Consider the following 72,089-nt stretch of genomic DNA (forward strand, 5'->3'; position numbering starts at 1 on the left):
GATGAACTGATTAAAACTCCTGATCACAATCAGAACAAGCTTGGCATGATGCACGTCTTACAAAAAAATGAAACCACCCTTATGTACGGGTGCATAGTCCACTTTCTTGATTTTGTGATTTTTGGAATAGTAGCCTTTGTTTTGTATCATATATATTTTAATTTTGAATCACTCATTCTTTTCTGTTTTCTCCCCCTGTGTTTTAGAATCTCAAATTGGGATCCTGCAATCCCAGCTGCCCTTGAGCCAACCATCATTACACACTGCAGGCTACACAACCCGCTCAAGAGGATCAGCGCCGACTGGAGGAGACGCACGTCCTTCTCAGTATAAATGTAAACCAGCAGGCACACAGGTAGCTTGAGGGGGGAAGCCCTCCCTAGTATGGGCAGCGCTGGCCACTTGTGCGCCACCACTGAGCACTCCCGGTCACAAATCACATGAGCTGTATCATATTGTTTTTTATATAAAATACACAATTAATATTCATAAGCATGACCACACACAGTTTAACCCTTTTTAAAATGTTCAGCAAAATACAATAACTGTTTTCAAGTGTGTTTATGGAAGATCTGGTTATGATAACATTTTCCTTCATATTTATACGTTTTTTCGCAAATTAAAGCTGAATGCTGAATACTCTAAAATGAATGCCAAATACATTCAATTAAGTAATTAATCTTTTTCTTTCTTCTAAATATGCCCCTTTCTGCGTCTCTTGTACTTTTTGTGGTGGCAGTTTTAACTGTTTGCATCTATAATGTGTTGGTTTAATGTTTCTGCATTGCAGATGTTCAATCACATGACGTATATCATTTTAGGACAAGTATTCATATGTTGTTAAAGATGTTAAAGATAATCTTTTGATATATTTAATTCAATGTCAATGCAATTCATACTGTACACGTGTGTTCAAAAAGGAATTGTGCCCATGCTTACTGTTAGCAGCAAGTTATCAAGTTATCCATAGTGTTAGGAATTCCTTTTTACTCCACCTCTCTCAAAGGGAAAATTACCTTGGCATATCCCACAAACCCCCCAAAAATACGACAGATTGCTTGCTTGGTCTGAGGTTTTTAAGGCAAATAATACTCATAGAATGTATCACTTTTGGAGAAAAACACTGTCAACAAGTGAGATACGATAGTTTGTTTTATTAATGCTCATTAATTTATATATTTTTCCCCAATACACTTTTTAATATCTTGTAGAGTATAGGTAACAATCCCAAGATCATTGGAGGCCTAAGGACATTCAGCACCACTGCAAGAGCAAGCAGTGTGGGCCTCCATGGTTCCTTCCACATGCTCAGCCTTCTGATCAAACATGGTCTGGACGTCCTTCTCACTCACACTGGTATCTGCAAAGCCAGAGATATTCATTCAGTATCCAATAAAAAATAAACATGTCATTGATTACCTACAGTTGAAAGACACTATTATAACATTTAAGAAGTTTAGAAGATCATCTGACATTACAGTAGCTTCAGTGGAACCAATACATAATATATGAAATCAAAAGACCCTTGTACTTATACTAAGAAAATAACATGACCAATTAAAACATTTCGGACAACAGTACAAGCCCCAGCCATGTGTATTTTCTCAGTGAACTAAATGGACATCAAAACCTACCAAGAGGAACGCAGTGGAATCCGACAGAGACGGGGATGGTGACTTCTGCTGAGCACCCAGGTCTGCAGCGCAGCACGGGCTGAACTGAATAACATTTGGACTTTGTTCCAAGCAAGTTGACTTCTCTGTCCAGCTTCACTGGCTGGCGCTGCAATTTACAATCTGGAAAAAGAGGTTCTCACCATCAGCCAACAACACTTTTGAAACATTTCAAATGGGACATCAACTTGGGCTCATGGAATAACAAAGTGCCTACAACCATTTTTGATTCAGAATTGACGGCACATTCCAATAGATGAGCAAAATTTTGGATATGATGTCATAAAATAGATGTTTCCAAGGCTATTAAATGATTCTGCTCATTAAATAATTTAACAAACTACTGTTCACTACACAGAGGATCAATTACTTAATTTGCGTATCCTTTTTATTGTTCCATCGACATCAGGAGGAATAAACAGTCGTACCATCTGAGCAGGATTCTCCTTGCACCATCCAGGAATGGACAAAACTAGTAGAATTCTTGGCAGTGTACAAATTGGGCATTCTGAATTCAGTCATTCTTTCGCCATCAGCTTGTCCACACAGACCACACGTCTTTCCCCTCATCCATGACTCAATCACAACCTTTACGAGAGGAAGAACATTGTGATGGTTTTGGTAACAGTATGTACAAGAGACAGTATTCAGATATGATGAAAGTATCTCCCCCCACAAATGTCACCTTCACTGCCTCTCCATCGAAATGTAAGCTGTCAAGTCCAAATGTTGGTGCTTGTAGAAGGACACTGTCTCCAAGTTTGCTGATAAGCAGTTCTCCTGTTGAAAATTAAGAGTACATTACTGTTATTGGTTAAAATTTCCAGGAACGGTTGCTGTAGACTGAATCCTACACATTTCATTTTCCAATACTTTAGACTTTAGGTGTGGTTACTGAGCAGTGGTTTCATACCTTTTAAGTCAAATGTCTGTTTTTCATGCAAAATATTTGTCATGATTTTCTAGGAAAATGTGCTTGACATTGTTTGAACAAAATGTAGCACTGCTTAAATTTTCTTATAAGCAATGCATTTACATTGTCTATTAAGAGGCTGTAAAAGTCGCATACCTGATACGTCTTTTAATGGCAAGGCAGACATCAGCACTGACGAATTGTTCAGCGTGAGGACAAAGTCTCCTGCATCTTTACGGTACATGTACAGAGATCTGATGAAAACAATTAGACAGATTTGCAATGTAATGCCCCTGTCATCTACTTAGGTGATAGGTTGTAATATAAGACCATTCCAGTAAAAAAAAGGAGCATAGTTTGAGGTTTTACACTGATGAATGTATGCATAAAGACTTATAATTGGCATTGTGCACTGAAGTTAAGTGAAGTTAAGGTACTGTTACTTAATTTGTCATACTTAGTTTTACGTCTTTGTCTTATCTTTGTCTTATGTCTGTTACGTTACGTTTTGTGTTTACGTCTTTTACGTTATTTTATTATTTTTTTGTGTTATTTTTTCCCCCCGGGAGAACATCCATAGATTTACAATCATACAGTCATATTGCAATAAGGCATAATAAAGAAAAGACTTAGTAAATACATTGCACTCACCCAGAAGGTGTTCTGATGTGAATTTCTTTCTTACTGGAAGCCTCTTGTTTCATCATAACCAGGAACTTCATGTCACTTGTGCAGTCTTGAGCTAACACATGGTAACATGCTTTGGGCATTGGAGAGGTGAACTTGATGTCATTAAAAGTTTTGAAGTTATTTCCTTCAACCGAGCACTCGTCTGAAATCAAACAAGCACACGGCAAACAAACAAACAAACAAACCAAAAATTAGTCATATGAGTTATTTTGAAACTAAAATGACAAAATACCTGTTTTAACTGTTTTTAAAACTGCTATTTTAATTTTCCTTGCAGTTCTTTGGAAGACTGAAAGAATATATCCACACATTGAAAACACAGTCTACCATTTTTTTTTTATTATTTTTGTTCCTGGGTAGTAAGTGTTATTTCCTAATTGTTTATGCCTCAAAAGTATAGAAAATGTCTATTATCCCCCACAAACTTTGCTTTTGTGACCAGGACAGTGATATTTTGAAATGTAACTATTTCCAATGAGGAAACGGGCAACTTTGTGTCTTTTCGTTCACATAAAGTCAGAAAAAAACAACATATGAAATCAAATTAACATGTATTTATACTAAAGTAATACAAAAATTACTACAAAAGATTTAGAAGTAAGTAGAGATTTACGATTATACTGTATTTACAAAATATCATTGTCCTGGTCACAAAGTTTGTGGGGAATAATAGACATTTTCTATACTTTTGAGGGATAAGCAATTAGGAAATAACACTTACTGCCCAGGAACAAAAATTGTGTTACATAGTTAAATCAGTCATCACTTGAGCTAGTGCTCCTAATTAGAACATAAATTGGGTCATAAAAACCTGTCATATGAGTTTACAGTTATTGAATGCAAACAGGTTGTTAATAATCACTAATTTGTGTATGAAGTAATTTTTCTCTTTATTCTATTGTATCCCACTGGATAATGTTATACCATTTGCACAAAAGTGCTTGAAAGCAGATACTTACCTTTCAATCCCTGCATGTCTCGAATCATTTGAATTTGTGGAGTATTACTGTTTAGATAAGGAATTTGGAATGGTAATGGGATATCATATTGGTACACTGTTCGCTGAAAAAAAAAATACATATATAATCCAAATATATATATCATGTTCATTCAAACATTCTCTTGCTTACAAACCATATGGAACATGTTATTGCTCTCAGTTATAAATCCAGTGCATTCCATTTCAAGATATCATCTTAAATTTGATTAGAGATTGCATCTTTAAAGTTGCTACAGGTGTAAATTATTATTTTTATGAATAATAATATTAATTATTATTATATGTATTACATTTATTATATTTGACACTCTTACTCGGGGCAATTTACAAAATATATACATTTCAGGAAACAGTTCATTATGAGTCAGAAATTACAATATACTGTTTCATTCCTGTTAGTGTCAACCTAGAAAAATGAAAACGGACACATCAAAAGTGTTTGCGATTGATTGAGTATTTTAGAAAGTACATTTCATTACTAAAGAAGCACGTGACGTAGGAAGAATACTCACCTCAGGAGTGTTCATCATAATATTCATATTTGTAGATGATACTTCTACAAGTGTAACAGAAACTTGAGATGTGGGATTTTGGTTTTGCTTTTGATAAAAACCCAGCAGAAAAGCCATTCCAGGGATGTAATCATTAATGCTGAAGAGGGTGACAAATACAAGTTAGAATTTAGAAGTTATTCAAGTATTTATGGATATTCATTGGGATACTGGTGAATGACATGGCCTTCATTGTTGTGAAAGATGTCTGGCGGTCATAGTTTTCTATCAAAAGCAGTATTTTCAGTTGCCTTGTGAACCAGTTACTGATACTGTATGGTTCCTACCTTGTTCCAGTTTGTTTCATATACTCTGGTACATCCTCCCATTGCAATATAGAATTAATTAGAAATTCCTTGTGAGTGTTGTAATCAATTGCAGTCTGAACAGCCATCTTGTATTGTGTACAATCGTTTCCCCATCTGACCTGCATCTGGCATCAAATAAACAAAAGTACTGATATTATCAAGGATTTTAAAGTATTTTAACTCAAAATAACCTTGTTTTAGTCCAGTGACACATTCAATAAGTATTTGATTTAGGTCTGTATTACCATTGTTCTCCAGGACTGCATATCCAGCTCAGTATCTGTGCACATCTTCCATTTGCTTCCATCAGTAACCTCAGAGATCAAAAGTTGAATGCTTTTCCTCACGTAATATATAGCTCCTTCGTAGCCCTGTGTTTTTTTCCCCTCTGCAACAGCTTTGAAAGTAACAGCAGGCTTTGTACTATTTTCAGCAAATCTGGACTGAAAAGCAAATAAATATTATATTGAATTATATACTTTATAGCCCTATACATAACTTCCATTATTCATTTTATTTGATGTATTATATATTTATGTGTTTTGTTTGTAACACCATGTAATTTAAATACAAATATCACGGGCCACCATGGATTAATTGACATTTTTAAAAAAACAGTGTCCTAGTGTCTAAATCAGTGCTGTCCAAACCCAGTCCTAGAGAGCCCCTATCCAACATCAGTTTCTTAACATTTGGAACAATGTATATGTAATCAATTCAACAGGTTAAATTAAGTTATTTAGAGATTTGGTATAAAGAAATTGAACTACCCTTTCAGCCCCTCAATGATCAGTGGTCCCTTAATTGAACATGTTATTTGTTTAATTGATCAATAACTTCCATGTCTTCCCAGTCTTCCCAGTCTTTTCAGTTTGGGAGTCTCTGGTCTAATTCTAGTATTTGAGTGCCAGAGGGTCTTCTGATTTTCATTCCACTTAAGGTACAATTTAATGAATGAATGAATGAATCAGTAACTTAATGCAATCAAATCCTTTTCTATAAAATCTGCAGGTTGCTGCTGGCAATTTAGTACAGGAAGTGAACAACCGTGGTTTGTAATTTATGTATTGAACATATGACATACGTCTTCGAGATATTGGCGATGGATGGAAAGAGAGGGAATAAGAAACGAAATGGACAAACAAACGTGTATTACCTCATCAGAGTTGAAGAGCTTGAATAAATCTGCCCTGATATGAGAACGACGTCTGCCCTGCAATCACATGAATGTTCAAAGGGGTGAAACTGGATTTGTTTGCGCCAGTGTTTTTTTCTTAACTCCACTCAGGGCACCAATGGTAAGAAGAACATACCTGTGACTGTGAGGATGAGCTGGAGGACTCACTGCTGTTCCTGCCAACGCTCAGGACCTTGCTGCTGCTCCACGCTGGTCTTCCCGAGCCTCGTCTCTTCCCTCTTGCGGAGGAACTGGAGGAGCTGGACTCGGATGAAGAGCTGCCTGCATCGCGATGTCCTGTTTCACTGGAAGCCCTGCTTCTTGAAGAACTAGAGGAGGAACTCCCTCTTCTAGTGGTGTTCTGGAGAGCCAAAATATAGACCATATGTATTCTGAAACTACAAGTCAGGCTTCATTATAATCAGTGCTGTAGCGATGACTGAAGAGTTGGGTATACTTTAACCGGGGGGGAAGGAGTACTGATAATTTGTCAACCTGGGGGGGAGGGCTGTGCTCATGATTTGCTAGTGCCTGGAGTGTGGCAGATATTTATCTGCAAAGTTCAATATTTAGTTTTACAATACATATACATTAATAAATGACAGGACAGGTTTACCCCAAATTTGGTGGGCATACGCAAAGTCACATTCAAATTAGGTGGGCATAGGCAAAGTCACATTCAAATTAGGTGGGCATAGGCAAAGTCACATTTAAATAAGGTGGGCATAGGCAAAGTCACATTCAAATTAGGTGGGCATATGGCGTATACCTGCAGATGCCCTCGACTACACCGCTGATTATAATCCTTCGAAATTACGTTTAAAATCTGCTTTGAAAATATATATTATACCCACAGATGTATTATTATTATTTATTATTATTATTATTATTATTTTATTCTGACATGATTCTGACAGCTGACAGAGGTAAATGTAAGCCTGTATAGACTGATACACTGTAATGTACCAGTAAAACTGACAAACTACAGTATCAGTAAGCAATTTAAGTTACTTTAATCTTTGCTCAGCTGTGCTATATTTTGCTCCTAGTCTTATCCATGAAGGAAGCTGGGAAAATGAAAGCTTTTCAGTTCAGGATGCTTTCTTCTAATCATAGACTCGTAAAAGATGTGGATCCATACTTTGTTACTCCTGATGGTTTCTATCATCATCAGATTAAATCTTTGAGCTCCTTCTCTGGGGGATGCATTAATTTCCATATGTATCTTCTCAATGGGTCCAGCTGTAGACACTACTTTAGAGATACAACACAAAAACACAGAATACATTGCTATACATATTAACAGCAAGGCTTTCTAAGGTTATGTTAGGCTATGTTATTTATGAAAATAAAAAAGGTTTTCAAGGATTCTTAAGTTACAATTTTACATCCTACCAAAATTAAACGTTTCTCTGATGTTCTGGGGAAGAGTTGTGTGCAAAATGCCTTCAAAATCATTCCAAAAAGTATATACAGAATTTGAATTTGACAAATGTTCTCAAATTATATTAATATTATAAATGTATGTATACCTGGTTTGAGTTTAATTTTAATGTAAGTGCTTCCTGTTAGGTAATAAAGGAAGCAGTTATTGACATTGTGTGCAGATCTTGCATTTGTTTCCATACAGACTTCCATCCCAAAGTTGTTTGCTGCAACACAGATGTTGGTGTCTTCTTGGTATATCTTTGTATACCCTCTCCAGTATGATGATGATGATTTCTCATCTTTGGATGAAGTGCTTTGAAACTTTGCAGGCTGTCAAGATAAGAGAAAAAATCAAGACAATAACACTATTTTGATCATATAATGAGAATGAATCGACCACTTCATTAGTGTATAATCTATTCTAAGACACTCAAGAGAGAAATGTGTTTGTTTATTGTATATATATATATATATATATAATTATTTTTTTTCTATATGATTAAAGTACAATGTACTATGGTTATTGTCTTTAATATAGTAAGCCTTAAAGGCACACCTACTTTGTTAGAGGGTATTTCTTCAAAAACCTCATTCAAAGGCATCATGGGAGTCTTTTTTTCAGAGACGTCTTCAATATTTCTTGAGACAGCAAAAAGTTCAGTGCTGTATAACAAACAAAAAATGAAAATAATTATATTAAACACAACAGAGAAATAGTGCAAGTTAAATTGAGTCATGGCTTGTTTTACACACAGCAAGAACAAAAACATGCAGATCTTAAAGTTGAAAAATGAGTCAGAGGAAAAGACAGGATTGGATAAAAAAGGGGAAAATAATATTTGTATGTAATTGTTTTGTAATTGCAGAAAATTGAATGTGGTGTCATCTTGCACTTGTACAACACATGAAAGAAATACATATATGATATGTCACTAAACTTGTGAATACATTCAAATTCTTTTTTTAAATTTTACTAAGAGACATCTTGTTTTTCTTGAATTGGGAGTCATGGGAAAAGGTCAGGAGAAACAACATACCCGACATAAAATATTTCATTTTCCTTCTGACATGGGGGAGTATCAATCTCAATTTTCCTTTTCTGCATATTCATCTTCAGTTTAAAGTTCAGTGGCAAAACGGTTGTAGCTTTTGAATACAATTCAGCTCCAGACTGTAACCATTCTGTATTAATTCCATGATAACAATACAAATCTTTGACGACCCTGCAACATAAAAATATGAGTAATTATACATCAATAGTCTCTTATGTAGAGCCATCTCTTTTTGAGATCACATCTTTCTAAATAACTTTTGCTGTTTAATAACAATATAAAAAAATACAAAATACAATATATTTACATAAAATTATGAAATTAAAATACATTTTCAAATCCACTTCTGCATATGTGTTTACCTTATAGCGCCATCCACCTGAAGTTCAATGTCTGCTTTTATCAACTCGGTTAAGTTATCTGTTGGGGCTGGGTTTAATTTTGCTTTTGCTGGAAAATAGAATGATAGATTGTATTCTTTACCATGGTTGGCAAAATAGGATACTATTTTTACACATATATTATACACAAAATATTCTTAAATTATCTAGTTTAATCTCAATCAGAAAGCCTTAGATTACTGTAATTTGTATTGTTGATTGGTCATATATGTATGTTTGTATATTTGAATGTGTTTATTTTACGGGTTTTAGTAAACTGTAAACATCTTTTAAAATACAATCTTTACCAAGTTTAGATGACATTAATATTGATCCAGATTTCTACGATAACATAAATAGATATTTAGAGGTTATACAAGAAACTTTGTGTTTTTTGTGTAACTTGAAGTTATTTTATGAATTGTTGTTACTAATAATATTCTGAATTATAATCATTCATCCCTTCATAATACCAGATTTATACAACCAAGTTCTTACCATTAACTTTTATACCCAAAATAGAAAAGTAGCTCTTGCTAATTTCAGCTGGAAGCCCAAGGCAGGTGGGTTGTATGTATCGGGTTTCAGCAACTAAAAATGGCGATGTCCAATCAAATGCCATTCCACGTTGAAGATCTGCAATTGTTGTAAATGCTTTGCCATTTTTTCCTGCCATTGTAGCCATTGTCTGTAAAAATGCAGATCAGTTGCTGTAGTTATATTAAATCTGTAAATACACGCAAAATGCATTAACTATGTCTAAGAAATATAAGATTTAGGTTTACAATTTGTGTGTATGTGTGATTTAGTCATGTTCCTTCTTATCACCATTGAAGACAGTCGAATCTCATGAACAGATTTGTATTCTTTAAAAGATCCCTACATCTCAGATAAAACTGGTTGTCATCACTGCAGGCATATAAGCTACTATTAACATTTCAAAGCAGCATGCATACAATTAGTAATATTAATGTGTAACTTGAATCTTACCTCAATCATATTTTTGTTGATGCTTCCGAAAAAGACCTCCTGACCCAAGATTTTCACATAGCCAGAGGCAAGAGGTTTATCTTTTGGAAAGGTACTCCATTCAGCCAACTAATACATTTCAAATGTAAAAGAGAAATATACATAAATGCATTCACTCCTGATTATATATATTTATACTAATTGTAAATTACATTCAGGGCCTTTTCATTACATGCTTCTTTTGTCATCTTTAATGAGACAATTTGATCAGGAGAGGGAAAAAAAAATACACAGCATGTCAATCAATCAATTTTGTTTTTAAAATAATCACATGTATTTCTGACAAGTGTGAAACATTTTGGTTTCTCTGCAGTGAGCGTAACGATGACTTATGATACTGAATTGTGCTTTAATTTCACTCTAGATTAGTTACTTTTACTATTACCACAAAATACATCTAATTGAATTATTGTTGCAGTCAAATTCTTTCGTATTCCCAGCTTACCATTTTTGCAGGATTGTTGATAAATTCTTGGATTCCTTCTAAGTGAACACCAAACTGTCAAACAAAAAATAAAAATAAATCACAGCATGTAAAAATACATTTACAAATAAAGTCAAAACAATGGGAAACGTTTATATAATAAATGTAAATGATTACCTCAACTGGCTGTATTTTCTTCCAAATAGAATAGGCTTTGAATCGGGTAATAAGAGCAGTTGGTAGATAATTGCCAGGATTATTAACCATATAAAGGTCAGCAGACATTCCAGTCAAAATGCGTTCTGTACAGGTAGAATATAAATAACCACGTTTATTCCCACCCTTGAAGTGGGATTTTCAATGGTTTCCTGTCACCTGACTAAAAGATTAGGGGGGTGATTACAAGTAGGAAATGGAAGAGCAAACAGGAGTGACACCACACAGCACCAGAAAATTAAATGTGTTTATATTATACTATTTTAAAACATATAGTGGTTTATTTGCAGCCTTACACTCACCATTAAACATATCGAAGTGGAAAGCTTTGCTGTAACGATAGCTAAGGTGATCAAATTTGGGCTTCAGAATCTTGACAGCTACACTGCAAGCAATTGACCTAAAAAAACAAAAAATATTAATAACATTTCATAGCATCACATTTCATGATTTTAATTTATTTGGCGCATGATTGGTAGAAAAATGGGAACACTCACGCTTCCTTGTTATCAGGGGTGGTGGATCTTGAAATAGCATAAATCTGTGAATAACAGAAACTGGCCACTTGTAGGTTCTTCTCCTTTAGGAGATATGCTGATATTGTTGAAACAAGAGCCATAGAAGGACTTGTTTCAAATAGAATTAAACAAGCATAGATCCGGACTTCAGCTTGATGATCATCATCCATAAAGATTCTCAATGCTATGTCTTGAACCTGAAATTACCATTGGAGAGGTCAAATTAGCATGAATATGCAAAACACTTAAATATCCCAAAGGCAAAGAACAGAAGCTATGGTATCTGTATGTATCTAATTGTTGGCACTGCCAAGTGAAAATGTTCCGTTCTTTGATTTGCAGACATCGCTTTATTTAAACTGAATAAAGGCCCTGCACTTGGAAAAAGTATGTTAACTTCAATTCAGTCTACGCAGTCTATATACTTTCAGACCTGCCACAGAAATATTTTAGTTCTGTCTAGTTTTTGCTTAAATTGGGTAAATAAGAAAGGGTTCCAAGAAGACTACCGTTTTTTTTTCTTTAAATATTACATGTAAAAACACTTTTCAAAGACCATAAGCTAAGCAGCAGACTCACTCTCCTGGGGTCTTTAACAGCAATGTTCCTCAGAGCCAACACAGCATTATGTTGAAGTAAGAGAGGAAGCTTTGTAGCCTTCTCGTCATATCCAGGCAAGAATTTCTTGATGGTCTTAATGCTAGAGGGCTGTCCTGCATTCCCTATGGCCTTCAGTGCCAGAACCATGTTCGCTTGATTGGCTTCATTGAGTGCGTTATTGGCAAACTCATGGAGAGGCTATGAGAGAGAAAAGGGAAAAGGGATTTTTTTTTTATAGAGGGTGCTTCACCTTCCCTATGGAAAAAACTACTTATAAAATATCAAATCAGGAGAATAATTCAGAGAGAGAAAGAGAGAGAGAGAGAGAGAGAGAGAGAGAGAGAGAGAGATCATAATTTTTATATCAAATATAGATTTGTATAAAATATAATAATTATACTATACTGTACCTCAAGAACATCTTCAGGACAATCCTCAAAATAAGAGCAGTACCTGTAAACCAGTGATCCATAACCAAGCATCACTGTCCTCCAAAGGACTATCTGATCCTTAATAAATGGGATTCTCAGAAATTCCTGTTTGGGGAGAAAGGGAGACTTTTCTGCTACTTTGCGGAAACACTGTATGTGTTATGCAATTTAGACCATTTAAAATATGTATTTGTTTTGAATCTTTAAGCTCAACAAGGCACTGCTTTTTTGTCTGATAGTCTCTCTGTCCTATTTTTGATTTCATATTTCATCTATGATGCATCATGCTAAATATCCTTCATAAATGCACATATAGGAACATCATTTATTGGGTGTGATTTTATTTGCATGTCATGTAATTATACTTGTCTTATTAGAAATATATATCCTTACCTTAGATTGTTCTACAGCTTCGTGATCAGCTGTCATTTTATTCAGTACTACCATCAATACTTGGCTGGCTTCACCCCATGTAATATCCTGATTCTGAATTCTCTTTTTTATGAATATGATAACCTTAGTGTCTGAAATTGCCTGGATGGAGTCCAAAAGCCACCTCCTATGAAGGAATGGATTTGTTTCAAAGAATCAAGGAACGTCTGCCTGTTAATAGGCTATGACAGAAATTAATTACACATGCATATACATAAATCATTTGAGAAAGAAGCAGTAAATGAACTCCAAAGTCTGTGCTTTGATGTAGAGTCAGAACATTTGGTTGATTTTACTTTATCAAGGGAAGTGAACTTCTTCTTCTGAGCCCTGCAATAGAGAATTTAATTTATTTGTATTTACCTCTTGTTTTGGTCTCCAGAAAATATTTTCCATAGAGACTCAAGGTTTTCAATCGTGGCCAGATTTAGCATTTGGTATAGTCTGAGGACATCTGTGGTAGAGTTAACATCAATCTGTTTGGTGTTTGCCATCACCAAACGCTGCATTAAACCAGCAATCTGTAATGCATTCAGTAGCAGAAAGTTAGGGATTAACTGAACATCTGATATAATGCATTGAAGTAAAGCTTTTGTTTTTAAACTAACCCAACATCCCATCACACAACAAATATTAATATTATTATTATAGTGATACTATACGATATGATATGATAGTGATTTGATACTACTACTACTACTACTACTACTACTACTACTACTACTACTAATAATAATAATAATAATAATAATAAATGAATGAATAATTTTAAATAAGTGATCTCAGCTATTGTGTTCCTTTGCATTATTTTTAAATAAGCAAGCCTAAAAAAACATTGTTGTTATGTTTTAATTAGAAAGATAAACTATGTATTGGTACCTCATCCACTGGGTTCTCTAATTTCGTGATCATTGTTGGGAACTGATTTAATTTGACTCCGAATGCGTACGTCAAGCTCCCTCTGTTTGCCAGTAAGATAGTAGGTGGTTTCTCCTGGTTGTCCTTCACACTCAACAGTGCAAGCATTTTTCTTAAAACAAAAAGGAGGATTGGAGACACAAATACGTTATATACGTGCTATAAAGCTCCCATCGCATTGTAAACACTTCAGTCTATGCAGAAATCACTGTGTTTACAATTAAGAACAAGTTTGTAGGGGCAGCCTGTTTCACCCAATTCTAAGATTCTCACGAGGTGATTACATAACGATTTAAAAAGTGAAGAATACAAACGATTGTCTTACGTTGCCTCCAGTATAGAAGCCCCATCTTTCACACTGAATGGTGTGAACTGCTGAATCTCTTGTACATCTGCATTTGTTATCACAGAACCATCTTCAGCAGCCTTCAGGGCATAGCTGTATCTGATAACGTCTTTACGATTTGAGCCACTCTGGTGGAAAGGGAAACATCAGACATTAACAACACTTGCACAATAAAGATGTTACACAGATTTAGGGCCAGATTAAATCAAAACTTTGACCCACCCGCTAATAGGAAACTACAAACCTGTACATCATAGCTGTTACATTTATGTTTAGAAGAAAGTGTCTTCTTATTAAAAATGAAGCCGCAACTGAGTACAGTTCTGTAGTTTTCGATTAGAGGGTGGGTCAAATTTTTGATTTAATCCCGGCCTTAGACAACTCTGTGTAAAATGGCGTATGATGTTCCGTTCCCTTTACTTACTTGAGTTGTAAGTAAAGGAGTAGAAGGAGGTTAGGGGGTAATCTCATATTTGAGATTGTATCCCTGTTTCATGCAGTACTGTTTGAATTGCTGGGGTGATGGTTTAATAGAAAAATGCAGGCACAAAAAAGCTAGTTATCAACTCTTTTCTCAATGTTTTGTTTTCCCATTTAGTGAATATTACAAATTAGTTAAAAATGCTAAAACAATACAGAACATTTGAAGCATTTGGATTTTCTTATTATTTTGATGGATTATCTTATATAGATATGAGATAAATGTGATATTGTGAAATTACGGATCAGCACCGGTCCACGGACTGGTGTTTCAGGAACTACTGCTTTTTAAGGGTCGCCACACAGACAGATTTATATTGGTGTTTTATAATTCCTTATCTTACCTCTTTAAAATGTTTGCAGTCTTGGGCATGAGCCATCCCCAGGTACTTTTCTACCTTGTGCAGGCAGTTGTTTAAGTCTGTAGATCGAGTGATGTTGATATTGTCTGTTTTTTTGTCTTTCAGGATGGTATAGTAGGTATAGCATTTTCCATGAATTCCATTCTGTTAGTGAATAAATACATATAAAAAATGACACATGAGTTGATGATTATATCTTTTTAACATCTATATACTTGATAGAGACACTTGCAAAATGAAATACATCAGATATCCTGATTTACAAAAAGCATACATCATGGGTGTGTATATTATTCTTATACATCTGAATTACATTTCAAATTTAAACACTAGTCTATGAGGACGTATATATGTGTGGTGTTTTTTTGCGTAACTTTTTAAATCATCATTAATCATTATTCATATCAGTTTTTTTAAATGGTGATACATACCTCATACATTTCATAGATAGGTGCGTTGTTCTTGGCGGTGATATCCAGGACACTGAGAATCCCTCTCACGATGTTGATGGCTGCGTCAGAGACGTCGGACACTGCAAATATGTCACCAATGCGGCCTCTACTGTATTCAAACTTCATGGGTTGTGTGAGTTGGGTTGCCAGTTTCTGGGTTAGCTTTGGCGAAGCATAAAATGCGCTCTTCCCAGGGAGACCATTATATTCTTGGAAGACCAGATTTTTAACCTTTGAATAACAGTGATTTAACAAACAAGACAAGATGACAATGACAAGAAAACATTAAAACTATTTTTTTTTGCGTCTGAGGACACAGCCACAGCTCGGACAGACAGGACTAACTGTGACTAAATGTACCATGCATTTATTTACTGCTAACATGGAAATAAAGGTGGTTGATATTTTACACTTGTGTTTTATTTTACAAAACAAAACAAGATCGGCCAATGTTAACAAGAACGAACAGACTTGTACCTTGAGAAGGAACAGATCCTTCCCGATTGCATTGATTTCCAGTCCACATGTAATTTTCAGGCCTGATTCCACCAAGTTCCTTTCAGTGTGCCTAATCTTTATAATTCCTTCATACTTGTATTCATAGGTTTTTTTGAAGCTGAATCTGGGCTCTGAATGACAAACATATCCCTATAATGTTAAAGTTATCAATTCACTACATCATCTTGATAATGACTGCTGTGGTGTTACATTACAGTACGCCTTACAGTATGTCAAAATATTTTGAAGTTAAACAATATATAACAAACACACACACACCTGAATTTGTATATAATTTGTATATTTCTTATATAAATATATGTTTGCTGATTTGATTTTTAACATATACATTTTGTTGTGAATCGTGTCTTATTTGAAACTTTACATTCAACTAAATATTCATGAAACCTGTATACATAGAAAGCACTTACCAAGATTGATTGTGTCACAGCCTAAAACAAAACACAAAGGAAAGAATTAACTAAATGATTATTTATATTAAAAAAAGCAGGTATTGTTTATTATTGTAAATTGGGGCTCAAAGACAACTTACCCACTGAAGATAACCACACTAACAATAGAAACCACTTCATGATGGCTTCAGTCAGTGACTCCCAATGATTGTGTATTTGACTCTTTTATAGAAAGCTTGATGGCTGGATAGCATGAACTCTGTCTTATCTTTTTGGAAGCTGACATCACCTAGTCAACATGGTTACAATGACCCAAACAACAGCTACACTTTTTGTAGTTCAAACACTACTATTGTGAGTACAAAAAGAAATCCACATTTATTTAGTTTCCACTGTTTTATAGCAGTAATTTGAGTTTAGAAGGTGTATAAATCATTTAGAAACTGTATAAAAGCAAAATGTTTTTTGTTGTCTCAGTTGCAGACAATGTAGAGGGATGAGACATTTAATTGGACAAAAGAGTAAGGCAAAATATGAAATTCTAATAATTTGTGAGAGTAAACTTTATTTCATTGCTCAAGTATTATAATGACCATTTACTTGTTTTTTTAATTATTTGTATTCAATTTTTTATAATATTATGGAGAATTACACTGCGCCATTTACATAATAATGGTTTACAACAGTAAAACTATGTGTGGGTGTGTGCAGTCTTCATATCTGCCTGAAGAGAAAAGTATTTAATCAATGCATACTACCAGTGCTCACTTATGGCTCAGAAACATGGTCATGCAAAAATTACACTTTGTAACACTGTGGTTTAAGGAGATAAGTGTTTGGTGACATGCTTATATATAGTGTATGGGGTCAGGGTCCCTGCTCGGATTCGAACCACCACCCCATAAATGTGGTCTCCTCACGCAGGGGGATTTGTACACTCTACAACATTCATAGAGGGATTATGTCACCATAAGAATCACATACACTGTGAATCGCGTTATACCCTTATAGAATATCTCTGGGATATGGGAACTGCAGTGTTAATCATGAATATCCTCATACTCTCTCACCACACACAAAAAACGTCCTTCTATCAAGAGCGATGCAGTAGTCATTGAGGCCAAAAGTGGGCCGACAACCTATTCAATATGAGCAGCTGTGTATTGTAGGTTGGCTGTTGTCCCAGAATTTGTGCTAATGTTGCACCATCTACTGACCATCAGTTATTTAAATTTTTTGGCATGAGGTCTAAAATTGCTTCAGTCTTGTTTTATATTAGGTCAGGGCAATCCCACATGTAAGCCTATGCAATAATTGACATAAGATATAGAAAAGCCAAAATTCCAGTCATTAATCTGTTATGGTGTAAATATGTACAAAACTATGTACTGATATCAGTTTTAATGTCAATCCGATAACATGAGGTAATTGCGTTAATACTTAAAAACTGGTTAAACAATTGAACATGTCAATGATTTATTGAAACAAGCAAACATTTGTTTTTGTTTAATGTTAGGTAGGTCCATTTATGTGTCTGTTAAAATGCAGTGATAGCTTTCTACAATAACCAAATAACAGACAGACAGGCAATAAACATTGAAATGCACAAAATTGAAAAAAAAAAAAAAAATCATGATTACTATAGTACAGATTGGGTATAAATTCCACAATACCATAAAACATGGGGCAAAATAATGAAATGATTAAAACAAACAAACAAACAAAAAAACTGTTTGTTGGGATATTAATGTTTGCCTTTTAAAGTCATTTGTTAATGGACTTCTATTGCTTATATAACACATGCATTACAAGTGATGAATATGCAGCATTTTGAATATAAATTAAACTGATTATTAAAGTTTTGTATTATAAAAATGTGTTACATATAATTATGCATACTTAATGTCTATGTGACTGATAAAATGTATTATATATTGAAGCTCTTTGATTGGCATGCGAATGCACTGTAAAACCTATATTTCATTGCACAGGCAATCAAGCAATTAGCCACATCAGGTAAGATGTGGTCTAGTATAAGAATGATGGTGAGGGTTTGTGCACACGTTTGTGGCATCTTTTGTTCACAGTAATTAGATAGTCCACCACCCACCTGTAGACTCTCAGCATGTTTTTCAAAAGATGTCAAATAAGTTGGCTGTAAAATGATTTGCACAGAATGCTTTATGTAAGCAAGTAACTTTATTATATTTGTAAAGGTGTGTAATCAAATATGTTGCATCCTATGCTAAGTGATAGTTCTGTGGTAAACTAAAGACACCCATCCATAGGCGCGACAAGATGGGTGCTGGGGTGCTGCAGCGCCCCCTGCTGGTGCTTAACGCAGTGATGAGGATCGCAATAAATACACTGTCAACTGTGAGAGTGGCTAATTGGTTGAAACGGCGGGGAAAGGGGCGGGCAGAAGAAGCCTATTCACTGAACAACAGCCTATCAACGCCGTGGTTGCTGGCGCGCAAGCGCAAAGGTGACGCTCGCGTACGGTTGGCTGCAAAATGGAAAATGAGAAGAAGCGAAAATCAGTCTTATTTTCCAACAGTTCTACTGAAAAGTCAAGAAAACACTACTAATTGTGAGCAACATAGATAATTTCCAAAATAACACCGCAGAAGCCTGTAGTGACACACCCAGTTGACAGTGTGGACAGATAATTGACCCCTCATCCGGGGAACACAGGGGAGCGCAAAGCATGCAGTTGTAGGTCAGCCAGGCCAAGAAGGAGATGGACGTCGATTCAAACACACAGCACCTGGGAGGGTAGAGGTCAGTGTACAAAAACCTAAATGCATGCTCACAGGGAGTTGAAGTTGCTAATTAACCCGTGGGATGCTTGCTAATTGGCAAGCTATGCTATTTGCAGTAAGCGGTAGATGTTGCTATAGTTTCCTGTCTGGACTGTTCCTTGGCTTCATTGGATACATTGCCACATTTCGACATCTTCCTTCCTTCCTTCCTTCTTAATTTCTTAATTTACACTGTGTAATAATAATTAATACTACAGCTACTATTAATTTAAATATAAGCAATGTAATAACTCCCCCTGCTGGGTGGGTATGGATTGTATTTAGTATTATTCTTCTCGGTTTAAATGTTTGAGTGGTTTCTGATGCATTGCATAGTACAATTCAGAGTTATTCTGTATTCTCATGTTCTCTAAATTCACATAATGTCTGTTTGTTTTGATGTCTGTGATGTGGGTACGAGTCATTGCTCTGTTTTTTCTTTTCAGTTTTTCTAGGATTACAAACTACTAACTTGCTTTACCTGTCAAATAGTAAATGACCACTAGATGGGGAAATAATACCATATTGAGTGTAGGAATTTCTTGTAGTTTTTTTTTTTTTGAAAGTGTATAGCTTGAAGAACTCCTAAGAATCAAATACAGATTTGAAAAATGCCATAGGCAAAATAAATAACAACATAAGAAAGTGTCCAATCGAGAGGAGGCCATTCTACCCATCGTGCTCATTTGGTGTCCATTAATAACTGAGTGATCCAAGGATCCTATCCAGTCTGTTTTTAAATGTTCCCAAATTTTCAGCTTCAACCACATCGCTGGAGAGTTTGTTCCAGATTGTGACGACTCTCTGTGTGAAGAAGTGTCTCCTGTCTCCTCCAAATGGATCTCCCATACCCGATAAACACTAAACATTTGTGTGACACTTCATAATAAACCTATTCATGTTAATTCTACTCTGTAGTACCTTGTATGCAGAGTTTTGTATTGGAAACATTACAAATATACCATTTTGTTTAAATGTCCATTATTTAAAACTATAATGTCTTTGATTAAGACACTCTATTGTTTGCAAATTGGGTTCAAAACCATAATCACATTGAGATTACCTTTGTGTGGGATGTTTTTTGCTTGTAATGAAACCCTTTAGTGTTATCATTGGAACAATTAGAGGAAAAAATACTTGAGATTAAATAGGCATTTAGGAAACTCCTTAATATGTAGACTATGTATGGTATTATGAACTGCCTGTAAAATGTCAATCCTTAATTAGTGTCAGGCATGTAAGCAATGACTTTATAAATGAGGGACTTAAATAAATGACAAGATATTATGTTATGTTTTGTATTTTCTATGTTTCTGTACTTTCCTTAATCATGGTCTATTTGACATTTGTTTGCTTAGCTATATTAATACGATACAGTAAGCATCCCAATCATTGTATTACTGTTATGTGTTAAACGTTGCATTCTGACAAGAGACTGTTAAGTGATGTCCAATCTCCTAGATCTGAAAAAGCCCTCAAACCCCATTGTATCAAGGGTCCAGAGCAATTTGAATACAAGGTGTGGGGGTGATTTCAATGATGTAGTGTTAAAATCATGTTTTCACACGTGTGTCAAGTGCAGGAAGGGTTTGTGAAGTGGAATTGCAAAGGTTTAAACTTCAACTGATCAGTCAAATTCATAATGCATCACCTGAGTTTTTCTTCCTTGCACGTACTCAATGGGGAACCAGTTTCAAGCATTGGGTTTTGAATTAGTGACAGGAGAATGGGTCAGAATTTTTATGTAAGTCAGGTTGATGTTTAATTTATGTGATTTGTGCTCAATTCTGACTGTCTGCAAACAGGTGAATTGATTCCCAGTTTGTGTAATTGAAGATGGAAGTTGAAGTGTGATCTGTGTTCATCTTTAACAGTCCTTGTGGGGCTGAATCGTGCCTCAGTCTGTTGTCAATTATTAATAAAGGTAGCCTTTTTTTCATTGGTATTTGAAAGCTAAATTATAGATTTGTGATTTCTTTATTCCTTCAACTGCAGAATGATTGTTGCTTGATCAAACTTACAGGAAACATGAATGTCTAACTTACAAAAAAGCTTTTTTGTGGAAAAAGGGAAAGGTCAGGGGCTTTCTAACAATTCAAACAATCCCAATGCTCTTTAAAACTTCAGTAACTGATACGGAATTCCTATCTTTATTTTATTTTTGAAGTGAAGTATTCTAAGATAAAACACAAACATGAAACTGCCATACCGACCTCCAGATGGCAATGCAGTCTTGCATTATCTCTATTCTTGCATCGTTACGTTGGTTAATCACTCTCCTTTATTGCAGTTATTCATTTAAATGTCACAACATAGTAATAATGCATACACAATAATACTACTAAAGGATTATATCATATAAACACTAAATTATCTTCCTTTATTAGTATGTAAGATTATATATTGCTTTATAGCATTCTGGAGCTCAGTTTGTTATTGATTTTAAGAATTATAAAGTGTCTATCAATTGATCTCCTTCACTTGCTTTTAGTAATAATTTATTTTGTAATACTATTAAGCTTAAAATAATTGTGCTTCTGACATCCTTCTATCTCTTTGTTCAGAAAAACTGCACTGTCTGTTGAATATTTTTGTTTAAGTGACCTTAGAAATTGACTTGTCATATGGTCTTATCATCCTCTGCTGTCTGGAAAAAGAAAAGGAATCTTTAGATGTAGGAACTGGGAGGGAGTTGGCAGAAAATTGAAAAATATATATTTTGTGAGCACGAGAGATATTCACAGTTTATGGATCACATCTCTATTGTTTTGAAGCAGTCATTATCACTTAAGCTATACTTTCAGCACTGACACATTAATGCTTGTGAAATGTGGCAAGTCTAACCTGCTTGGGAATCCTTGCAAATCCATTACTGATCTGTTTATATATTTAGATATTGTTCCTGATGGAAAAAGAGTACATCAGGACAATATTATACCTTACAAAATGGCAATGGACTCGTGTGGTATGGCCAGGGGAAAAGAGAAAAAATCCTGAAGACTGAACAGTTATTTAGTTATTGATGTATTGCCCACTTTTCTTTTCACTTTGTTGCAAATTCTGCATTTCATGTTTCATGTTAACATAGTATCAGTGCAAGGAAGTTTAAATCCCGGTTTATGCATAATCCTTAGTATGTTGTATGTTGTGTCTTGACACTTTAGACTTTCTCATCTTAGGCTGTTGCAAATTACCAAAATAGGTCACATAACGTGAAGTACTTTCAATGTCAGTTGCTTGGTGGTTTTAGGATTGTTTGACCTGTCAGATTGTGTGCGTAAGGAAGAGCTTGTTGAAATCTGTGCCGTTTTACTGAAGGTTGGTCTTATCAGTTATTTGGACGTATTGCATAGTTTGAAAGGCTTTTGCTAACATTATCACTTCCTGAAATGGACAGACATTTAAATTGCAGGCAATCCCATCTAAACATTTTTGTTACACATCTGTCCAAACCACTTATAAAAAGTAATACATTATTTTTAAGTTTATTTTGGGGTAAATTATATTTGAAGTAATATTTTTTCAACCTTTAATAAGCACATGATTTAGACAAGGTTTTGAATTTGAATTTGGTTCTGCAAACCTGTTGAGTATTCTACTGGAGGGAACAATTGTCCTGTAGGCCCTTCACAAAGGTGCAAAGAGAAGGCAAACGGTGCAGAATCTTGTCAAGTCTTAAATGGAAGATACAATGGCAGGTCAATATACCCATGATGCTCTGAATATTAATAATATCACCATGGATCCCTTAAGACCTTCAGATTGCTGATATTATATTAAATATATGGTGAGGCTGGGTGCAAGGGATGCTGGCAACATTCTCCTGGACATTGACTGGACATTGCTGCCAATGGACTGGCCAATGACCTGTATAAATACTGGCACAATGGATATGTTGTGTGTGGACTTGACGTCCTGTGCTCCCTACCCATTGTACTCACCTTTGTCTCATCATCCTAGTTTTGCTGGCAAGCCCCAGGCAAATTTTCTCCTCTATAGGTGTAAGTGCTTTGCAAAAACTCCTATGTGTTGCAGTCTAGAGCTCAGACAAATCAACTTGGGTTCTGAAATTGCTGCAATATATTAAATTCTATATTTAAAAGTAGGTTAATGTTCAGATTAAAACCTGTAGGTTATTGTACGCTAAGTGGGAGACACATGAAAGAGAGCATTTAAAAATTCATCAACCTCCACATTGTATTTAACTCTTGTGACATATTTCTACACAAACCTGTCTGTATCTGTAGATTATTGAGGCCATTATCAGAGGCACTTACTAGTAGATGTGCAAAAGTTAAGTGGTAGGTGAGCAAGGTCTGAAATGTACCTTAATCTATGAAAAGAGCTTGTGTGTGAATAGTGTGGTTATGATTCTGATTCTGTACGTTTGCCCACTGAAAAAGAAATGATCAGTCTATAATTTTAATGGTAGGTGTATTTTAACAGTGAGAGACAGAATAACAACAAAAAAATCCAGAAAAACACATTTAAAAAAAGTTATAAATTGATTTGCATGTTAATGAGGGAAATAAGTATTTGATCCCCTATAAATCAGCAAGATTTCTGGCTCCCAGGTGTATTTTATACAGGTAACGAGCTGAGATTAGGAGCACTCTCTTAAAGGGAGTATAAAAGACACCTGTCCACAGAAGCAATCAATCAATCAGATTCCAAACTCTCTACCCTGGCCAAGACCAAAGAGCTGTCCAAGGATGTCAGGGACAAGACTGTAGACCTACACAAGGCTGGAATGGGCTACAAGACCATCGCCAAGCAGCTTGGTGAGAAGGTGACAACAGTTGGTGCGATTATTCGCAAATCGAAGAAACACAAAATAACTGTCAGTCTCCCTTGGTCTGGGGCTCCATGCAAGATCTCACCTCGTGGAGTTTCAATGATCATGAGAACGTGAGGAATCGGCCCACACCTACACGGGAGGATCTTGTTAATGATCTCAAGGCAGCTGGGACCATAGTCACCAAGAAAACAATTGTTACACACTACACCGTGAAAGACTGAAATCCTGCAGTGCCCACAAGGTCCCCCTGCTCAAAGCACATGTACAGGCCTGTCTGAAGTCTGAATGTTTCAGAGGAGAACTGGGTGAAAGTGTTGTGGTCAGATGAGACCAAAATCGAGCTCTTTGGCATCAACTCAACTCGCCGTGTTTGGAGGAGGAGGAATGCTGCCTATGACCCCAAGAACACCATCCCCACTGTCAAACATGGAGATGGAAACATTATGCTTTGGGGGTGTTTTTCTGCTAAGGGGACAGGACAACTGCACCGCATCAAAGGGACGATGGACGGGGCCATGTACCGTCAAATCTTGGGTGAGAACCTCCTTCCCTCAGCCAGGACATTGAAAATGGGTCGTGGATGGGTATTCCAGCATGACAATGACCCAAAACACACAGCCAAGGCAACAAAGGAGTGGCTCAAGAAGAAGCACATTAAGGTCCTGGAGTGGCCTAGCCAGTCTCCAGACCTTAATCCCATAGAAAATCTGTGGAGGGAGCTGAAGGTTCGACTTGCCAAACGTCAGCCTCGAAACCTTAATGACTTGGAGAGGATCTGCAAAGAGGAGTGGGACAAAATCCCTCCTGAGATGTGTGCAAACCTGTTGGCCAACTACAAGAAACGTCTGACCTCTGTGATTGCCAACAAGGGTTTTGCCACCAAGTACTAAGTCGATGGGGTCAAATACTTATTTCCCTCATTAACATGCAAATCAATTTATAACTTTTTTGAAATGCGTTTTTCTGGATTTTTTTGTTGTTATTCTGTCTCTCACTGTTAAAATACACCTACCATTAAAATTATAGACTGATCATTTCTTTGTCAGTGGGCAAACGTACAAAATCAGCAGGGGATCAAATACTTTTTTCCCTCACTGTATGACTTGGTTAATGGATACAGCCCTAAATCCTAGGCCTGCTCCCCATTTGTAATTTACACATACAGTAACTTAATAGTGGGTTTCCATTTCATTGATGTGAGAAGCTTTTGGCAAACCCAAAATCTGTGAATATTTGAATGGACAAATGTTAGTTTGTTAGTTAATGTTACTACTGTCAGACTCCGGTCAGACTCCGGTCCTGGAGGGCTACAGTGTCTGCTAGGTTTTGTTCCAGCCCAGCTTGTTTTTTTAATTGATTTAATTAAACCAAGAACTGGAAGGATTTAACACTTCTTCAAATTATAAAAATGAAAGTTTTAGATAAGCCTACCTGAGACAGTAATGACATAAAATAAGTAATTGGGATCTCCTGTTGGAACAAAAACCAGCAGACACTGTGGCCCCCCCAAGACTGGAGTCTGACACCCCTGTTATAGATGGATTGCTGCATCATTTTAATTTGACTGTGCTTTTTAGTTTATTTACATGTACATACATTTACATAATTAAACAAAACATACAGGATGATTCCAGCTTTTTGCTCTAGTGCAAAATTTGCTCAATTATTACAACCTCCCAAAAATAAACCATGTTATTGCTGTAACTTACTCATATTTTGTAAAATAGTAATCTTGCAGCAGACCTATAATGGGTTTCAAATGTTTAAATTAATGCTCATTTGTTTTAGTTTTTTTAACATCGATGTTGTGTGAAAGGATTGGCACCATTTATAACCCCTTCAGGCAACTTATGAGCAAAATTTGTTCTGGAGCAAAACTCTTTAAAGAGCACCTTGATACATTTCTGGAGCAAAATGATCGAGTGAAACTTACAATGGATGTTATTTGTTTGCATTAAATTACAGAATTTAATTTGCGGTGTGGTAGAGACAAACACTAGTCTAAAGAGGCTTCTTTACAGAGTTGCATTATATATAGGATCATAAATAATTAAGTTTGACAGACATAAGAGAATGGCAAGAGAGAATATGTATCTCTTGAAATAAAGCATTAATTTCTTACTTTTGCAATGATCCAAAATGATTGTATACCCAGAAAAAATACATTGTGCTTCATTGATTTGTGTTTGTTTTAAGGATGGCAATCTTCTTAAGGGTGGGTTTGTTTGTTTTCATTTTGATCCAACATATAGTAACAATTAAGTTTTTTCTTTTTTCTTTACTGTAATAAGATCTGAAACCTTTTGAAGTAGACTTTATGAAAAATGGGGAAACCATATAAATAAGATAGCAGTACACCGACTTAAAGAATACGGGAGACGGTGGCTAGTGAAGTGCAAAGGATTTCCCAAGCACAGTTTTTGTAATGACTGAGATCCCCATTCACTCTTTAAATGAATGAAATGTAAAGTATGCAAAATGTTAGTGTTGGGAGTCTCCCACTGACAGGTTCCCTTCCCAGTGTCTAGTTCCACTGGAGGTAATATCAAACCACAGATTAATTTAGAAGGTCCTAGACGTCTCTGGAAACACATTTAAGACTATCCATGCAGAAACTATGCAGTGGGAAGACAAGTGAACTTAAATTGCAAAAGGTAGGAGTATACTACTGTGGTTCACCCTGCCCTCTGATCTCACTCAGATTTGAAATGCTGTAATGTGTCAGACATATGGAAAGAGTAATACTGAAGTTGTGTAATGCACTGGTTATCATCATCATAAAAAATGGTGAAGGAGGGGTGGGAGGAAAATAATACATTTAAGATGTCTCCTTTAGAGATTTGTATATTATATATTTTTTTATAGAGCAGAGGCCACTTCTAATGATTAAATATTTCTCCTACTACTCACAAAGTTATTTTCATTTCAAAGCTTAGAGCCCATTACCAAAAGTTATGGGACAAATCTCCCTTGGCTGGTAATGTACAGAATTGTATAAGAGGTCAGGTGCTCTACAGAGACAGTTTTCTTGTTTTAATATTACTAAATCCATTGTATTAAAAGCAATCCAGTAGTCATTACAATCACATCTGGGTCTATGGCCTATAAAATACATTTAGTTTAGATTTGTGTCCGTCATCCCAAGCCCATTGGTCATTAACGTTTGTGCCCCAGCTTGTGCACCAGTCCTATGCAGTATTTACATGTATAGTACTAAACTCTCTTACGGTTACATAGGCATATGGAGCCAACTATTGAATATATTTTAATACATGATTCTTAAGCACAATACTTAATTTAAATTAAATTATAGCAAAACAACAACATATTTATTTTAAATGGTCAGGGCATAATTGCCGCTACATAGTCAAATGGAAGAAAAGCCCTAAAGAAAAAACACACTGAAAAATCGTTTGCACTATTGTTCTCCTAGATGTTTTGTCAAAATGGTGTCACTGGTGTTGTACTGATAAATAGGCTCTATCATTTTGCATGACTCCATTTTATATGTTTTTCTTCAGTCATGCAAAATGCAGGGCGCTACTGATAAGAAATGGCTTGTGTGTGTGTACCGGTCACTTTTGATTCCTTGATGAAACATGCGCCGTTCGTCTTTTTCTTTTTCTCCACTTCCATTTCTTCATTTATTTATCTGAGACACTCAAAACAACACGGCACATTCTTGAACAATCGGTAGTACTCTTCTTGAATCTGGTGAGAGAGAATGAAAGTAACAGTGTGATTGAAAACAATATTAATGTTAGAATTGTAAGGGATGTAACACTCTTTAAGAAGGGAGGGGGTACAAATCTTATCTTACAGAGCTTTATGTAGTTTAAGGGGCATCATTTTTGGAAATCCCCATATGAAAAAAAAAAAGTATTAGACATGGAAATTATATGTGGAATCTTGTAAATTGACTGATATATGATAGCAAAATGTGTAGACAATTTTTATGGAAAAAAAAAAACCTTAAACATCACCATCATCACAGTTTAAAAAAATATGAATATAAGTTAGTGATCAATGCTTAATTGAAAAATGCAGCCACAATAATTAATTCTACATTTAATCGGTACAATAATATACACTTAAAGTACATGGGAAAATATCATAACGACCTAGCCTACATAACTGACTTAGCGGATGTTGCGGCTGCCCTTCCAATATGTATATCAGGGGAAGGTCGGCTGCTTGTAAACCGTTGGACTTTTTTGGGGGGGACCTAATAATGCTGGTTATTGCAAAGTGTTCACACTAACCTGTTGTAATTGTTGAAGACATTGAGTGTGTGCGCGCCTGGGGCTGGGGAACCTGCCTCGTTTTGATAAGGAACCCTTGGAGGGTGGAGCCTCCATCTTAAACCTTGTTCTTTTTATTCTGCATTGCTTTTGAGTGTGAGTCACTGCCATGTCCTTGAGGCTATGCAGCTTCATGCTCATTGGGTACTTAAATGACACCTTTACCCATGGCTAACTTTGTAAGTGCAACACAGGCAGAAGGACTCTATGTACGTTTGTGTTGTCTGTCTGTCTATTTGCTTCCATGAATTGTTAGGGAGAATCCACCTGGGGAGGACCAGTAGAAGACCAGGCATAATGTTTAGGAATGGTTGTGGTGATTTTGAGTTCCTGTGTAAGAGTGTTGTGTTTTGTGGGTCTTTTGTGTAATAAAGATTCAAAAATGCAAATGGTCATGCTGCTGTTTTGATCCCTTTTCGGGGTAGCATGGTGGGGCTCCTGTGTAAGTGGGTCCAACCAGGATGATTCAATATGCGTTCAGGATACCCATGATGCTGTGCGCGCAGAGTTTAGGCCGAGCGGTGATTAGTGGCTGTGGCTATAGCTGTGTGGAAGCCCGTCTGTGGTTCTGAGAGTATAGGACAGGTTTTATTTTGCTGAGGTATTACCCCCTAGGTACTGTTTTAAGCTGGGCCAATGAAAGTAGTTTTGGTTTTACAAAGAAAATCTGTCTGTCCATATGTATATAATTTATATAAAAAAAGACAGACAGTTTGATACAATATATTCATATGCTTCTTAAAAAGAGAGCACTGCAATAATACTTATAAAATATGCCTTTGCTTATGTCAGATTATAAGAAACTGGATGGAATGGCTGTCCTTACAGGTTAGGTAATATTGTGTAAATACATTCTGCATTTTAAAGATGTCTAAATAAGTGGCCATGATTAGTATGTCAAACATCATGATTCATACTTTAAGTACATGCAAAAACTGACTCTGTTACTGACCAAATATTGAAGGACATCTCCTTGTGATATTACCAGTGAATCTTTCAGGGGGTTATTTGACTTATTGTGATTAAAATGGATCAAGTCAGATTCACGGATGTTTCACGGATGCATAATGAACGTGAACATTTTTCTGTTAATCATAAAAAAAAAGATACATTGCCAAAGAGATGCTACACCAGCAGGACAATCCCAGCTATAGTATTAAGTATGATTACAACTTTTCCAAGAGCAGAAATTAATGCACATGTGCTTTGATGATCCATTTTAGACATCGATTTAACTGACATTTTATTAGTTAATCTGCTTTGTAAAGTTTACCACACAGTTGTAAACTTGGCTGGGTTTTGCCTTCAGGAAGCAAATCAAATTCCCAGACCTGCATAATTATTCAGTGTCTGATCTGGGATTAGAATTGAGGATATCTTGACAATAAATCTTTCCGAAGCATAGGGAAATATTATCTGCATAAACACCGGACGCGATGGCATGATATGGAATGTGTAAACCTATGACACTGCAGAGACTTGCATGATATTGTAAGGTAAGTGAATTTGTACTCTTTATATCAAGGTAATTGAAAAACACAAAATTAATAAAAAAAATACTTTGACTGTTATACATTATAGCGCAACTTACTTTGGAGTGCATAGTCATTTTCATTACACAAACATAGTTATCTACTGTTATATAACAAATTCAATTGGCAAGCTTTTTTTATTGTTCGATTTATTATGTCCTGTTGGTTTGGGGATTATCTTATTTGTTTGGTATATTGCATTCAAATAAGTGTTACTGACCAGAAAAACAATGGTCTTGGTTTTACAATTTAAGTGCTCACTGTATTGATGGTGGTGGGAAGGCATTTTGACCTGATTTTAGTGGAAACTGTGTTTTGAAATTGACATCTGATCGTGTACACACAGTTAACCTAAGCAGTCATTGCTAAAAGCACCTGAGCGTGTTATCTAATTTTGCCTGCAGTTTTCAGTGTCTGGCAAAGCTATACTATTGTGTGCATTACTGTACTACTACTATTACTCATGTTTTAATAAAAAAGGCTGAATTCCTACAGGGATATGATTCCTCTACAGACAACTGTATTTAAACAGTGTTATCCATTAACTTTCAAATGGGAATAGCTTGAGTGAACATATCTGTTGTGTAGGTTACATATCTGACATTATTAATTTATGCAGGGTGCTCGATTTAAAAGTATCTTACCTTTCTGGATAACACACACAGGAATATGAAGATGAACATCCCTTGAAAAGTGTTGGTGATTGTGAAGAGATACGCTGTGAGTGTGGATTCGATTAAGATGTGGAGGACACCAAACGCCCAGGTCGCACCGAGTACAAACAAAAGAGCCAGGGCACCCCTCGCACAGGACCTGAAAGATGGAAGTTATTGTTGTCTACCAAACTTTACTTTGGTTACGGGTTAAAACCGAACACTTCAAATTCAGAGAACAGCTCAATGACATTTCCCTGCCACTCTGTGCAGGAAAAATACAAAGAAAGTAGAGCTTTAATGTTTTTGAAATGTAAACTTTACAGATATTGATCTACTTTCAATCTTTCAATAGGTAGAATCTACAAATGCTCTTTAAACTAAGACATTAATAAGATACTGTGCATCTCAAATAGTTTGCCATCTCGTGCAGAAGCCAATGTTTTGACACATTCAATCTAGCTTTTGATTCATTTTGTTCTGCCTCCCCCTACACCCCCACCGAGCTGGAATATTAAAGTCTAGGTATTAGTCTCCTCCACAAATTGCATCATCAAAACCATTTTTAAATGGGGTGTCAAAGAGCAGACATCAATATTGTATATTTAAATGTGTAAATATCTTGAAATAGGGAGTAAATTCCAGGTTATGGGATATCCAGCAGCTTCTGACTAATAGAGTGCAAACATCCTTAGCAAATTATAAGAACTGCAACCCAAATCCACAGGATATCACTTTCCTGTGCAAACCTTTTCCAAAATGAATAAAATCATTAGATAACTGAGGAAGGTAAATATCTACATCTATCACTGACATAAAGCGCACATATAAAAAAAGTGGCAAATTGCACTGTGGTAATGATACAATAGAATTCTTCACAACACTACAACAAGCACACAAAGGAATACTCAAATATTCCACACAATTCCACAATAGTAAGCCTGCCATTGGAATACAAGACTATACTATAGTAAGCATAGACTACTACATAGTATCCTATGGGCTATAATATGAATGGTATATTATACAACACTATATTAGCATTGCATTGTACGAATATTGTACTACATTTCTCCAAATGAAATATGTATTTTTGTCTAGAGTAGGTGAATTCTAGGCCTGAAGGTTAATTTGCACCTTACCTTATATTTTCATAATGACTGACTTCAGGTTTTTTCACAGCTGTATGTCGATAGACTTTGTAAAGGATCACTCCAAAAGCCAAGAGATTAACCTTAGGGCACAAGTATTAAACAACCGATTTGTTTTAGCAGTCGCATTGTAGGAATAACAAAAGTGCAATACACAAAGGATATACTATGATCATTGTGAACAGAAACATCATATTTTTGAGATACAGCAAAAGCTTCAGTATCTGAAATCTTATGTAGTTTTATTATACAGCCTTATGGATAATTTATAAGTATTATTATTATATATGGTGTGTGTTTAATGTATACCAATATCTATATATAATATTAATTGTCTTTCTTGATTTTCATATGACAGAACCTAATGGTTCAATGGGAAACATGTATATAATTATCAATTTTTTGAAATTGGAAAATCAAAACGTGGAGATGCATCACTATAACTCTGGACAGATTGAAAAGCACGTTTTGCATGCCTGTAACTTAAAATCAAGCCCAATGTTCAATCAATCCTAAAACCCAGAATGGCCCATTAATGCTTTAAAAACCTTATTACAGAGTTTCAACAAACATTTCTGTAATATTGACAACAGTACACTTGTATTTGTTATTGTATTGTTGAGAATAATTTAATCTTTTGAAGAGTGGCATGTCTGTGACTGTAAGCAAACTTTCTTAGTTCCTCTAAACATTAAAGCTTTATTATCAGTCTTACCAGAATAATTAAACAAGCAGGTCCAATGAAGCTCCATATAAAGTTATTTTCTGTGCTTAACCAGCACCTGTGAAATGCAAAACAATGGATTCAGTTGTGCAGTTTCACACAGATCCAGGTAGAATGCATGTAATTGGTTTATAAACTTACATTTTATTGGTGCCGTAATATTTGTAGCCAAGTGTCGCCGAAATTCCTACTACGACAGCAGGGCTTCCGTACCCGAAAATGTAGAAGTTGCGGTGCAGGAAACCTTTATTGTATATGACACCAACCACTATTAAATAAAGATGGATCCCTTCAATACACATCCAGGCAAAAGCAGCTAAGAAAAAATAATGTAGTAACCCGGCGATGACGGAACAGAATACCTGTTAGAGAGAGAGGAAAGGAAGTTGGCATATTTTACAACTACCTGTACAAGAACCATTTTGATCTGAGATAGTGAGTTATAATAAGATACAGTGGTAATGTCCCACATAACTGAAGAGCATTTCTACACTATTTTAATACAATTCCAGATGTGAGTTTCCTATGCTGCATTTTACAGTAAAAATCTAACATGCAATTTAATTTAAGCTGAAGCAAAATAAAATCCAAGAGGTTTTAGGCTTTGAGCTCTGGTTTGATGATTAAAATGTCTTTCCATACTCCCTGGGGTTGGAGATAAAAAAATAAAAAATAAAAGTGCTGGATTGGTTTCTGCGCACCCTGTGCCTCCTATTGCATGTACCCCCAGTGTGGCTATGATGAAATTGCCCAGTCTGTAGTTGATAGTTTGCCACATGATCTTTAATTGGGTTAAGAAAAAGAGGACAGTGGAAGACTCTTGCTCCAATTCCATCACAATCACTGCCCTGTTGGGTTGGCATGTTGTGATAGTTTGATAGTGTGTTATTGAATTAGGGACCGAATGGTATTGTGTGTGTGTGTGGGGGGGGGGGGGGTTAATCTTTTCGAAGCTCAAAATTAACAACTTCATAAATAAAGCTTTAACTAGTGCATTTAAATTAATTTCTTACACAGCAGCGCTCATTAATTTTGTCATTCTCCAGATTTTTTTTTCCTTTAATATGATTAAATGGTGAAATTATGCATTTATTGTAGATGCATTGAAAATATTAATCTTGAGCTCAGTCTTTCATTCAAGACTTGTAAACCATGCAGGCTGAAGAAAAAAGATAACATAAAACAGAAAGAGGGGGGAAAGGAGTGGAGCCATAGATGCATACCAGTAAGGGGTTTTGCTGTGTCCTAGTACTTACCTTGTGGGTGTTCATATTAATTCCTATCAGGAAAATGAATTCTGCCATGAACAAACTACAGCAAAGGTTTTTATGAATCGTGGTCCTGGTGCTCTGTATTTCTCTGAAGAACCAAAATGTAAAAATACACATTGACAGGCAGATGAGGGATATTATTATCCCTAGCAATGTGATTCTGGTGAGTATGCTATAATGGTCTTCCATCTGCCAAAATACAAGTGAATAAAGCAATATATCAGCATCACAGAAGTACAAACTAAGTCGGTATCAATCATGTAGATGTTAGAAATAGTGACGTTAAGAAGTGAATAGTTTTAATAAACAAAATATGTGATGTTTGCAATGTGTCTGAAATGTACAGTTTCTCCTTTGTGATTTGTTTTGCAATCATTTTAATGCCACAAATATTTTTCATTTTTATACAATTTAAATATTTAAGTTTCAGATGTTTTTTCATTGTCTGGTACAAAGACCGTAACTATTTCTAGGAGTGATTTCAAAATTGAATTCGAAAACTTCTGTATCTGAAAAGAAGAGCAGACACATGATTTTCACATCGATTCTCATCAATTAGAATAACATTGAAAAACAAAATGGTGTTCTTTGTGTGATTTTTTTAAATAGGCCTAATTGTTTCCTTGTAAATTGATAGAGTATTGTATTTGGACAGGGTAAGTGATTAAGGTCACATTTGAATTCCTGCATGTTGACATCAAGATGACTGACTAATCCATACACATAAGGCAGGGGTAGATTTGGCTTTAAATTGTATAGATTAATACTTACATTAGTCCGTCCAGAAGACATAAGAATAGCAAAATGAGTCAGATGATCACAGCGACATCCAGTATGGGAAACATTGACATGCGTGCGTTCACAGCCTTCTGTGGACCAATGACCTTTCATGCTAGGTGGAGAGTATTTCCAAAAAGCACATTTTGTGACCGAATCCGGGGTGAGCAGCTAAAAAAAGAATTAATCGTCATGTAAATAGCTGATGGGAGGAATCATAATATCAATATTAATCTGCACATTTAAAACAAAAACATTGACTGACTTGTAATACAGGGCAAATGATGGTTAGTAAAAAAGCATGCTAATGCATGCAATAATATAATAGATCCATAGGAGATGTATGCTGAAAGCTGTTTTGAGCCTATTAACAGAAGATCATGCATCTGGCCATAATTTCAATTGTCTATCAATATTGACAGAATCAGATTAATTGAAAATATTAATTCCAAAAGCTGATGTCAGCTAATTCAGACTCTCCAACAAATAATATGGTTTTTAATGTATGATTGGTTAATTTGAAATGGAAACTAATGGATAGTGTTATAACACTCTACATGTATAGATCTAGGCCTAGCCAAGGAAATCTCATGAAGTTTTACAACAGGGAGAAACCTATCTGTTTCCCTTCTAATACAGACCTGTAAATGGTGTTCCTCACTAGTGTTAATGTGATACTTAGGGCTGGATTTCAGAAAAGTATGCAAGCACTAAAGCCCATTAACGTTCTATTGATTTACACCTGAGTAAAGCATTTAAAATCAAGCCCTTGGTATCTCGATGCTGCAATATTGAATATACATGTTCATCTTTGTGACACAGCTGTCAGCATAACCTTACCTTGATATGTTTAAGAGTAAATGTAACCCGATCAAGCTGGTAGATCTGAGGTGGGTTCGTCTTTATCGCTGCAGCCATTACTTGTGAGTTCACAGTGAAATCCTCAGCTTCATCAGCCTGCGAGTCATTTGTTTCCACGGAGATATCATTTGGTTTCAGGAGAATACCAATGCTGTCATATCGTAGAAACACAATGGATACACTCCCTGATAGGCGATAAAGACATTAGTTAAAATTTGTCTATTCTAGTCTGTTCAATATGGAGGAAATTGGTAGTCACGATAAAGAGCAAGAACAAATAGCAATGTAATAATAGAAAAAAGCTATTTTCAGATTATCTTTGAAGGGCTGTTGTTCAGACATTTTCTTATTTGTTATCTGTGTACATGCTATATTAATACATTTAATCAGCTTACCATAAGTGTCTTTATGATGTTTTGGAATTAGTGCTATAACATCCCCATTCATGTTAGCATGTGGATGAATGTGTCTTCCTTGTTGGGGATCAAAGGCATACAATTTAAGAGCTGCAACATGAAAAAAGACGAGGGGTTTTCAAAAAACCTATATTTAAATTCTGACAAATTGCTGGACAGTCAACCTGTCCATGAAGTACTTTACAAATAGGAAATGCATGTTGTCTTTGACAGCTGATGTAATAGCAAATATTCATATGCCAACTGTGTTTTGTTGTTGTTGTTGAACAGAAATGCAGTGCAGCACAATGCATTCCATTATCAATTTAATGTGATTTTGCAAAGATTACACACGTGCACTCACAATATGGGCAGTTCCTTACATAGATACTCAGACCATAACCTTTGGCTATTTTCAATACTTTATTTATTCAACAGGGGAATTCTTCAAGCTGCATTTCATGCATGACAGTTTTTTGATGAGGTTTATTGTCCACTAGGGACTGGTCTAAGATTATGTATTTACAGGATTCACGGGAAACATGGGCACGATTCAATGAAACTGGAAGTGATACTTCATACAAGTCTGCCGTTGACTTTAAAAGAATGAGAAACTCTTGATGACCACCAACCATGAACAATTTCCTTATAAAAAAAAAAAAAAAACAGTTGCAGATGTTGCTTACACATGGAGAAAAAGCTTTACTTTATTCAGATAATGTTGATAAAATGTTTACTTTGTATTCTGCATATTATTAAATACTAGTACATTTTGTAGTAAATAGTTATATAAACAATTTTAATATTTGAAATTCATAACATTTGGAAACCTTGAATATATATTTGAAGTCTAAAATCTTCAATACTCTTCAGAATTGTCTATGAAATGTTCATTGTTAAATAGGATATTTCAAATGCCATCTATTTCTCATTTAGGTTTTCCCTGCCTCAACATTTAGTTTCATTGAAAGAACTGCTGTATTGTTTCTGATTATTTCTCTCCCTATCATTTGTCCCTTTTCACTAATGAGATCTGAATTAATCTCATGCTGTTATCATCTGAATCTTTACTAATTAAAAGTTCCCCAAGAATTCATTTAATTTAATATACTTCCATTAATAATATTTAATATGAAAAATCTCTTCAGTTTCAAAATCTCATCTGTGGTAATACATAACTGGCAAAAAAATACAATCATGAAAAACAGGCCTGGGAAGAGAGTGACACAGATCATTTTTCCTGCTGGAGTTTTCATTTTCTGGAATCATTCTTTGCAGTTCGAGTAATGTAGTGAATGACATATGCAGGTATGCAAGTAAAAATGATTTACTTGCAGATAATTCTATACAGTTCCTCCTATATTTACATAGGGTTCTGTGAAAAAGGGATATTGGGATGTGGCATTTAGCCTAATACTGCATCTGGCATGGAGCTGAATTAACTTATCGGTGCTTTAATAATGAATGTCCTTGGATGTCACAGCTGGGCTTAAATAGCTGTTTTTGCAATGGGACTCTGTAGCCTTTCTTTATATTTAAGACACTAAGACTGAAGTCTTTTATATAGGATGTTAATGTTCTTGTATATGGTATGAAAATAGAAATACTTTTGAAGTTGACTAGACATCCTCAAAATATAGATTTATATAGTGTAGTATAAAGTTTGTCAATGTGTGTCCGATAAATACATTTATCTATAAATTATAGTTTCTTGTCCATCAGGTAAAGAACATTAGAATGCAACTTTTCCTAATGCAATTCGATAACTCTAACAATTTAGCTCAAGTGACACCAGGAGTTCCTACTTTTAGTTTCTTGCAGGCCTCATTCCTGAGATCTTGCATCTTTTCTAGACGTGATGTTCAAAATCGAAGATGTCTAGTTTTACCTAGTTTTACATAAGTAGTTGTTTTTTCTCCCCATTGTATTATTCACCTACAAATGTATCTGCAGTGTTCTGTAGTGTAGATAAAATGCTTTCCATCTCAAGGATTAAAATATAACAGAACATAGTGAGGTTGAATACTGGTGAAATATTATTCTATGTGTTGAAAACTAACCTTTTACCATTGCCTTTCTCCAATTCAAAGAAAATATCAATAACATGGTGAAGCAGGTTTCATGATTGCAAGTGTAGTAGAGATGCCACCAATTCCTTCAGTTATTCTAGCTATGGATAAACTATAGCTTGCCAAAGACTTGTTCACAGTTGTGCTACCATAAAGAAAAATATGCTTTCCATTGATTCTCTTACCCACGTTGCTTGCATGGACTTCCATCTCAGTTGTCGTTTTGAAATTTTGAGAGATACCCAGTGTTGCTTCTTCCACAGTGTGCAGCAGTTTTGTAATGCTCTTTTTTCTGTTCTCCGTATCAATCCTGTTCCAGGCCACCAGTTCATCCATTTCAACAAGATTGTTTACTGTTTTTACAAACTCCTGTGAAAATAAGAAATGTTTCTGATATGTTTTTGCAAATGTACATATTGTGTGTATGCTAGTTTGTTTTATAGTTGCTTCCCAGAAGAGGATACAGCTCCAATGTACCTATTTCTTTTGCTCCATTTTGTCTCTAACACTTTCACAACTATGAACACCCATTTCAATATATCTGATTCTAAGGTGCTCAGCATGTTTACATGCAATTCTCAGCTTCACACATCTTTTCACTGTAAACAATTCCTCAAGTCTCTTGCTGTGTCTACTGAAATTTTGCAATAGCACAGATATTCTTTCCCTTACTTTCCAATTAAATATGACCATACAGGACTTCCATTAAAAATCACAGAATGAGTTTTAAATGCTGTTTTAAAAACATGTTTGCCCAGAACTAGCACTTCTCTGAAAAAAATGCAACTGACCGTACATCTACAGAAGTTAAATCCATCTGCTCAGCATTGCAGAATGTCTTGATTGATTTGTCCTGTATGTTGGTTATTGCATGCTGATGCATGTTGTAAATATTTGTTAACCAATATTTCCAAAAGTTACTTTGAGATTTAGTAAAAAACTTTTCAAACTTTGAAACCATGTCTTGTGCAAGAGATGCAAAATAAATGTCAATTCACATTAATGACAGCCTATGCCAAAAGTGTCTCCACCGCCTTGCTAAGCAAACTAAAGCTTAAGAAGGAACATTTTTCACTACCATGGTATGATACATTTACTCAGGTGTATGTATTTGTTTTTGTGTATGTATGCATGTATATTAAAACTTTGTTCCCAAAAGAGCTGATGAAGAAGTTAACAAAATCCAGCAATATGAAAGAACGACAACTTACATTGATAGTAGCATTAGTAAGTGCCTCCTTGTCTGTGACAGTGTCATTCATAACACTTAATGATGCAGCCGATCGAGTTAAGACCTCCACATATGTAATCACATCAACAGGTGACAGTTCTCCTGAAGTTTGATTTCTTATCTCTTCCAACATATTCCATGGGTCTTTAATGCTTCTGATCTAGAGACATAAAAATAGAGACATCTAGTAACTTACATATGGCAGGAATGCTTTAAGTGAAATATTTTTTATTTTCTTTGGATAACTATTGGTATTATCAATTCAAATGCAAAAATCCCTTTAGAGAATATAGGAATAATTTGTGTGTTGTGCCTTTGGGAGTAATATATATAAACCTGCATGAAAAAAAGAGCACAGGTTTATTTTTTATTTTTTGCATTGACGTTTTACATTTAAAATTCTCCTTTTTGCTTCCTTGGTCTAATTAGTGGACTCGTTGAGTCACTGGCCTGAATGTGACAGCATGCTTTGCATTTTAAACAAATGCGTCTTGCCCACAATATGAAAGATGTCTAGATTAAAGGTTAAGATCAAGGTTTAAATCATTTAGACTATTGCTCTACCAAGGGCTTTTAAGTTTAATTGGCCCCATGGTGCCAACAGATATGATTAATAAAACATAATTTTTGTTATTAGAACAATGTCACAGTGTAAAACACTGGAAAGAATTGTCCTTAGCTTCATATTGTCCAATCTTTTATGTTCACGCTCTCTGTGTAAACTTGAGCTGTTTTTAGGGAAGAAGAAGAATAGTGTTGTGAGCCTTGAAAAATGATAAATTATTTAAGAGATTGGGTTAGGCAGTATTGATCCTGAAGCGAGGCGATTGGCACAGACACTAGACTGCTGCAACGTCTCTAAACAAGCAGAACCAGCAAGCACAGCCTGCAATAGATCCCTGCCTTATGATTTATATTAGACTTGATGGAATGACCAAGCATTAACGAATGACCTATCAAAGATCAATAATTTCCTTGTAGCTGTATGTTGATTGAAGGAGTAAGGTAAGTCTAGATTGCAAATGTGCTCCTGTCAGGAGCAGGGTAATGGGTAAACACCATTGATAAAATATTGTATTCCTACCTTTAGGGTAATGTTTCACATAAAAATGTTATTACAGCAATAATGTACTTCCCACCAAAGAAATTGGATTTCTGATGGAATGTCTATCAAATGTATTCATAATTTGGAGGGCTGGGAGGTTAAGGGGAGGGGGTCCTGTGAACAAGCATCCTAAATGTTTTCCATTCAGGTTTTTTGTACCTTATATGTACCTCAGGCATAGCTGGTACTGGACAAACTCACCTTAGTAACACCTTTGACACTGATTTAAAAAAATATATACAATAAACACACATCCAGACTAAATTAATGATGACAATTGAGAGTTAAAATAAATGTTGTCTTGGTAGTTAACAGATCAATGTCATCAAGAGAAGGTGTGCCCGAATGCCACCCTAGAAACTGTAGCTCTTCTGATTACTGGATTTCACAGTTGTAATATTAAAGCTAGCATTGTTGAATGACTTGAAACTAAAGTATAACACAAGTTACAAATGAGAGGGAGACTTGACTCAAAAAGTAGAATTCTCGATTGACTTCCATTATGTCCTCCTCATTGCCTGATAATTTGATCTATACATCCCCAATCTGTCCAAAGATTGACTTTCTATTTTCAGTCCTTATACTACTTAATTATATTTTGCCCCTAGTGCTGCGCTTTACACTTATTTCTAAATGTGACTGTCTGCCTGACTGTCAGTATACTTCAGAGTGGTGGAGGGCACTGAGTTTCAGAGCTCCTAATTGTTCAAGGTTATAGAAGTTTTGTTCACTTCACACGTCTTTATCTAAAATATGTAGTCCAGCTTTGTGTCTTTTATATAATGAGGGCATGTTCAGGCTTTTTTCCATATTCTAGGACCTGCTCTTCTAAATTAAACAATATAACTAGCCCATTTGCCTTTGGGGGAGATATGTATTTGACAAATAAGCTGCCCATGTGTGATGTCATTATTTTGGGTGGATTTGTATCAGGTCTTTGGAGGTAAAACTGCTGTGGAATTCCGAAGTGCATATATGTCTACTGCTACAGGTCTAAATTTCAGATGGACTGTCAAGAAAGGAAAAAAGAAAGACATTGCAATGCAGTGAACTGTTATCTCAATAGACAAAGCTAAATCGAGAGAGAGCTATTGATTTATATTCTTATGCACTAGTTAAGCTGATAAATAGGTAAACATAATTTCCATAGAAATGTGTTGTTTGTCAATGAGTTTTGCTAATGTACAAGCAAGAATGACTACTTTGTAGCAAATTAGATGATCCTGCACAGTATCACACACAATTTACATCACATGAATGTGGATGCTGTGACTGCTGAGTCTAGGGAAAAAGTATATTGTGAAAATATTGACCAATGACATGCTTTTATGATCAATTATTGGCCTTTCATTGCACCAGTGTGTGCCATTATTGAGTACATATACATTTTTACAACGATCTTAGTAATCTTTTAAATATAATTGTCAAATACATTTCCATAATATTTTTTTCACCAATCCTTTCTTACTCACTCCAAGATAATGACTGTATGTCTTAATATTGTCTTCAACAGTTTTCTGAAACTAAACCTGGTTCTTAGTTGCCTAGAATCTTGAAGAATCGTGAAGATTAATTTTTAGATTTTAATTGTACAGTACATTGATCTCACCAGCAGAGGATAGTAGTTGTACACATATTGCTGCACAGTGGAAAAGCTTGTGTTTTCTGAACTTAGTACCTACATGGTTACTTCTACAATTTTGTGGCAGAAATTAAAAAATAAAAAAAAGCCTGATATCTCTTTAATGATACCCTAACTTCTGTATAAGTTAAGCAGCTGCTAACATGTTCCACCCCATTACACATTTCTAAAGAGTTGCTTTTCTTCTGCGGAACCACATAAAACACTACCAGTTCTTACAAAACAGAGAGAGAGAGAGAGAGAGAGAGAGAGAGAGAGAGAGGGAAAGTGGTGTGAATATATACTACGCATACAAGGGCAAAAGGCAGCTGCTATGTGTTCGCTGTTAGTGGTTACGGGTTGACTAAACCTGAACCCTGGAAACCTGGTAATTGACAATTCAAGGACATGGCCTTTGAACCTCATTACTTACATGTTCAAGTGTTTTGTTAATGCTTCCCAACACACATGTGCTGTTTGTGTGACAGTTTTTCTTTGCACTCTCTGCAAACAAATGGAAACAAATATATTTTAAAAGGACATCAGAAAGATATTACAGATATTACCCTCAATTGAAAAAAGGAAAAAAAATAATGCTTATTTTGAAGGTATTTTATCTTTGGAATTTGAAAACCCAAATGAAAGCCAAATAAAATAATATCAAGTACATATGGTGTGATGTGCAATACTAACTACTGTACAAGGTTCATTAATTAAAAAAAAAAAATCCCAGATTCAATGAAAACAATGCCTGATAGGCAAGACCTACACAAATTTGAATATTCTGTTTTTATTCAGATATAAAATATTTTATTTTTAAAACATGTTGCTGAAAATTGTTATACCATCTTATTACAACTGCACAAAAAACTCTCTAATCTGTACAATCTGTAAATTAAACTTTATCCAGGTATTGTAGGATAATATCAAACAAGAGGATTTTAGGCAAAATGGACATTGTATATTTATATTTAATATTCCTGTCCCTGAGTAGAATTTACCTTCTTTGAGAATCCAACAAATGCAGAGAATATATATCAGTATACCAGTGCAACAAGGACCACACCGTTGTGTTCTCAAGTTTGTCTGCCGTTCACAGGGTATTTTGGCACAAGAACTTTACGATCTCGTGTAATAATGCTCTCGTACATGAGATCAGACTTGTTTTACAATTACCTGTATGAGGGGGATACAGTGATCCGGAGACCATTGACAGTGGGGTGTAAAATAGGGGGGGAAAGATCCAGTGGAGTGAAAGAGACCAGCCTTTTCCAGTTGTTTGCCACCCACCTCAAGCTCTGAACCAGAGTTGGTCAGTTTCATAGTCTGCATGTAAAACGCTAACCTCTTGCCTGCAGGGCTTATCATGTATCGTCTCCAGAGCCCATTTGTGATGTATGGTCACACTCATATTTTATTAATCTTCCCAAAGGATTATTTATCCCTCTCAAGTTCAATATTAAATTTCAAGTAAATGCTCCGAAATTATATATAAATGCAGTATCCTTCTGAAATCTAGCATAATTCCTTACGAAAATAAATGCACAATCACTGCAGTCAATCTTGTATGATGAACACCGATAGATAGCTTCATAATAAACCTTAAGGGATGACTAATACAAAGGTATTGCTCACGCATGTGTAACTGGCTCTATTCCAGGTTCATTTCTGGAGTTTTGCTCATCAGAGTAAAGCCTAGCACCACATACATTTGCAGTGGAAAGGCAATTATTTGTAGCAGACATTTGGGAGACAAACTTCAATTTTTTAATTAATGATAGTTGACCGCAACTGAGATTCCTAATTCCACACAAATTTGTGGCAGATGGTTTTGCTCCAGGAATAGGAGTGCCGCAGTTGGAGTCCCTTTTATTAGATACAGTAACCTAGGTAAGATATTAATTCACAGCCTAACAGTGGAGGATGTGGTGTGGTAGGAATAGAATGCAATTTGCACAAAGGTCACTGTAAATGTATTTTAATAAAGGATCTTAAATGCAAAATATGGGATGACTTGATGTATTATAGATAAATGGAATCAAATGCACGTTTGAGAAGAAAAATCGATGTGCTCTCTAATCACAAAGTGAAAGAAGCAACATTAAAAGCAGTCATAATTCATCCTCCTTCGGTAATGTACTTAAGCCAACTGTACATTATATATCCAAAACAGGCCTTTGAGTTCCTGGCAGATCTTTGACTGTGATTTATTTGCAATTAATGTTGCCAAACTGTTTACAAATGGTTCTCTACTCACCTTCACATTGAGTCCCGTCATCCGGGTGAAACTGTAACTTTCCGGAGGATGGTAAATAATCTCTTTGGCAACTGCAGTAAAATGATCCAATTGTGTTGTGGCATTTTGAGAAGGTGCCACAGATTGTAGAATTCTTGCATTCATCGATATCTGCGATGGAAATGAATACAAGCGTGTTAAACGAGTTTGAAGAATGCAGATGTGGCAGTGCACCAGCAAGATTCTGTGGGGTTGACATTTTTACGGTTTTTTTACGTGATGTCAAAAGCCGATGACTGCAGGATCTCCAGCAGTGCTAAAGTGAGATGTCACAATAACATTTCCTAACTGTTAGTGGTATTCAAGGCATATTCAAGTGGAAGTCTTTCACAACAAAAACATTACCGGCTTTATAGGCCTCTATTTCTGCCAGAAGTTAATCTAACATTATGGTGACTTGGCCATTCTAAGATTCTAGCTAGGGTTGTGAGCTCAGGATGAAAGAAGCTGCAGGCTTTTGTGTGAATTGTGTACCAGGTTGACCATTTTCACTGCATACATATAGTATTTCATCGTAATGTGATTTGTTTCTGAAACCTTGAAAAAACCACTATATTGAAACAGAAAAAAAATATTTACCACTGCAAGAGGTACCATCATTGGGTATAAACTGATCCTTCCCATTTGATTTGTAGCCTGTTACACAGGTGCAGTAATAACTCCCAACGGTGTTGGTACAGTTCGCAAGTTCACCACAGATCTTTGTTGCATTTTGGCACTCATCGTCATCTGAGGATAAAACACAGGACAATAAACTAAAATCGTCAATGCAGTTAAACCTAATTTCAGATTAAGAATTCTTTACAAAGTAATGTTTTTCTGAAAGAATATTCTATCCACAACTAATCATCTTAAGTTTTATATAATATGCATATTTGCTCCATGTCAAGTCCCTACCTTGCAGAGTGCCTTGATTTGGAGGAAGTTGGCCTCAATTGACACGTCCTACCTGCTGGCATTAGTGTGATTCAAACAGTTTCGGCTTCATTCACTCATTTGTTCACAGACAGCATAAAAATTACTTATTACATTACATTTAAACCATAATGAAAATGCATATACACAGATCAGCCATAACATTATGACCACTGACAGGTGAAGTGAATAACACTGATAATCTCGTTATCATGGCACCTGTCAGTGGGTGGGATAAATTCGGCAGCAAATTTTGTCCTCAAAGTTGGTGTGGTAGAAGCAGGAAAAATGGGCAAGCGTAAGGATCAGAGCGACTTTGACAAGGGCCAAACTGTGATGGCTAGACGACTGGGTCAGAGCATCTCCAAAACTGCAGCTCTTGTGGGGTGTTCCCGGTCTGCAGTGGTCAGTACCTATCAAAAGTGGTCCAAGGAAGGAAGGTGTCAGAACTCACAGTGCATCGCAGTTTGTTACGTATGGGGCTGCGTAGCCACAGACCAGTCAGGGTGCCCATGCTGACCCCTGTCCACTGCCGAAAGCGCCTACAATGGGCACATGAGCATCAGAACTGGACCACGGAGCAATGGAGGAAGGTGGCCTGGTCTGATGAATTACGACTTCAGGGTGTTGACTTGGCCTCCAAATTCCCCAGATCTCAATCCAATCGAGCATCTGTGGGATGTGATGGACAAAGAAGTCCGATCCATGGAGCCCCCACCTCGCAACTTACAGGACTTAAAGGATCTGCTGCTAACGTCTTGGTGCCAGATACCACAGCACACCTTCAGAGGTCTAGTGGAGTCCATGCCTCGATGTGTCGGGGCTGTTTTGGTGGCAAAAGGGGGACCTACACAATATTAGGCAGGTGGTCATAATGTTATGGCTGATCGGTGTATGTGACGTACATTGATTAACACAAAAGGTGTGTCTCTCCTCTCTGAATTTTATTTCGTAGATATCCAGTGTCTGAGTCGGGGCTGAGTGGCAGAATAGAGTTTGTGTGACACTGCCGTTTGCAGTTTGCATTGTTTTGATTTGCTAGTAAACCCTGGTGTCTGACAGTTAAGTGAGTGATTTATGGCATGTGTGTTTTTTTCAGTTGAAATAAGTGAGTGTTTCTTCTTCAATTAAACATTTGGTGATGAGAATGGCTGAATGTTTGATATCACCACTTCTGCCACTCTTCTTCACTTTCCACGGTGAGCTGCCGATGAATTCAATGGAAAGCCCGCTGTGGGAGATTTGATCATGTGGTTGGCGGTTTCTCTCACCGACAACTGCGGTACAGAGATTCTACATGTCACTTCCTCCTGGGAACAGAAGTGGATGGCTGTTTTTGAGGGCCTCCCTTCATTCACAGATCAGCCCCTGTTGGATCCGGCTGTAAGGCCAATGCTATAGCCACTGCATCAAGTTCGTATATATATATTTGTCACAGCTGAACTCCGCCTCATGCTGGACACTGACATCATTGAACCCTTAAATAACTGAGGAGCTCACCACCAACTTCTGTGGGTCTACTGTCTTCTCCTAGCTTGATCAAGATTATCTACAGGTACCCCTCCACCCCAACAACAGGGACCTCGCTGCATTTGGCTGGGAGGGGTAGCTATCTACCTATATGACATTGTGGTCCATGACACCTGCAGTCAGCACCTGCACAGGGTATGGATTGCTGGTATCAGCACTCCAGCAACACAATCTCACCCTCCATGGTGAGAAATGTGTGTTTACAGCCCCTGAGGTCGAGTTTGTGGGGTTTCGCCTGTCTCCCAAGGACTTATCTCCACTGCAGTCCAATGTGGATGCTGTACACCGCAAACCTGAGCCCTCAACTGCCACAGAGCTAGCTTCTTTGGCCTTGACCACTTATCTCAGTTTTCTGCATCAGTACTCAACCACATGTTTTTTTCTAATGTAATGACAGCATAAATGTCTTCAGAAACCCCTTTGAACACTGGACCGACCCAGAATTTCTGTCTTTCTGTGTACCTTTACAGACTACTGCTCATCCGTAGAAAAAAAGCTATCCTTTACTAAGTAATATTCATAGGCACTTATCAATAAAGAAACATGATGATGCTAAAAATGAATGTGCTTTGCGAGTGCATGATTGAGGATTAACTCTTGTTTAGTAAATTTTAGCTGAACCTCCAGATTGCTAAATGCTGTAACACTGATGATAAACAAAAAAGATAATGGCAAAATGTATAGTTTCAATGCGCATTATGCTCAACTTGAACTAATCCTAATAAACCCTGTCACCAATGAAATGGAGGCCAAATCACTTCGTTATATGGATTTTAAGAGCCTTGCATTTGGGTATTATAATACACACTTTTCTAACTTATTTTAAATGAAACGGTTCCTCTTACATTCCTAATGCTATTTCTTAACTATGTATAACTATGTAACACTCATAACTTTGTGTTTGTTGACAGACTTTTTTCTAATTTTTGTTTTACACATAACAATTTGGCCTCGGAAAGAGAACCAATGAATGAGCAGAATAGGGTGGTATTATATAATCGGACATACTTTTGTCCCATAGCAAAATGACTGTCATTCTTTGAGTAATCTAAGTATGCATCCTGATATCTTCTTTTATTATAATAAGGCTGAAATGTAATTATTTTCAGTAAATATATACATTGGAAAAGGTATTTGTATTTTAATATGGCCTTAATAGGAATCCTTGCTGCAGGGTAATTGCGCATGCTGCTGGTATTGTTTTAAACTTTGCTCCAAAAGACAGGTAAAATGATAATTTTGATAACAATATAGAAAATGTGCTTCTAAAGCAAAATTACCATCAGTAAAATGCTTACCCTGAGGGCAACAATCTCTTCATAGACACACTAGCATATATACGTACCTTTTAATGCATTTTAATAAATGCTAATGAGGTAAATTATTTTCAACACTTTAGATTTGCCTCTTATACAATATCAGAATCTTTTTTTCTTAAGGTAACACTTTTTCACTTTAGCAAATGGAATCGCAGCACTTGCTGTAGTACATACCAATCACTTAAACATCACAATATTTACTACATTTCAGTTGATACAGTATGTACTCTACTTTATTACCAACTGTGAAGAATTGCAACATAGATTGTGAAGGAATGTATTTTAATTGAGTGTTAGGACCTCTAGAATACTATAGTTAGAACAATAGTTTACTTTCTCTTATTAGATTACTGCTTTGATAATGTACTGTGTTGCTTTAATTGTACATCATCTGTCAGTATATGGCTAAACCATTAGGAATTTGTTAATTGAGTTCATTAATGGCATACCTATACAGCCACAAAAATATCTTTCACATTTAATAAATTAAGCTCTTCCCTGTTTATGGCAAATTAATTCATCTTGACAAATTGGGATAATTACCCATATTTTTTTCTTCTTTTAAACTCCCTCAATAATGTAAGGAATAATCTTTAACATTGTCATACTACATGTTGATTAACATTCTTCCCAAAATTAAAAGGGTAATTATACTCCATTGCAATACTCAAAATAACCTTTGGAAAATGTCAAAATGAATGTTTCCTTCAGTATCCCATACTTTATCAATGATAAATGGTAATGGCTCCTTAGGAACGGAGTCTAGTCACAGATGTTTGAACAACTGACTGTACCATTAATTGTAAAATAACATATAAACCTTTACCAGATCCCCATCATAAGCAGGTGCTACAGTTCCAGTGTATTTGAATTAACTCCATGTTGTCAAGTATAATCTTCCTGACACAGCCTCCTACAGAAAAAGGTGATATCACTTCAGTATGTGATCTTTTCCAAGTGTTGTTCACAGTTTTTACATTGTCTAGTTTGTCAAGCATTTTTTTTTTCTGAGCACTGAACACAGGTACTAGTGTTTTGCCATCATTGGGGTCATTGCACAGTGTTTTCCTAATTGCAGGTGTCGAAAACACATTTCTCTTCCTGTCTGGGGTATCTTGTGGAAAAAGTGTGCTGGGTATGGGATATCCTCCGCTTCCTTAAATGGGAGGTGATGATTTTTCAAGGAAATATGTGTTTAATTTTCCAAATCTGAGGCCCCATTGTTGCACAACATTGTTTTTCACCTATACTGTGGCACCAGTCCTACAAAAGTCCCCAAAATGTGTCCAGATTCCATGGGAGTAACTCTACTGGGGACTCCCTTTATCCAATGAGGATTTGTTTTGGCCGTCGAAAAAAAAAAAAAAAGGTTATCACCACTATCGTTTTAAAAGATAATTACGTAACAGATATGGAATTTGGAAAACGTATAACATTCCCAACTGTTTACTTTTATTATTATTGAAGCCAATAGTGAAGTTATCCTGATTCATTTCCCAGTGTTGGATAGGTTCCCAGAGGGAACGGAGGATAAAAGTGACTAGTCTGCACCAGACACAGACTGGTAAAATGAAAACCCGCCCTCGTTTGTCTGATCACTCAAGGTCATCTGCTGTTTTAGCTTCATTAAGTTGAACCCATCCGATAGCAAATATGATATGCAAGAATGGCTGCTTCTGTTTGAGCACAAAACTCTTTCAAACATCACTGATAGTAAGTAGACTTATACATTACAATTATATTAATAGAGTTCCATGTAAAAAGTAATTTCTAGATTCATAATAATTAAAAAGGATAAAGGATAAACATCTTGTGTCAAAGACCTAGAGTCCCAACAGTCCTCAACTAAAACATTAGGTCATGTAAAATATGTGCCGTTTATTATTGTATTAGCAAAAACTATCATTGCAAGAATATTTTAACTTGAGGTTATAGCATATGGTGTGTGATTAATGCTCAATAATGAAAATTCCCTACAAGAAAGTGATGTGGCAAGTGATCTTACTAGCCAATATACCTTGTCCCACATAACACATTTTTAGCTGTTTGAAATATGCACACTACAAATAAATATTTTGTTGTCTTTTGGGGGAGACTTTGGTACACTTTGTTTTACAGATATGAAAAAGTAATTTCAACTTCAATATATTTGTAGGTTATTCTTTGGAAATTCCTGCTAGGCTTGTTTTCTGTAATAAAATGTACATGCAACCTTAACATAAGTCATCACCTAATTGTCAAGAAAGCAGGAAATATGAGAGGTGTCTGCAATTTGGAGTAAATGTCAATGCCAAAATAATATCAGTGCAACAGGCCAAAGAAGTATTGTTTGAAACTGTTTGAAAATCCTTTAGCATCAAGAAAATATTTTTGTGACCTCAAAAATAACCCCCTCTGTAAAATAACTATTATCCTAATGCTGTTAAATGAACGGTTTAATATGCTAGTAACTTACTGGTCTTCTCCAGTGATTTGATATTGTTTAATATTGTACAGCATAAAGATGCCATCATTTATCTTACTCAATACAGACAAAAATATGTAAAATACAATTACATACACTTTGGAGGAGGTGGGTAGAGCTATAAAACTATGCAACTTTGTATTTTCTTTTTGAACTCGAGTACAATTTGATTCATATAAGTAAACTTTCAACATGAAAAGATTTGGATAATGTACTTTTTTTAAACTAATATTTAATATAATAATAATAATAATAATAATAATAATAATAATAATAATAACTGTACTAAACCACTGGGGACCCCTTTTGTTAATGTTCTGATGCTTTCTAAAAGTGAATACCTCCCTAGTTTTGCTGTTAGAATTTTCCTCTGGATTTTACTAAGTATTTGCAGATGTGTTGGAAGGCTTTAAAACAAAAGCTTGTGAGAACATTTTAATTTATTGATTTTATCTTAGACCTAAAATATTTTTTCTTTGCCCAATTTCAAGAATAAAATAATTCCTTCCAAGATCACCAGAAGTCCAACATATAATTAAATATAACTCCTCAATGAAGTTAGCCTCAGATCATATAAGAATGTCAACCAAGACCCTCAATTGCAAATTATAAACTCAGTGATGGTGTATTTTCCTTGGCTAGATGAGTTGTTGATAAACTAGGCTTTGGAGCTGTATCTTGAAATAATATTTGATTCTCCAAAACGGTTTGCTGTACATTTTCATTTTGGTCTGGATAATTTTTTAGCTTTCACTCTTGGAGAGAATTTCAGAAAAAAACAGAGCCTTGATATGATTGACACCCTCACAGATTACTAGCTTCACGTGCGTGTGTGTGTGTGTGGTTTTTTTTTTAAATAAGAAATGCATGTATCAAGTGCCATCATATGCAGTGAATGTCACTCCTGCAATGTGCAAAATAACACATCCTTCCATGTTTTACAAATGGAATCACAGCCGCAGCTGGGTGCAGTGGTGTGCAATCACTGCTGTGTGCTTTGCTGTACATAATTACAGATTATTTTTTTGTTTTCTAAAATCCAATCGCACTCGTGTAGTCTGTGAATGGTATATACCAACTTTGCTTTCACAGAAAAAAGGCAAAGGGAACTATGCTCAGACTTTCACAGTTTTCTATTATTCCATGTCATTTATTTTTTGCTTTTGAGGAAGATCATTTCTTTAAATTTAGAAAGACTTGTCCCTGTTTTGTTGTATACAGATATTTCCTTTCCTTTCAAAAAGCAAAATATGACAAGGTATAATCCATTAATGTTTCAAAATCTTATCTTTTCCATTATTTTAGCTCTCTTATGATGCCAAACTTTACATAATCTAAATGTATTTCCTGTCATCTTTCATAAGCCGGTATTCTCACAAACTATTCCATAAACCATCAATAACATCTGCTTTGAATAAAATGCTTTTCTATGTAATACTATGTTCTGAAAGCTTTTTTCCTTGTAAAAGTGAATTAAAAGAACTGGATGTTTACCTGAAGTAAGCCTTAATCATTTGTGGAGCAATGGCTGTGTTTCTGAACAGCTTCTGTAACAGTAACACCTGGTGTGATTTAAGGGTTCTTGCTACAGAGAACCAGTGACCTGGACGGTACTGCGCTGAGAAGCAAAGGGGTTAAGCTCTAACTGGAGTGGTTGTTTTTTCATAAAACACAGGAAGGTAACGTAGGGTGAATGTAAGGAACACATCCAGGTGACAAAGTAAGAACATTAGGGCTGACTGTTTTGTGCCAGAAGCTTCTTGATTTTGCCAAAAGTGGAACTTTTCGAAAGATAAACAGGCAGCAAATAAATCAGCCAACTGGCAGCTATTTTTTTCCTGTGGTTTTCAAATGTGAAGCTTCCTTAACTACGCTGGCTGCCAGGTTGTATTATCTATTTATACTGAAGATTTCACAGAGGATTAATTCCATATGGTGACTGTATTTCGCTTTTCTTAAGTACAGCTGTGAAAACACCGCAATTTTCGAGACTTATGTATCAATCCGTACCATCCTAACTTCAGAAGTGCATTTTAATTAGAGCCCTCTGGTGCCAATCTCCCCTTGTGTGCCCAGCACACCTACACAACTGAAGTCCTGTCCAGTCCAGTCCCTTCTGTGTAAACAAAGATAAATCTCACTTTAAGGTGACATGCAACCGAGACACTTTGTATCTGTTAAACATTTAAAAAATAAATAAATACAATTTTAGTCAGATCTCATTAAATAGAATCTGTTGAGAAATTGTATACATCTCATTATTTAACTTTTTCCATTCACGTTTTGTGGAAGAAATGCGAATGATGCTTAAGGTTGTCCTCCAGCTCTTTAAACTGTGTCTTTGGTCTGTTTTATACCCTTATCTGCTGCTCAGCAAAGTGCTATGGAGTTAGTCTAGTAGAGTGAAGCTTCTCAAGAAACTAAAAAAACAAACAAGCCAAAAACATACTAGAAAGGGCTTATGCCACCTATGTTGTTTTTTTCAGTTAATGAATCATTTTTGCTGTTTAATTTACCATTATACAATCCTCTTATCAACCTCTAAAAATAGCTATACATTTCAGTTCCGTCTCATCATGTTGATTTCTCAAATCAATGTTGAATGTTGATGTTTTTAAAGTATTTACTGCTTTTTAGGTTGACTATTGTATGACCCCCCCCTCCCCACTGCCAACACCGCCCAACCTGCTTTGAAACTGCCACACTACCACAGGAAATTATAACCCAAGTGATGCTGCATACAGTACGTGCTGACAAGCACAAAGTATTCGTCATATCTCACCATTTTACTTTTCTCTAGTTTTTGTCAGGTACTACATTATCTATTAGACCACAGAATGTAAGTTTTTCTTGCTGACATAAAAAATCCTGCTACATTAATTGGAGACAAGTAACGTTATGTCAGCAAACTGCTTATTTTTAGAAGTTTGCGTCTGATCCAGAATTGGTCTGTGAGGTGTCTCTCACATTATGAAATGAAGTTTGACAATGCTGAATATATATTCCTAGTTAAAATAAGGCAGTGGTTGCATTTAAAGGTAGAGACTTTCTGAAACAACTGCTAAATTACATTTTTCAGCAATTTGGCATAAACCGTTACTGGCTATTAAAACTCAACTATGATACAGTGTAAGGATAGATACCTGCATTTTTCTGCACAGAAATGTTCAGCTGCAGTATTACATCAAATGTATTATTGATAGGAATTATCGATATAATAATTGATGCTGCTGATTTATTTAGTTAAATATAGTTAACATACGGACAGATTTTAACATTGTGCACTGAGGGGAACTGACAGGTGCTGTTGGGAATCAAACCCCAGTCTTCCCAGCTGTGTACGATTCCGCCATGCCAAAAGGTCCAGACCCCCTGGCAAGGCAGGAATCTGTCAAATTTTTGGAAACGTACGTCTTGTATGCATCTCTGTTGATTATTTATGTATTTCTACCTTAAGTAAAATCACTGGTTCCCCAGTGTCCAACACGGTTCCTACCAAGCTGCAATGTATTGTGTAATTGTACCAGCATCTTCAGCAATTCTTCAAATTAGCTGATTATCTGTCTGTACCAGTTATTTCCAAATGTTTTGCAGATGACGGAATCAACCGTTTCTTTAAAAGCTTCAGTTGATTCTCGGATAAATGTTAATTATGTCCAATTTTAGAATCTGACTATATCAAATAAACAATAAGCATAGCATGTTTTACACTTGTAAATGACTGAAAATGAATTGGCAGTATTCAAATTGTTACATTTTTCTTTTTTTCTGCAAGTATCTGCATTTGTAAAATATACAGTAACAGCTGGACATAAGCAATGCATTTTATAGATGTTGATTTTGGAGTTTATTCTTTGATCATTGTTAGTTGTATTCTAACAATCTGGCTACAATGTTAACCATTTTCATTGTTTTTCTACTTGCAATTATATTTGGAAATATTATTGCAAATGTTAGCTGCAGAAAGCAAACACTATAGTATTTTTAACTTCTGAGATTAATTGCTCATTTAAATGTTACAGTAATCTATATCCTGTTTAAAAAATGCATTGTCTTAATATATGTGCTGTAATTATTTTGTATTCCTCTAGGTGTTTTTTTAAATATGGATCAAAAGAGTTTAGATCATAGTTAAGGCTACAATTATACTGCACTGAATTTTGGATCTACACAATTTACTTTTACACCAGCATGTTCTTTTGTAGAACATTGATTTTTATTCTCCACATACTGCAACCATTATGTAAAGTCCCAATATCAGTTTTCAGCTGAAGCTCTTCAGGCTGAATGGAAACATCTTCAAGCCTACACTTTTACCAATTAAAGAAACATCTTGAATGACCATGAATTTGTTACCAGTATTGCCACAAATTCAATGACAAGTGTTTATAAAAAAAAAAATCATGTGGCTAATTGACATTAATTTGCTAGTAATTGCCAATTGTAATCTCAGCCTAGAATGTAACAGAAAGGAGCAGACTGTGTAATCCACAAAAACTGCAGTTTGAAACTCCTTATCTTCTGCCAAGTCTCTCTCTAGCTTGACAATGAAATAAGAGTTTTGTCAGGCTACTGTCACACAATCTTCTTTTCCTAATTTTTCGACCTGTCCATGTCTCTTCAAGTGTATGATTCGATGACAACAGCACAGAGAGTACTGCTGCGAGAGAATCTCGGAATCACAGAGTGAATGTAGTCTTGGATTTTGACTTTGTTCATTACAGGGAATTTCCAAAATAATTGGTGTTAAATATTCAGCCCCTGAAAATGTCTTTCATTGGCACATGGGTAACTGAATAAGTTGAAGTTCTTAAAAATTAGTTGAGCTCTATAGACAGCCTATATTACTGGGTTGTAATTGTTGACCTATTAAACAGTACAGTGAGCACAATAGGTTGTTTACTCTTTTTTTTTTAAGGAAGATGATGAAATCCTTCCGATAACTAAAACTATTCTATTGTTTCTCAATAAACAATACGCTTTTAATACAAAATGGAGGACAAGAACAACTGGCAAGTAGTGTTTACATGTTTTAAACACATTCTTTTATGGTTAGGTTTATCTTAACATCAATATTATGTTAATCAGCTGAAACGTAACCTGTGCACTAAAATCAGATAAGAGTCCTACTTTTTTAATGGATGGATATTGACAAAAGTTACACTACGAATAGAGAGTGGTGACTACATGTAGGAAGAAGCCAACACAGCTCAACTATATTTTAAATCCTAAGCTTCAAATGTTTAGTTCTTTAGACAATAATACAGAGATTATCCGACTTCCATGTTCTTACACACAACAACTGCTTCCTTCCTTCACATGATTACTATTTTGATTAGCCAAAGAGTTCAAGGTAAAATAATAACAAGGTTTCCAAACACACTGGGGTGTCTTTAACCCCTACTGGGCAAAGTGTCAGATGTTTTCACAGGGTCAATTCTGAATAAAATCAATTTCCTTATCAGTCTTCTGCACACAAGCTGTATGCTCCTTTCAAAAACTGCAAAATGTAATCTGTGACACTGATGTTTCTGATTGCGACCTAATTGAAAATACAAAATGCATAATCCCTGTCCATCTCAAAACTATTTTTAACTTATAACTCGGTTTGGTTTGATATTTTCATTTTTTTTTAAACAAATTTATTTTATTTCCCTGCTATTGTCGTGAAAACTTATTTTTCTGTCTGGTGGGGAGAAAAGTAATTAATTTTAAAACCATCATTCCCTATTTTCTCATTGTAAAGGGGAATAACATCAATACCTTTTCTTTTACTGTAGATCTTTGAGATTGAAAATATGCTTGCGAAGCAGCTTGTTTTTTTAATTGAAACGAAACTGCACATCAGCCTCTATACAAAAAGCATTCAGGTGTGGTCCTTGGAGAACTTTTACATCCTTTTGCTCTGTTTATAACCCTTCTTGGTCAATAACAACCATCAGCACATTTGATATGGCACAATAGAACAGTCTTCTTACTAAATACCCTGGTGAGAAAACCGTACTTACGAAAAAAAAAAAAAAAGCTGCTATGATTTTTTTTTTTTTTTAAACAGATGGAAACAAAATCAATAGTCTAAATCCACACAAAAAAGCAATGGGAATGTAACTCTCCAGTTACTTTGTGGGAAAATGTGCTGTAGATTATGTGAAAACCAAGTTATAAAATAATCAATACAATGAGGGAAATGTCATTTTGTGGTTGAACAAGGAAAATCTTTTTTTTTTGTTATGAAATTAAAAAATTCTATTTGGATTATCGATGGTAAAATTCATTTAAAAATATACTATACATTTTATAGAGTGGTATTTTCACTCTTCACAACTAACATTTATTCATGATTTAATGCTGTATTTAAATATTTTGCTAAAAAGGACAAGTTGCTGGATGTGTAAGATGAACACGCTAGTTCTAAAGTTCCCCAGGGGAGAAACTATTTTAGCAATTCTGTTTTGTCCGGTTCGACAGTCACAGGATGCTGCTGTTGACACCAAAGGAGCAAAGAAAGACTTAGACTTACCAACCCTTGACTCGTATGGTACGGAGAGAGTAGCATGTGTTCAGAATTGATTTGTTAAAGACAAGCCTAATTAACTCATATTTTGTCCTGAAATATGGAGCGATATTTCATATGATTAAGTTCTGTACAGTGTTTGCATTCACAAAATGTGGGCTAATGTGCCTTAGAAAGGACTTACAGCTTGATACACAAATTCCTCCTGGCCAGCCCATAGACATGCCAAAGCATCTGTTAACATCATCTGGAGTAAACTTGGATGTTTACTACATTGTCATCAACCACATCTGAACACTAGAAACTGAGGCCTTTCCTAGATACCACAAACATATGGCAACGAAAATATTTCCAGACTTATTTGCAAAGATTCTTACATGTTCACTACATTAACCAAATACATGCTACCATCCTATAGTTTTGATCACTAAGGTGCTTATAAGGCTAGACGTCACTATGTAATTAGTGTATCAATCCTAGCTTTGCATTTGAGTCAACCTTTCCCACTACATTTCTTAGGGCCCCGAGTTGCATGTAACTCTGGAAGTGAATAGCATAAACTATGTCAGGATTTTTTTTTTTTTTTGTGTGCTGATAATTCATTACGGGTTACGAGTTAAATGGTGTAGAACTTTGACAGATGTGCCTTTAGTGCAAGTAACCAAATACATGCAAATTATTATCCCTGAAGAAAACACTGAAAATGAGGTGATACATCATAACGAGTTTCGATTGGTTAAATATTCAAAAACAAATGATCATATAAAACTGGAAGGTTTTTTGAAACTTTTATATACAGCATAATTTTTACTAGTATACATATGCTTGTGTGTATGTGTGTGTATATGTATGTATGTATGAAGAATACCATAAAATAGTTATAGATCATCAAAACAATTCTATTCACTCAGGTAGAATAATGCAATGCACCAAAGTTTTTTTTTAAAATTATTATTATGTGTATCTTACGTTTATTTTCTCTTTATTTGAAATTCAATTCAGATTAATTCAGTGTGTGGCAAGTATTTGTCATCTTAATTCTGGTTTTGCATTAAGTAAAGAAATGTACCTCAAAAGTATAGAGGATCCTTCTTCAAAATGTTCAGTTCAACTCAGCAGCATTTTAATGACATTTTCAATGTATTGTTTCAGAAAAATGCAGAGTTCATGTCTTACACAAGACTGCTTTTAATGATTAAACTGGTGATCCTTACCTTCACAAAATTTAGTCCCATCACCAGTAAATCCAGACCTGCAGTAACATCCTTTTGATTCATTTCTGTATTCACATTTTGCTTCATGATGGCATGTGGTACAAATGTTAGAAAATCTGCAAGGGTCCAGCACACTGGACAGCCATACTGGAAAAGATATAAGGTCATGTGTCTGTTCACATTAAAATGTTAATTTGATCTTGACAACATAGGACATGGAAAATATTACATTTACAGTATACACTTGCCAGGCAAAGTAAAAAGTTACAGAGCACACATCTTTGGAAATTCATTCTTAAAGATAAAAAATAAGTACTATATATATATATATATATATATATATATATATATATATATATATATATATATATATATATATAGTTATAGCTATATATATATAGTTATAGCTATATTTTCTTAGAATATCTACTGTTTGAATACTCAATTTTATTTGATTACAATTATTTTGTAAATCACAAGAATATCAGACAACTAAAAAATCTTAAACTGTTACGTAGTAGAAATTAAAACGTTTTGGCATACGCTATGTAACAGACACGGCACAAAACATATCAACACAATAATGAATAAGGAATGCTCACTTACCCACTAAAACGACAAGTTTCATTGGGGACTTTAGAAAGGATTCCATTCTTGCCACGAGAGAGGATAACTTTTAGCAGAAACTTTGCTTTCAGTGACGCAGACCGTTTCCGTGCATCAGTTTTCCTGTTTCCCGCAGCCTGACCCTTCCCTGTCCTGCCCTTTCTTTTATCAGCTTCCTTAGTCTTCACTCTACAGGATGCACCATCATCCCTGTACTCGGCCATGACGAGTTCATAGCCCAACAAGCCATCGACATACAAACACTGTTGTTCATAACAAAACAATACCAACATGAAGGAATACTTTCTTAAAATGTAGCACTGTTGGTGCATTGCTAAACATATCATGCACGTATCACATAAATATTTATAACTGAACATCTTCCCCCTCTTGAAACAACTTAATACATCTTTATAACTTAAAAATTATCACCAATACAGTTCTCTTTCACTCTGCCTCTGCCATCTTACATATCACACACTCTTAGATTCAGCTACATCCTTGCTGTTAAAGTATATGGCAGTTGTGATTCAAATGTGCTGTAGTTGCTCCTTTAAAAAAAGTTTACTGTACTATACCATTTTTAAACCACACTAAAGTGTAGGAAAGCAAAGTAACATCATCGTAAAGCATAGAGAGGTGTTGCTATGATGCACACCGTGGTAAAACAATAGAAAAACACTGCCATGCAAATGTAGTGTGTACATACTTGAATTGTATGTTCTACTGTTTTTATGCAAATTTGTTTAACTACTCTTCGTTTTTGTCACTTAATTTCCTTGTAAGTTTAACATGCACAGAAATAGAGTCAGTCACCTTGGATAAGGGTTTAAACTCAAAGTCAAGTAGATTTTGAAAATCATCACAATCTAATATCGCTTAAAAGTATAAGAGCCATATTCTGAAGACAACTTCTCCAGAAGAATAGGTCAGGTTTCCCCATCAAAGGTCAGGCTGTTTTCTTGATGATTTTCAACCCTGCTCTGGATCATTATGCTCAACCAGTTTAATTAGCTCCTAAAGCTGATCATTTCATTTTTATTTAAATCATCTATCCGTTTAATTCTAGAACACGGATGTGCAAAGCAAAGATGTATTGTGGAACTCATTCCAAGAATCCTTTCCCTGTACTCCACAAACCGCAACAAACTTGCATACTGTAAATAGAAAATACATGCCGATAAAAAACAATGAAACTCTCCAGTGGGCCAATATCATTGCACTTCCCCCTTCTCACCTAAGTAAACAAGGAACAATACGATCTTCAGGGAGTTGTTGTGCAGACGTGCACATTTTCAGATGTGATGTTCTCTACAGTGAGATTGATAGTTCAGGGTATGTAGAAGCTGCTTCTGAACCCCACTGAGATTTCATTGTTTCAGAACCTGAGCACACCAACACAGCCGGTCAGGTGCACAACCGTATATTGCCATTCTGAGAAGTGCGAAAGTATATAGACTTTTCTCACATCCTAAGCCCTTCTGTCTCGGCTCTAAAGAAAATCTGCTGTCTTACATAAAACCAAATCTATATTGACGAGTGTAACACCACATAGTCACAAGGGCTTTTCAATTTATCCATTGGATGCTCCCATGATACCCTATTCCACAAGAGCAGTTCTTATGTGTAAATTGGACAAGGTAGCTAGGTGAGTGAACCTCTCAGAGCTTGGGCAGAATTCATCACATTCCCTGTCATTTTAGTTCGTTTATAGAGGACTGAGATGGAAACGGCTCTGGGTTTCCCTTACCTTTCTTTTCAAGCTTATGTATATATTCTATCCTGCAGCAATTTGAAAACAGAATCCAATTAGTATTGCGTACTAGGATCATTATTTTTACAATTTTTTCACTCAGACTCAACTTACTAAATACCTTAGTAGACAGCAATAGTGTCTTATACAAAAACTAAAATGTATTAAGAGACATATATCGATATATGTGTTAAAGATACACATATATAACCTCTCATGTATTTATTTCATATCAGTGGCTTTATTGATTGTATCTGTTTGGAACAGGAAATTAGTATTGTCTTTCAAGTATGCTTCTATTCTTTCACCTTTTCTTTAATTGTTTTGGAGTTTGATCGGCTTGCTGGACAATTTCCCCCCCCCAATTTTTTTTTTTTTGGGTGGGGAATACAATTATCTTATTTGGAAAACATAACGGGGGGTCAGCATATCTCTCAATTTCTCAATTTCCACATCTCCATTGGTTACTGGTTGATATCAACTTAAATCCTGGTTATTTTATTGATCAGCTTACCTGAAGACGATGGCACAGTTATCCTTTCAAATCTATTTTTAGTAAAGAAAGTTAACACCAGTCTGTTGTTTGAATGTTTCATGACCACCCCAATTTTAAATAATGAAATGCTATTCATGGAATTTAAGACAAAGATAATCCTGCCAGTTGATAAAGTGTTTCAAACATTGTGTAATGCACAGCTTGAGGTACTGCTGGATTTATTACAAACTTCTATCAGCACTGGTTTTTGTTTTCAGTTTGCTGGAAAGTTATTTAAGTTTAAGAAAGAACTATATATTTTTTAGATAAGCCCTTTTGTTCTAAGTTACTAAAACAAGTGTGTCTTTGAAGATAAGCCATAAAATAACACGCACTTGGTGATTTTATTTATGAGCAGTAATTCTGAGCCTTTTACATGGAAACTGACCCTATTCTTTCTGTGGGAAATTGGCATGGGTGTATCTCGGCATGACACAGAGTTTTTCACGCCAAGCATATGAATAACAAAAAGAGTTAAGATAAGGAAAATGGATGAATGCCACACAGTGGGCACACATTATCTAAAAGTAATCTTAGGGACACGTTCCCGAGTGCCTCTTAGATCGAAAGCTCACAATTACAACCTGACGACCACAGTCTCAAATTGTTGGGATGGAATACATTAATTTATAACAAGATTAATCAATAATGCACGTAAATGTATACTATACAGAGTGTAACACTGAAACCTTTATATTATCAAAAGGGGAAGAGGTGCAAAGGGAAAAACAGAAAAACTAAAAGATCATGTTCTGAGAGGACGTGGTTGAGCAAAAACAGGTCTGAGGTCAACAAAAAGGAGACCATAATATGATAGACAAAGGGGGTAATTGTTAGCATTTTTTTAAATCCATAATTTTTCCTTTTTTCTAAACATTTCGGTGTACAAGGTGCAAGAAGACTCCTTTTTTCCCACAAATTAAAACCGTTTCTCCAGGGATGGAACTGATGTCGGATCAGTGAGAAAGCAGTGGTGTGTCCATCTTCATCACGCTGTACTGTATGATGGAGTGTTGCCCACAATAGCCTAGGCATCACAGAGGAAAGCAGGCATATGGTCAGAGATGTAAAGGAGAGAGATTTTTGCTTTGACATCTATATAATGACTGTCAGTGGGAGGTAGTTTTGTGGGGATGATGAGTTCTACACTGCTGTGCCCGTGGTGATAGAAAATCTCTCTCATCCTCCTTTTGTCCACACACTCCTTGTACAGATGACAGTCCCTGTTCTTCTGTGTTGATGTTACGGCACTGAAGGTGACACCTCACAAACAAGGTGGAATTCGTGTCGCATACCACTAGGCGTGCGTAGCATTTTGTGATATTGTCTTTGTTGCTTCTTTGCTGGTTTCCTTAATAGTATCTGGAGAACAACAACCCAATTTCTGTTGACCAACACGGACAGAGACCCAGCTGAGTTTAAACTCAAAGCATGCATGCAATGTGTTAGAACCATTCAGCTGAACTCAGCGGTTGGTACAATCTCTACTGAAGTAGACATAATCTCAGCGCTTATATATAAGCTTTATGATCGGCTGGAATACAGCTGGCTTTGAAAAGATTGAAGATACAACCAGCTAATTTATTGTACAATCAGAGGGTTTGTTTTATGGTGACATGCATGATATCAAAGTGCTTGTGCACAGTGCCAGGGATATATGCATTGATTAACATGAACAATCTCCAACCATTTTGGCAGTTTGACTTGTTCACAGGAACTGAGGATAAGAAATTCGACATATAGAATGCTATTTTTCACCTAGTTTTATATGAACCTTTTCCAGTTAGTGCTTCACCGGTAAATTACAGAATTAAGAATAATATACACTTTTGTGTTCAGATGTATGACGCATTTGTGGGTGTCAAAGTTCTTTTTTGTTTATGTGAATAGTAATTATAATAGTAATAGCATTTCAATAGAAAGGGATGCTAATGATAGCAGACAATGTTACAACAAATGTTGGTGATCTGAATAATTCTATTGATATGTATTGTAGTATAATACTTAATACTTACTTAGCAAGCTACTTGGGTTAAGTTATCCCCACCATTATTCCGCAATGACTAAAAATTATGTTCACATCAGATAACACGAAGCCTGTAAATCTCACTCGACCTTATAAATCCAACGATATCATGTTTCTCCCCATTAGATATTTTAATGAGGTCAGTAGGTTACACATTTGTTTAGAGGTTGCAAATGACATTTTATTAAAAAAGGCATGATTCATGGCAGAATTACCATAAACAGCTTCATAATGCCTGCTAATTCCCAGAGCAATGACGATAAAGCAATCATACATCAGCGCAGAAAAGGGAAATTGGATTTGTATTTTTAATTAATTTGCTCTTGATGTTGTACATATTGCATTGCTCATGAAAGGGGGAACCAAAGTTTGTCAAAAGCAAGGGTTGAGATCCTCAGTGATGTGCTCTGTTCCTCCTGTTCCACACCTTGTGACAAGCTAGGGAAGATCCTTGCCATTTCCGGGGCGTAGAGAGAGTTAATTGGCCTCACAGCACCTAACGAACCTCCCATTGAACAGACATCCAATGAGACCTTTTAAGGTGAGATTAGTCCTCTAGTGCTAAATGGCTTTCCAATTTGCACTGATTCGTTTTACTGATTGAATAACAGAATCTGTCTCCGACTCGTATTAATGCAGTGCTCTTCAAATATGATACTCGGGGGTGACAGCGTCTGCTCGTTTTCAATCCACCTGAGCTCTTAGTTAGATAATTGAACTAATTACTCACTAAACGCCTTCAATTCCTCTCTTGAAGGTTTGAAGCTTTGATATATATACACAATACATAGTGTTTGTGTATTGTGTCTTATGTAAAATAGGAGGGAATTGTTAGCTTAAGATGTTTCAAACCAACCATCAGGTTTAAATAAGGCCAGGTTTACATTTCTCTTCACAACACAGTTGTTGCTACAAGCATGAAAGTAATCATAACTTATTTAAACTCAATGAAGGTCATGTACAACTCTTATAAAGGAATGTGTAGGCCAAACATGCATTTTATTTGGTTTGTTTGCTTATTAATTTTTGATTTAATGGTTTGTTTATGTATTACGTTTTCAAGAGCCATTCAGCTAAAGGGTTATTTGGTTGCAATGAGGTTATTTAGGAACTGAAGGTAAACCTGAGTATTTGAGGGCAAAGCATCACATTTGGCTTCCAAACAGGAAATGACACAGGAACTCCGAAAGTACACAGCCTAAGCAGATCACTGAGCACAATTTCTTAATATCTGCTGGAAAACCGCTTTTGTAACTCTCCTGTTTGTAGCTTCCCTTTAAGATGGTCCATGGTTTGTTTTTCTTTGCATGCCTTTTCATACGTTTTTGATGGAAAAGTATTTACAATAAGTGTTCCATCAGAACAATCTAACTACCAGTGTAAAATGGTAGTATGCAGGAAAACATTATTTTAAAAAAAGGTTTCTCAGTTGTGGTTCCTGTACAAATTCTGCCCTTCACCCAATCTTAATCTTTTTAAGGAATGTCTGCAATCCCTCTCCTAGGTTTGTGGGTTCTCATTTCAGATTTCATGATTTCTCAACAACTTAACTGTATTGGAGTCATTTGCATTAATAAAGCAAATTTAAGGGTTGGTTTCACAGACCCACATTAGCACTAGTTGTAGCCTACCCAGAGTGTTATTTTACGTAGGATAGTCCAAGACCAGAGTGAGTCGAGGCCTATGAAACTGTTAAGATAAAACCATAAGGGCTGGTTTCACAGAACCAGGTAGATTTGTCCAAGACTAGTGCTAATCAGGGTCTGTGAAACATGCTTACATGCACTGTGATTGAACGAACATGACTGAAGTATACAGTAGGTAGCTACCAACATGTAGAACTTTACCTTATAGTCTGTTTAGAAAAGGTGCATCAAAAAGGAGCCAGCTAGTTAGTCGAGTGTACTCTAGAGCATTGAATAAGAGCTGTGAGGGCACTTTTATCATTTTCATCAATTAAATTATCCCTTTTGAGAGCATTGAGGAAGTTGACGTGGTACAACATTGAAGAATACTAATTCCCAAGAACCAGTGCATGTTCCTTCTGTGCAAACGCCATGCATCAATTTGTCTAGTTTGACAACAATCACTTGACTTATAAGCATACTTCCCACCATGCCCTCATCTGCTCATTCTTCACTGCATTGATGGACAGGTAGTGGCTTAGGCTAGATTTACAGTAAATAATGAAAATCCTCAGTTTTTTTTCCTCTTCCCAATGAACATGAGGTAGTGAGGATCATGCTTTTTTTCCTCTCTTCAGCAGCTCCTGATCCAAGCTAATCGCCCTTTCTTTTGCAGTATAGAACACATCTTCAGGGAGGGAGGGATGAATGTAAGGGTAAGATTTATTTTCCTTTCTTTCTTTCTTTCTGAAGTGTTACTAGGGCAGCCTCCTCTCTTATCTCTTAAGGGCTTATGTTGCTGTGTGATTAATTAATCCTGAAGGTAATTATTTTATTTTTTTCCTCTTTATCCTTAATGCTGTATCAGCTATACCTCAGCTTGGATATACAAGGATTCGGCTTGTCATTCTGTCTATCCATTCTGTATTAAATAAAGTTAAGCCATAAGCAGTTGGGATGCTCAATATGACCTGCTTGCTTACCCTCTCAATTTGATTGCTGCTGGGGATGTCTACACAGCTTAAGAATGAATGTAAAATTACTACTCCAGGGCAGATTGACCTAAATCTGCAGAGTACTCAAATGTGTTGAAAGCTTTCATTTATTTTTATATATTTTCTTTTTCAGTCCCGCCCCCCCAAGAAATAAAATAATAACATATTTAAGTTTGTTATTTATCCCACTGACCAAAGGCAGAAATAAGCCTTTAACATCAATATCCTCTTTAATCTTATATATTATAGTTAACTGCTCTTATATATATACTAAATCCTATGTTGAGGTAGAGAAATATGGGTTGATAATATGGTATTCTTGAATGTGTCAGGCTATAGAATGTAATTAAATTAAAATAATATATTGATTACTGGTCCTCCACAATCATTGTTATGGAAATTCCTTTCATTGGAAAACTGAAGTTCATTGTCTGAGCAGCTGTCATTGCTGGGGCCCAATAAATGCAAATTCAGTCCTGGCAAAGCCTATTGCTGGTCTGCAATGTCATGAATAAAAGCAAGAGCTTCCTATGGGGGATGATTTTGGAGTGTAAATGAAAGGTCTGTTTGTTTATAAGGCTGTGCAGGACATCTGTCTTCGGAGCTGATTGAAAGTGGTGACTGACAAGGAAAACCTTTCCCACTAGGGAGAAACCAGATTCAGCACCTGGCCGTGGAATTTTGTTGTATTGACGAACTGCCACAGGGGTTGCTGAAAGAAAGTTTCAGGGACAGGAAATGGTTGAGGTATTTTTTTTATGAAATCCACAAAGAGAAAATAAAAACATGTAATAGATGTTAAAGTCTTTTGGCCACTCTTCGAATAAATTTTGAATGTGATCACTAGCATACCAACTGCTTGTAGTAGATCTAAGATTGTACATACTGTTACGTCTTCTGATTCTGACCTAAATATGCAGGGACATGAAATCCAAAGTTATTTAAACAAAGGTCTTGTTTTCCCCTTTATCCTTCTCTTTAAGTAGCCTGTGTAGATAAGTAAAGGTTATGAAAACAATCACATGTGTGGCCCCCAAGTGACCAACCCTCCCTAGAAGCTAGGGTTTGTAACCATTTTTGTCTTGCTTAGCTTACTTTTAAGTTCTTGCAGCACAGAAATGCTTGCTGTTCATGAAAGTGGAAACAGTTTTTTTTTTTTCCCAATTTAGTTTTTACTCAAGTGCTTTATCACATCGATTGTCTAGCAAGACAAATGGACAGTTGTCAGATGTTTGTAGACATTGTACAGACTGAAGGGCACTCCAGGCCAGGTTATTGTGAGACCAGAGTCCTGCAATTAGCCTCTCTAAAACTTTTTTTATCGTTAAATAATTACAGGGGTAAATTAGAATGCTACTGGCTTTGGAGTGTAAAAAGGTTGTTCACTGTTTTCATATCAGGGGTAGATTATTTTATTATTTTATTAATTTATTTATTAATTTATTAGCAGATACCCTTATCCAGGGCAACTTGGCTGTGTGTTTGTCTGTCTTCAGTTTGTATGTAAATTGTACAGCTGTCTTCCATCTTCATGTGAGAGATATGTCAGGGTATGTGACTGGGATATGTTCACTCCCAGAGCTGAATTTCTCAGGACGGGGGATTTTTCTGACTGGCGGGGTTTGGTGCACTGGAAGTTTAAGAGGGACTATTTGGGGAACTATAATGCATTGCTTCAGACTGAGAGAGATATTTTGTTTCCACTACTGAGAACTCCTGAGTACATGACATTGATACAATTTCATACCTCTGTTTGCAAAATGATGGCTAATCCAAGTATATTACGCAATCCTTCAACCATGAGAAAGGTACATTTAGTGTTTTAATGTGAGAACAAGTTAAAGCTCTGAAATAGCTCCAATCCTGTATTTTGTGTCAGAAAAGCTTTGTTTATTCCTGCAGTCTTTCAATGTAGCCATTCAGGTCTACGAGGAAATGATGTAATTCTTGAGCCACTAGGTTATAAGGTCAGTTTTCTTATTGTGTGGGATTTGTAAAACCATAGCAACCCCTCCCCCACAATTCTCCTTTGCCTCCTATCCCCTGCACCGTTGTTAAAGCATTTGAATATGTGGAGTGTTAAAACAGGATATATCATACAACAATCTGCAAGGAAATGCTAAAGATAATTTGAGACCCAGTAGTCACATAACAATAACCAACTTGTAAACAGATCAGTTAAAATAGAAATAATCAAAACTCTTGCATAGCATTCTTCCCTGGTTCAGTGGAGTAGTCCTGCACTGTATTGTTTGCTTAGCATACTGTACCACTGAGAAACTCTGATACAATGAAAAACATGCTTGAGACTTTAAGGAAAACAACTCTCAGGGTGGCAGCTTTAAACTAGATTGGATTTATTTTTCTGCTGCTAAAACTGCAAAACCTTGCCTGTGTTTATTGTTGTCCCTTCGTTAAACTCAACAGTGTTTGCTTTGCTTCCTGTGTATTATAAAACCTTGAAGACCAACTTTTAAGTTGAAGCATAAAAACAATAATAGGCCAAAACTGTATATAGTTTGTCTGATTTGTTTTGAAAATTAAAATGATTAAGACTGAAACAAATATGGTTTTGATTGATATCCAACATATCTATACCCATATGCATAATACCATTTGCTGTATCGTACTATTAATGGATTTTAGTGTGACAGTATTTCATCTGCTGATTAATAAAAGGCCTTTATCTTAAAAATAAAAACATCAGTTAATGCGATTTTTGGGTAATTTGCCTTTGGAGGCCTATTTTCTCATGAACGTTCTAGTCATTTAGTTGCATGCTGCCCTTACTTGACATTTAGAGGCACCATAACTCCCAATATCTCAAATCTTTTGGAGGATATAGTGTGTTTTATTGGTGTAATTTCAATTATAAAAACTGTATACAGGAACAGGTTTTTAAGAATATTATGTAAAAGTGCAGACGATCCAAGCTCATTGGCCAATTGCGACCAGAAGAGCTCGGTGGCGGGGCACAATTGGATCAATTTATTTAATAAAGAAATAAATAAAATATCCACACTCCCCAATGTGATAATTTGTTAAATGAGATTTGTATTATTTTAAACTCATATTAAAATGTATGTGTAGGGGTTACAACACACCACTGAAATCTGTTCTGATCATTCTTGTTGATGTTGTCCTCTGGAGAGAAAAGAAGCTTTGCTGTGCTAATGAGAGCTGATCTGTTTGAATATGTTCATAGTGAAACCTTGCAGCCCTGCATTTTTACAATTAAGAATTGTGAAATTTGTATCATGCATAAAAATGTAAGTCCATGAATCTTTACCCAAAATGCAAACATTTAAAACAGTTGTTAATTCTACTGGGTTATGCTCTCTGATTGAGCAATTCAGTATTCAAATATGTTTAATTTATTTTTTAATTGTGATTTATTTATGACATTTATAAAGTAGTAATGTTTAAGGATTTATAATGGTCAGTTAATTAAGAAAATTCTTAGTTCAGTTCAGGTTTCCTCTAAATGACTGAGAGCTCTGTAGCTAGATTGGAAACAGAGACTCTAAATACATAGTAGAAAAACTCCATATCATTGTATGCATTATTAAAACACTTCACTAGACAAAATAAATATATAAACTGCTTGAAATCTTCATTTAGCTATTAATTTCCTTGCAGAATGATTTTAAATTTAAACATTCAATTGGCAGTTTTAGAAGATTGCATTCCTTTTTTTTAGATCTGGAAAATGTTTGCCACTATTTTGATAATTGTTTTTGTTCATATACAATTTAATTTAAGAAATGCTCAAAAAGGTACTGAATATAATAAAATCAATCCAAAACAACAATCAAAGTAACGAAATAGAGTGAAGATATTAACACATGTAAATGCTGGATAAAGTGTCTTGGTTACTGGTATGAACCATTAATTGAAATGATTGCATTTAGATCTTAGATATCTTACACTGTTCTGTGTGACACTTCTAGTTCAACAAAACCAAATCATCTTGCCTATCTAGCCGAATGTATAATTGAAACATGGTTCTGAGGAATATGTATGAACAAACACCAGCTTAAAGGCATATAGCACTGCTGGAATTTATTTTTCAATTGTTTCTGATTCATGTACCATAATTACGGAAGCGTATTGCTGCCACACGAAAAAAAAAAATATATATATCACGTAATTACGTGATAACTATCACGTTTTTATGTGATGGGGAATTATCACATTTTTACCGATCTGTGACCCAACAATACACCATCTATCCCCCGCCCCATCCACTTTCCTGAACTATTTCACTCCATCCCCTTTCTCACCCAATTATCAATTACATTAATGATCAAGTTATCAAATGAAAAATAATTGAATTATGTATACTCAATGCAACATACAGAAATACAAGTTAAACAAAACATATTATTATAAATGTTTATTAATACATAAATTGGCTCCTACAAACATTACTATTTGAAGATCAGGAATATGTATGTGATCATGGACAAACAGAGCATGTCGATCAAATTGAATCTGGGACATCTCACATTCTATAGAGATAAAAGTAATAATCTAATAACTTAAAAATAGAAACTACTCAATATGAATTATCCTAAACAAATGCACAGTATTTATATTGTCAGACTATCATTTTAGCCTGGGTGGAAACATACATACACGCAGTATATATGACTCCCCAAGTGATCATTCCCTATCACATAAAAACGTGATAGTTATCACGTAATTACGTGATTTTTTTTTCGTGTGGCAGCAATACGCTTCCGTACATAATAGCTGCACTCAGTGTGGCTAATTATTTTCCATGTTTTTATTTATTCATTCTATTTTATGTGGCAGAGGTAGATGTTTCTCTTTCAACAACAACAACCTCAGCAAGGTACATCAGGTCCCAGTTTTTGGTGGAGGATATGTGAAGGTAATGTACACAGAGACATACGCGCACACATGCATCTAGGCAGCTGGCGCTTGTTAGGGGAGGAAGTAATGTTGTCCAGAATAAACTTCAACTGATTGCTCCCTTCCTGTGCAGCTCTCATCTAGTCAGGAAACCTCCCTTTTAATTTGAAAATCAAAAGCTCCAGCAGTGGAATGAGTTGAAAACACATCTAGTGAAAAACATCTCTATGGCAAAGTTTTTCCTTAGTGACAAGCACTTCCTGTCAACCGATACATACACAAGTCTGAGACTCATTTTCAAAATGGACTCGCCTTGTACTTGCCGATACAGCTGACCAGTTATACTTATTTTTACTGCACGAAAAAAAAAACTTGACCTTACTTAACTATAACTTTGCAGAAGGATAAATACAGAGAATCTTAGCGCTAACATTTAAACAGAATCAAAAAGAGATTTTCACATAATTAGGGAATCACTTATGTCATTTTCTAACGGTGTAATGATAAATCTGTAGCAATATTAAAAAGGTCTTCACAAGAGAGCTCAAGGGACAAGCTCCAAGATGTGCAAGATGTGCAAGTCAAGAGAGTTCGACTGGTAATGGGTTCACTGAATAATGGTAAAGACAAATGCATCTGAAAAGTTAATTATATCTGATGTTTCTAGGTACGGTAATTTCCCAAGGTGTGTGGGTGGGTATGTTCTCAGTGACAGATTTAGATGTTTTACCCTTCTATTATTCATTATAAGAGTTATTTGTTGACCTAAAATAATATCCACATAGGCAATGATGTTTGAATTGTGAATATTTCTTTCAGAAATAATGTGAAAGCATTTGTGAGAAAAGTGGCGTATTTCAGTACAGTACCTATAGTGAAACCTACAGGCAAGGAGTAGTTTGGTTGGTGCACAAACGGAAGATAATGCAGTGGCAGGAGATTGTTCATTTCTACAGCATGCATTACTCTGATAAGCTGACTGTTAGATGAAGGGCTTGTTTTTCTGTACGATAAAGACCCTACATACACAGCCAGATTACATTTAGTCACAAGAAATAAGAAAACATGCACAACAGCTGTTGAGACTGCACTGGACTACCCAGAGAGTTAATCAGTATTCATTCAAATCTGTGGCTGAGTAGTTCTAACTTTTTCTGTTTTACTAAGATTCCCAGCTCACCTCATAATGTCGATAGCCAATATGTATGCATTTGTTTTTTATTTTAACTGCAGTTTCCCTAATATTATTACTATTGACTTTTGTTGTAGAGAACCATTGAGAGGGCACAGATTGGGAAGAAATACAATAGATTACCTCACAAATCCAGGCAACAGGGATATATTTTTTTGCATAGATTGAAAGCAGCCAAGTCACAACCTTGTAGGTATGACAGAGTGAGAGTGTTGACCAAGTCAGAAATATTCCACAATTTGGATGGAATAACAAAGAGATCATATTATTGATTCAAAATCGTCAGATACCTTATGTTAGCAGTGCTATGATTTTGTTGTTTTTGGATACTACCAATGTTGAAGTTCATCTTCACTGGGGAAGGGGGGAGTCTGTTGTATTAATAAGCAATTTAAATTAAGGAATACTGCAATGTTCCACTTAAACCAATGATGTGGCTAGATTCAGACGTAGGGTAATTTGATGCATATGGTGTAAAGAAAATCCTAAATTTCCTAATAATGCAGATTTACATTATTTGTCTGACCATTTTGCTATTTTACCCTTTTCCCCCCTTATTCTGTGTCTGTTATGTGACTTAACTTCAAGAATAGCTTAATTAAATGTACTGTTCCTTCATAAATCAGTTAAAACTAAGTCAAATAGT

At 35.6% G+C, this 72,089-nt stretch overlaps 2 protein-coding genes across 3 annotated transcripts; both read right to left on the reverse strand.

Moving 5' to 3' along the window:
• Positions 1-1,139: 1,139 nt before the first annotated feature.
• Positions 1,140-16,506, reverse strand: LOC136714469 (vitellogenin). 2 transcript variants are annotated; one of them, XM_066691986.1, is made up of 34 exons: positions 16,432-16,506; positions 16,310-16,330; positions 15,858-16,009; positions 15,360-15,611; positions 14,911-15,072; positions 14,066-14,214; positions 13,702-13,852; positions 13,186-13,343; positions 12,784-12,949; positions 12,370-12,495; positions 11,939-12,157; positions 11,339-11,556; positions 11,144-11,241; positions 10,803-10,927; positions 10,647-10,700; positions 10,163-10,270; positions 9,671-9,860; positions 9,155-9,242; positions 8,778-8,963; positions 8,301-8,403; positions 7,845-8,070; positions 7,454-7,563; positions 6,449-6,673; positions 6,292-6,348; positions 5,381-5,578; positions 5,115-5,260; positions 4,789-4,927; positions 4,236-4,338; positions 3,238-3,418; positions 2,743-2,840; positions 2,359-2,453; positions 2,102-2,261; positions 1,635-1,796; positions 1,140-1,360 (listed from the first exon to the last, which is right to left on the reverse strand). In XM_066691986.1, exons 1-34 carry the CDS (start codon positions 16,469-16,471, stop codon positions 1,245-1,247), a joined length of 4,782 nt encoding a protein of 1,593 aa, XP_066548083.1. In that variant the 5' UTR covers positions 16,472-16,506; the 3' UTR covers positions 1,140-1,244. The 2 variants fall into 2 exon arrangements, with proteins under 2 accessions (XP_066548083.1, XP_066548082.1); XM_066691985.1 differs by having other exon boundaries at positions 7,454-7,566.
• Positions 16,507-25,443: 8,937 nt separating this feature from the next.
• On the reverse strand, positions 25,444-58,550 carry adgrl4 (adhesion G protein-coupled receptor L4). The gene is made up of 16 exons (XM_066692074.1): positions 58,440-58,550; positions 57,834-57,980; positions 44,457-44,606; positions 43,839-43,988; positions 42,015-42,085; positions 38,836-39,015; positions 37,810-37,993; positions 35,556-35,666; positions 35,140-35,345; positions 34,294-34,470; positions 33,508-33,711; positions 32,393-32,613; positions 32,243-32,309; positions 31,519-31,610; positions 30,368-30,536; positions 25,444-27,601 (listed from the first exon to the last, which is right to left on the reverse strand). Exons 1-16 carry the CDS (start codon positions 58,483-58,485, stop codon positions 27,539-27,541), a joined length of 2,238 nt encoding a protein of 745 aa, XP_066548171.1. The 5' UTR covers positions 58,486-58,550; the 3' UTR covers positions 25,444-27,538.
• Between the last annotated feature and the right edge of the window lie 13,539 nt (positions 58,551-72,089).

This window comes from Amia ocellicauda, chromosome 19 (assembly GCF_036373705.1).
Source record: "Amia ocellicauda isolate fAmiCal2 chromosome 19, fAmiCal2.hap1, whole genome shotgun sequence".
NCBI lineage: Eukaryota > Metazoa > Chordata > Actinopteri > Amiiformes > Amiidae > Amia > Amia ocellicauda.

Coding starts and splice junctions, on each gene's coding strand:
- LOC136714469 (XM_066691985.1), bottom strand. CDS start 16,471: ATGAAGTGGTTTCTATTGTTAGTGTGGTTATCTTCAGTGG. Junction 16,331..16,431: donor AGTGTGGTTATCTTCAGTGG/GTAAGTTGTCTT, acceptor GTTTTGTTTTAG/GCTGTGACACAATCAATCTT. Junction 15,073..15,359: donor CTATCTATGAAATGTATGAG/GTATGTATCACC, acceptor ATTCACTAACAG/AATGGAATTCATGGAAAATG.
- adgrl4 (XM_066692074.1), bottom strand. CDS start 58,485: ATGGAATCCTTTCTAAAGTCCCCAATGAAACTTGTCGTTTTAGTGG. Junction 44,607..57,833: donor TGGGACTAAATTTTGTGAAG/GTAAGGATCACC, acceptor TTTTATCCTCAG/ATGACGATGAGTGCCAAAAT. Junction 30,537..31,518: donor AGTCATTATGAAAATATAAG/GTAAGGTGCAAA, acceptor TCCATCTTTCAG/GTCCTGTGCGAGGGGTGCCC.